The 70,202-nt window shown below is 36.8% G+C and overlaps 9 protein-coding genes and 1 long non-coding RNA gene across 39 annotated transcripts in view; 5 read left to right on the top strand and 5 right to left on the bottom strand.

Annotated features, from left to right (window-relative positions):
* Positions 1-1,519: 1,519 nt before the first annotated feature.
* On the top strand, positions 1,520-9,845 carry LOC100114099 (carboxylesterase clade F, member 2). 2 transcript variants are annotated; one of them, XM_001599205.6, is made up of 9 exons: positions 1,520-1,623; positions 1,815-2,021; positions 2,734-3,029; positions 3,279-3,478; positions 4,069-4,265; positions 6,674-6,839; positions 6,910-7,100; positions 7,176-7,462; positions 8,232-9,845. In XM_001599205.6, the coding sequence occupies exons 1-9, from the start codon at positions 1,543-1,545 to the stop codon at positions 8,446-8,448; spliced, it is 1,842 nt and encodes a 613-aa protein (XP_001599255.3). In that variant the 5' UTR covers positions 1,520-1,542; the 3' UTR covers positions 8,449-9,845. The 2 variants fall into 2 exon arrangements, with proteins under 2 accessions (XP_001599255.3, XP_003427935.1); XM_003427887.5 differs by having other exon boundaries at positions 1,534-1,715.
* On the bottom strand, positions 8,754-10,323 carry LOC103317479. Its single transcript, XM_032595972.1, has 4 exons — positions 9,881-10,323; positions 9,604-9,810; positions 9,273-9,519; positions 8,754-9,141 (listed from the first exon to the last, which is right to left on the bottom strand). The coding sequence occupies exons 1-4, from the start codon at positions 10,124-10,126 to the stop codon at positions 8,930-8,932; spliced, it is 912 nt and encodes a 303-aa protein (XP_032451863.1). The 5' UTR covers positions 10,127-10,323; the 3' UTR covers positions 8,754-8,929.
* Positions 9,877-12,678, top strand: CPR47 (cuticular protein RR-2 family member 47). Of its 5 annotated transcripts, XM_032598339.1 has the most exons (6): positions 9,890-9,980; positions 10,057-10,173; positions 10,285-10,414; positions 10,581-10,793; positions 11,002-11,196; positions 11,304-11,689. In XM_032598339.1, exons 4-6 carry the CDS (start codon positions 10,605-10,607, stop codon positions 11,481-11,483), a joined length of 564 nt encoding a protein of 187 aa, XP_032454230.1. In that variant the 5' UTR covers positions 9,890-9,980; positions 10,057-10,173; positions 10,285-10,414; positions 10,581-10,604; the 3' UTR covers positions 11,484-11,689. The 5 variants fall into 5 exon arrangements, with proteins under 5 accessions (XP_016844574.1, XP_032454230.1, XP_003427931.1 ...); XM_016989085.3 differs by adding an exon at positions 12,116-12,678 and having other exon boundaries at positions 9,877-10,414; positions 11,304-12,007; XM_016989084.3 differs by having other exon boundaries at positions 9,896-10,173.
* A 16,037-nt stretch (positions 12,679-28,715) lies between these two features.
* On the top strand, positions 28,716-29,536 carry CPR46 (cuticular protein RR-2 family member 46). Its single transcript, NM_001172793.1, has 2 exons — positions 28,716-28,750; positions 28,859-29,536. Exons 1-2 carry the CDS (start codon positions 28,739-28,741, stop codon positions 29,225-29,227), a joined length of 381 nt encoding a protein of 126 aa, NP_001166264.1. The 5' UTR covers positions 28,716-28,738; the 3' UTR covers positions 29,228-29,536.
* A 1,289-nt stretch (positions 29,537-30,825) lies between these two features.
* LOC116416401 lies at positions 30,826-37,720 on the top strand. The gene is made up of 2 exons (XR_004226840.1): positions 30,826-31,092; positions 36,727-37,720. It is a non-coding gene; the product is annotated as an uncharacterized LOC116416401 (long non-coding RNA).
* LOC103315417 (synaptotagmin-2) lies at positions 35,201-42,384 on the bottom strand. Its single transcript, XM_031924900.2, has 10 exons — positions 41,723-42,384; positions 38,835-38,979; positions 37,719-37,835; positions 37,545-37,633; positions 37,332-37,463; positions 36,995-37,192; positions 36,753-36,905; positions 36,509-36,629; positions 36,168-36,340; positions 35,201-35,758 (listed from the first exon to the last, which is right to left on the bottom strand). The coding sequence occupies exons 2-10, from the start codon at positions 38,974-38,976 to the stop codon at positions 35,549-35,551; spliced, it is 1,335 nt and encodes a 444-aa protein (XP_031780760.1). The 5' UTR covers positions 38,977-38,979; positions 41,723-42,384; the 3' UTR covers positions 35,201-35,548.
* Positions 42,385-44,557: 2,173 nt separating this feature from the next.
* Positions 44,558-48,713, top strand: LOC100115352. The gene is made up of 6 exons (XM_031926937.2): positions 44,558-45,245; positions 46,803-46,951; positions 47,522-47,602; positions 47,876-48,006; positions 48,081-48,245; positions 48,332-48,713. Exons 2-6 carry the CDS (start codon positions 46,891-46,893, stop codon positions 48,563-48,565), a joined length of 672 nt encoding a protein of 223 aa, XP_031782797.1. The 5' UTR covers positions 44,558-45,245; positions 46,803-46,890; the 3' UTR covers positions 48,566-48,713.
* On the bottom strand, positions 48,689-52,073 carry LOC100116269 (inactive serine protease scarface). Its single transcript, XM_016987164.3, has 7 exons — positions 51,672-52,073; positions 51,110-51,597; positions 50,418-51,029; positions 50,149-50,299; positions 49,557-49,828; positions 49,264-49,481; positions 48,689-49,177 (listed from the first exon to the last, which is right to left on the bottom strand). The coding sequence occupies exons 1-7, from the start codon at positions 51,989-51,991 to the stop codon at positions 49,058-49,060; spliced, it is 2,181 nt and encodes a 726-aa protein (XP_016842653.2). The 5' UTR covers positions 51,992-52,073; the 3' UTR covers positions 48,689-49,057.
* Positions 52,074-56,757: 4,684 nt separating this feature from the next.
* Positions 56,758-59,895, bottom strand: nanos (protein). The gene is made up of 3 exons (NM_001134922.1): positions 59,726-59,895; positions 57,100-57,319; positions 56,758-57,002 (listed from the first exon to the last, which is right to left on the bottom strand). The coding sequence occupies exons 1-3, from the start codon at positions 59,880-59,882 to the stop codon at positions 56,855-56,857; spliced, it is 525 nt and encodes a 174-aa protein (NP_001128394.1). The 5' UTR covers positions 59,883-59,895; the 3' UTR covers positions 56,758-56,854.
* A 2,857-nt stretch (positions 59,896-62,752) lies between these two features.
* LOC100116237 (longitudinals lacking protein, isoforms N/O/W/X/Y) overlaps positions 62,753-70,202 on the bottom strand; it is a 175,681-nt gene continuing 168,231 nt past the window's right edge. For 22 of the 25 annotated variants that reach the window (XM_008204142.4, XM_031928493.2, XM_032602209.1 and 19 more), the window contains 2 exons: positions 69,677-70,202; positions 62,753-69,594 (listed from right to left, as the gene is read on the bottom strand). The exon at positions 69,677-70,202 is cut by the window's right edge. In XM_008204142.4, the coding sequence (XP_008202364.1) occupies positions 69,434-69,594; positions 69,677-70,202 (687 nt within the window). In that variant the 3' untranslated portion in view covers positions 62,753-69,433. The remainder of the gene's footprint in view (positions 69,595-69,676) is intronic. The other 3 variants (XM_032602204.1, XM_032602210.1, XM_032602207.1) reach the window with 3 other exon arrangements.

Genomic DNA, 70,202 nt, shown 5'->3' with positions numbered 1-70,202 from the left:
ATATAGAGACACAAAGAGCATTGAAATTTCCATTGATTGGTTGTCCTGCACGGTGTCCAACGATTTGCGAAGAAATACTAAGTTATGGTGTATCAAAACTAAAAGTCAAAATTTTTAAAATGCGAGTTCATCTTTTTTTCTCCCATGCACAAGATAAAGCAAAATCGGTCAGTTCTATATACCTCTACTAAAATATCACTTCGAGGATGTATAGAGGAGGATGGGGCCAGTTTGTAACTTTTAAACATCAAGTTAACTGATAAAACTAACTGTAAATATATCTTATGGGCCTGCATTCAATTGAAAAAATGTCGGTTTTTACGATATTGCTGGGGCAAAGTCGTATCGCAGTTGGGGCATTTCGTATAATAGCGAGTATACGAATACAAACGAAAACTGCATATTTATAGAATCAAACTTTAGGAAAAGACCTAGAATTAAGGCGCTGGTGAGTTGGAAATGGTTGCTTGGGTAAAACGTTGCGTCTACGTTTAAAAAAGCGAAAAAATCACGAAAAAAGAAGCGAATTACTCGATTTCGAATAAAAGACTTGAAATTTTGATGATTTTTCGTTTTTTTTTAACGTATACAACTTTTTACCTAAATAACTATTTCTAACTTAAAAGCAGTCAGATTAAAGGTCTTTTCTTAAACTTATTAACACTTGAAACCTTTTATAATTAAAGACATTACGAATTTGTCCCAGCAAAACTGCACGAATTAGCCCAAAATTAGTGGAAATTTTGCGATGGTGAGTGTGTAACCTCACATAATCGAATTGAGGTTCATCAGGCGTCGAAATGCTCGTCTTGAGCTATACTTTGAAGATATCGTTGTTGGCGGAACTATATTTCACGCACATGACTCACAGACAAACTTCCAGGTGACCCCAAGTTACAGAACGAGACTTGAAAATCAGGACGTGTCTGCATAAATTCAAATCGTTGAATGTTTTGTAAAAGCTGCGGTCGTAACATTATCTTTACCTATTAGATAAAAAATACCCTATCGGCGCTATCTAAAAGTCCGCGCAAATTTTATCAAGTAATAATGGTGGGTACTTATGCCCGGGAAAATTTGTTATATCCCTTGATTAGGCTTACGAGCGAATAATCGCGAGATGTCACTTCGATAACGGCCAGTTCCATTACCAAACACCTAAAATTATGTAACTGGATTAGATATGGCAAATTTTACAAATTATTTAATTCTGCTTTTCGGTGTAGATACTTGTTTTATACGTTATTTTAGTTAAGAAAATTGTTCCGGGAGTTGTAAGTAATCGCTTTTCAGCTATTGAGAATATAATATGATTGAATGTAATTAATAAATAGCCTATTTAATGATACCCTGGATGTATTGAAACAATTGTAAAATCAGCAAGAATGTTTATAATTTCAAATGTTCATCAGATATTCAACCACTCACGGATGTTGATAAAAAAAAAAGTAAAGATTTATACGATTGGAATTAAACAATTTTTTGCGAAATAATTTCATGCACGAATATCGGCCAATATTCTCATACCACCACCATCCACCTATGCGTAAGCTTTCCAGAGTCACTCGCAGTCTCACTCCTGACATCGCGGGGAGTACACGTATCTCTCCGGCGCAGCAAGAAGTACTCACGTTTGCAATTTATTTTTTAATAATAAAACACGGATATTTTATACTTCCAAAGTGAATTTTTATTTTACTCAACATCGTATTTGTGTACGAAATCATGCGACTATTGCATTTTAGTAAACGCGGAATGTCGATTAAAGTGGCACTTGTCGATTGTTAGTGATTCGAATTCATTTTTATTTTCAGTTGATTTTGCAAACCATGAGAGGATTTTTGTACCTCTTGTTGGGCACATTTTTGCTAGCGGATAGTGCGCTAGCTTACAAGCCGCTGGCGCATATAAAAAATGGCACATTGGAAGGTACTGTTATGAAAAGTCGGAAAGGAAGAGAGTTTTATGGCTTTCGAGGAATACCGTACGCTTTGCCACCTATAAGCGAACTTCGTTTCGAGGTAAAACAATACATTAAAATTTTACTTTTCGTTTAAAAAATACGCGCTAGAAACAAGAGGTTAGAATAACGAAATGAAAATTGACGGTGCATGAAGTTCTACAATGAAGTTTTGCATAATTTCAATTGTTCGATTTCAAAAACGTTTACCTGCGCATATATTTAAAACTGCAGATTCTTGTAATTTTAACTTTTGAATTATGAAATATGATTTCAAGTTTCCTTATTTTTTTATTCGAGGTTATTCACCAGCAGCAAGCAAGTGCATCAAATACTTCCTATTTCCTACCGTCTACTTTAATCCGACTTTCTGTTGCCAGTGTTATTTCGTTATCATAGCTAACGGTCCTTGTAAAATGACGATTACGATATTATATGCAGGATTTATTTCAACTTACAGCTAAATGCAATGATGCATGAAAATGCAACGTTACGTCGAGAATGCTTACCAGCTATGTGCTCTTACGTTTTATGATGAAACAATAAAAATCAGAGTAGAATTCCTTATTTTTACGGTAGACATAGTCAACTATTATTTTTTCTTTTAAGTGAAGAAAGTGGCTAGAATTTTTCGGCTACATTCCGTTTTTATCACAAATGAGAGACTTTATAATAATTGTGAAATATATGTGTATACCCAGACACGCGTGGAGGTAGAAAAACTAATGGCATGATGTTCTTTTCTCGAGAGCTAATTAGCGCTAATGTTTCAGCCTCCGAAACCGGCTGCCGCCTGGGCCGGTGTCCGATCGGCCAAGGAAGATGCGAACATCTGCACTCAGAGAAACATATACACGCACCAGGAGGAAATAGTTGGAATCGAAGATTGCTTGTATCTGAACGTCCACACGCCTAAGCTTCCCGGTAGAAACGAGGCAAATTACGGCGCCTATCCTGTCATGGTTTGGTTCCACGGCGGCGGCTGGGTTACCGGAGCCGGACACTCCGAGTTTTATGGACCTAAATTTTTGCTCGATCACGATGTTATTCTGGTCACCGTCAATTACAGGTAAATTTTTTCTTACGATCGAGAACCAGTTTTTTTCTTCTCAATCTATACGCATACTTGTCCAAATATACTTTGCAACGCTATCAGTAGCATCGAGATAAAAAATACCATCCGCACGTCTCAGAACTAGTTTAAGAATTAATTTCCCAGTGGGAAAAAGACGTACGCGCGGACCAGCCTGTAGGGTATATACATATAACACATAATACATCGTTCATAAAATGCAAATGCTAACGATCGGCTATCAAGGTTGGGACCACTCGGATTCCTGAGCACGGAGGACCTTGTGACGCCTGGCAACAACGGCATGAAAGACCAGGCGCAGGCGATCCGCTGGGTCCACGAGAACATCGCGGACTTCGGCGGGGACCCGAACCGCGTGACGCTGTTCGGCGAGAGCGCCGGCGGAGTCGCCGTGCACTATCACATGACAAGCCCCCTGTCAAGAGGTACGAATGCGCCACTATAATATATATCATATATGTCTATGAGCACTTTCGGGTTTCCCGATTTTTTCAGACCGAGACTCGCGGCTTTTTGCCTCGCTCGGTACTCGTTTCGCTTTTCGAACTTATTTTGCCTTACGAACATTAGCATTGCAAATCGAATCGCTCGTGCGAAACTGGCTCGCAAAAAGCTTTGAAAAGCTAGCGCCGCAGCTGTGCGCGCTATAAGTACCACTGTGATATTAAAATTGCTAACTGCGCGCTAATTGAGATAATGGAACGACAGCATTGCAATTTACACAATCGGATCGGATTTTTCGATAATTGATGTTCCAGCGGAGTAAATATGGAAAGAAACTTACATCACGCAGCAAGATGCGGTTGAATTCTCATTGAAATCGTTTATGCTCGTCGATTCCACACTGTACAGCGAAATCTGGTTACGAGATCCTGATTAGCTTGATCAATTACACCGATCCGAGATAATAATCCGATGCAAATCGTTACGCCACTGTCTCTACTCGAACTTGGACATCCGCGCGGAAACACGACGTAAAAGTGTGTGCGTAGCGTAATTAAGACCAGTTTGCCAGGTCTCTTCCAGCGCGGCATATCTCAGAGCGGCACGGCCCTGTGTCCGTGGGCCCTGACTCGGCCAGGCCTCGCGAGGAAGAAGGCCCAGCGGGTGGCCGAGTTGCTGGGCTGCCCGAAGGACGATTCGCGCAAACTCGTCGACTGCCTACGCACCAAAGAGGCCGTCGACATCATCGGCACCGATCGCGCCTTCCAGGTGAGCTCGTTCAATTAATCGCGCGCACTTATTGTAACTCTCGATAATCTGCGAGTCGCAAAAATTTTGCGGGGCACACGTAGGAGTGCCCACTTTATGATGGGTGGATTGTAAAATATCTACTGTTTTTTCTCGTTTTATCCAACGAGTTTACGGGCTGGGAATAATATTTATCGCACGCGCTGCTTTGAAAACGAGGAGATTGCTTATGCTTAATTTATGCAGCGTTGGTGCCAGACAGCGTATAATCAACAACTTCTCTGGAAACTTTGTATATCGGGTGAGGTGATTTTCTTAAATTAGTAGACGAATAGCCTGTACGCGAGCGATTTATCATCTGGAATTGTATACTCTCAGCTCCGAACGGCAGTAGTCTCTGCGAAACTAAGAAAAAAATTAACATTTTTCCTTGCATAAACGGATAACGATCGGTAAATTGGAAATCGAGTAGATTTCCAGTTACCCAGGAAAACTTTCCGCGTAAATTCCTTTGAAAACAGAACAAACTTCCAGTGCGCGCGTATACGATGCCACGGCTCATAATTGGTTTGAATTCCTGCAGTAAACCGTACAGGATTCTTCTGGTCATTTTGTATGCGCTTCTTAAATTCTCATGACGAATAAATCATGTTTCCGCGTCATTAGTTGCAAGTGTATACGGCAGACACAAAAAGCGTAAACAAAAAACCGGCTTATATGTATCGAATGATTTTGCTGATTGCACGTATAGCGATATATCGACCAAGATTGCACGCCTTGCGCGCATATGTCTTTGATGCAACAGAGAGCGTGAATTCCGGAGATGACATGTAGGCTTCGTTGCGTTACTTTATTCTATTTATACTGTATGGTACTGATTTTATAACTTTAGTCATACTGAAACTCAATTAGTATAACTTTAAGCGCGCGTGCCTGGTAGATCTAACCGGTTTCTATTTTTCGATTCTGCTATATGCCTACTGACGCTACAGATGGGGGGAACATTTGATTTTGAATTTGTTGCGCCCTTGGACATTTAATGTCAATTATTTTTCTGATTTAGAGTGTATGATCGCGTTGCTTGAGCGGTAATCTTCGAATTGAATTTCAAAGTGTGCGAAATAGCTCACCTACATCATTTATAAGTAAAAAGAAATAACGGTTAATGAGATAATCATGTGATGATTGTTAATTCTTTTCATAAATATGAATGAGCCCATCGCGTAATATGAATGACAAAATAACGGTTTGAAAATATAGCCCATTATACTTACTATTAATAATTCAATAACTATATAAATATAAGTGCATTCAATAAAAGCCAAGACTTCCTTACTTATATATAGAATTTTACTACGCTTCCAAGGTGAAACAATTCAAATATACGTGCTGAAATTAAATTTTTTCTCGGACATATTCAAAGAACGAGAAAACGGCATTTTTCTTCCAACATCTTCACGTTCTAAAACAAAGGTATTCCGTGTAATATCCGTATGCAATCATCACGCGAATGCATCTAGTCATATCAGCCATAAAAGCATTGCGAAAGTCGTTGAGCAAGAATTTTGATGGACTTCGTTATGCGTGAGCAAACCACTCGCTCATAACGCCTGTTAGAGCAAATCTGCGAAATTGACCAAGCACGCAGAAACGAAATGTCGCTGCCAGTTGTTTGTTTATAGCGACGTTAATCCTTAGTGAAACATGCCGAGTGATACGCATACATGCAACTGATACCAATTTCACACATACATCAATTAACCAATCCACATCCGCTAAATGCAGCTCAAGTATTGCATGCGCGTTCGATGCAGTTCGCTGGAGTCATTGCCAGCAGCTATTTCCACCTTCCTGCAAGAGCTCGTAAAAACTCTGGCGCTCGACGTAGAGATAGATCATTATGGGGGAATTATTTACTATTTACTGTTGAAACCATCCATCAGCTAGCTACGGAGAGCCTTGTGTAAATTAAGGACATTCTATCATTGCGAAATGCAATGATTGAATTCTCTATAGTAGCAATGTGCTTTATACTGCTTCTGCTACTGTGAACTAGCTTTGTTCATTTATTGTTCATTCCTGCTGGTGACGATTTTCTTGTCGTCGATCAAAAATTCTAGAAAATGTGCATGTATTATACGTATAATTTTTTTTAAATATCTTATTTTTGCAGTACATACCATAATTGTAGCAAAAGCTACTTTATTATATGACCCGCGACGTACTTGTAAAGTCCACAGTGAATTTCACGTGATCTTCAGTATTATGATAAAATTATTGATGATCTTGCATCATTTCACAACTTTCTCTCGCTCGTACTGTAAAAATACACATTTAATTAATTAATGCTTACGGACAGATTACTGTTCTGTATGCACGCAACCGTAATTACGTCTGGAATTTCGAGGCTAATTTTGCAACGTTTGCAGGTGTTCGACTACTGTCCCATGATACCGTTTAGACCTGTTATTGAACCAGATCATCCAGGAGCATTTTTGAAAGAGGATCCAGCAATTTCCTTGAAGAATGGCAGACTTAGTGACATTACTTGGATGACAGGAATCACTTCTCACGAGGGTACTCTCAGAGTACCTGGTAAGTCTAATAAGAGAATTAACAAAGTGAATTATTTAATATTCAATACTGATTTTTTTTAATTCTCCAGGGCTTTACGGATTAAACAATGGTGAATTAATAAAACGTCTGGATAAAGATTTTGAGAATCTCGCACCAACAACTTTGTTATTTGAAGATACATGCCCACAGCAAAACTACAAAAATGTATCGAAAGCGATTCGTGAATTTTATTTTGGTGATAAACCTTTAGACAAGTCGACTAAATATGAAGTTATCAATGTAAGTTTCTTATTTACACATCACGAGTTATAATTAATGATGGATGCATGATTTAAAATAAATTCTTTTCAAAAGATGTACTCCGATGCCTGGTTTAACTATGCCGCCGATGAAGCTGTACGTGATCACCTGAAGTTGTTCTCCTCGCCGATTTACTACTATTACTTCTCATACAGAGGAAGTGCTTCGTTCAGTCGAATTTTCGGTGACCCCACAGAAGATTACGGAGTCTCTCACGCAGATGAATTACAATATCTATTCCCGGTAGGCGAGCAGCTTTTCCAAGACATTCCACTTAGTAAGGAAGATAACCGAATCATCGACATTGTCACGGCTCTTTGGTACAATTTCGCCAAATCTGGGTACGTGTTTAAAATTCAGATGTTACCATCACATATAAAAATGCTATGATATAAGTTGTATTTCACTATAGTGATAAATAATTTGTTTTACATAAAAATGTCTCTACGATATATTATACTCGCAAAAATTTTCAAGACATTATTCAGTGTCTAATATAGTACACTATGATACTAGTGGCATTTTCTGGCACGGCGAGTTAACCAGAAAATGTCACTGGAGACACGCGTATCGTATACAATATTTTATAGCAGTGCCTGCCTTAAATCCGACAAGACACGCTTATCCATGGCGTAAGCGGTTCTTTCTGGCACCGTGGGGTCAAAGCACCCGAGTGTAGCGAGATGCCACAGATAAGCGTGTCTTAAAAACAGATTGAAGCCACGCAGTAGTGCTATAAAATTATATAATAGTTGACTACTATGATTTTAATGTTAATACATATATCATATCATAATATTTAAAATCTTTGAACAAATGTATTTTTGTTTCTTATCTGGTTGTTTTATCCCCTATTGGTTTATAAAATACATCTGTAGATATTTTATTGCATATCACATGATTAATTTATGAACATTCTGAAAGTTTGAGAAACATATAATATGAATAATTAATACTGGCTGTATAGAATGTGATACACTGTATGCTGGCATGTCAGCCTAAAAGTCTGAGTCATGGTTATCTGTTCTGTGTATAATACCTACAAAAGTCGTCAAAAACTATAATAACATTGAGAAAAAGAAATTTCTAAAGAAATTTCGTATGTTTCAGAAATCCCACACCTGAAATAACTCCTGATACACCAACTAAATGGAAACCAGTACACACACCGGCTTTGGAATATCTCAATATTGGCAACTCTAAAGATATCCATATGTCCAAGAATCTTTTCCCAGAACGATTGAAATTCTGGAGTGATCTGATGCCATCGATTCGTGATATAGATGGCGTTACGTATCAGTATAAACCAATCAGAGATGAGCTTTGAATGATACTCAGACAATTCTTCATATTTGTTGAATCACATATAAGAAATGGTGCTATATATTATTATTGATTTTAATTAATTATAATGTAGAATTAATTAACATGCAGATTAGCGTGACTGACAAAATATTCAGTTAAAAATAGGAGTGCAATAATTATGAATTTTATATTAAAATTTATACATGTAAATATAAATGATTTGCAATCGCACGCATGGATAAAAGAATTAAAATTTTTTATACATTTACTTTGACAGAAGAGCGATATGTTCAAAATGTTCATTAAATCGTTGATCGAAAATGAAACAATTGTTTATGTATTACGTTTTATTTATCAAGAATTTATTTATTAACACGAAGTCAGTTTTCGAATTTAATAATAATTGATTGTTAATAATCGTGATCGTGTATATGAAAATTTAAAATAATAAATTATACGTTCTCAAAATATTTAATAATTTACATGTACACATTTTCAAATTTTCATGATGTATTTTGCCCATACGTAGATTCATCTTTAGATTTATTTGAAATCCTATTAATATCCTTATTTGGCGGAAGCAATAAACCCATACACGTAACAAAGCTGTTTTCTAAAAGGGAAGATTCCACGTGCGGATGGTTGTTTTTGTTTTTAGATGTTTTCACGTTAATCCATGGCATTTTTGCTAAAATTTCGAAACCAAATCTTTGCGCTGAAACCATAGATTCTTATCAAACCTTATATTATTGACAAATTAAAAAGAAAGAACAGGCACAATTTTGTTAATATAGTAATTTAACAATCGTTCTTATTATATTTGGAAGCAATAATATTCGTGTATACCAATAGTTTGACTTGGTCCTGCGGAAAATATTCCAATGCATAGAGGGCATTGCTGTTCCTGAGCTTTCGATAAACAAGCTCGAACTAATGAAGTGCCAATTCCTTTTCCATAATATTTAGGTTTAACGCATACAACATGGATACAGCAATACTTGTCAAATTGATATTTTTTGTTCGACTTGGCTTCTTTCAAAAGTGCTTTTTCTAGCTTTAAAACGTTGAACACATCTTTACTTGTTAAAACCCGCTAAAAAATTATCGTACTGCTATAGATAGGTATAATAATAAAATATTGTTAACAATAGTCCTAAACAACATTGGTAGTGCTTACATTTTCTTCTTCATAATTGTCTTCTTCTGTTAACGTAATCTTTGTCATGGCTACTCCAACGATTTCTCCAGTGCCTTCTTCTATTGCACAAAAACTATTACTATTAGATATTAAATCTAGAATAAATTTTTGATATTTATTTATCGTATTAGAATCGATGTATAAAGTTGATGATGCGCATGAATGATTAGAACAAAAGTAATGTACCTGGAAAATATAATTCAAAATATTATTAGAAGTTATTTTCTTTCAAATTTTAATAGTTTTTTTATAATACTTTTAAAAGTTCTAGAAGTTCCTCTGTTCTATCAACCTGAAAATCAACAATTCTATATCCTGTTGAAAGTCTTTCCCACGTAATTGGCGCATCCGAAACTGTAAGTTCTTGCTCTCGATGTGACTGTATAAACGCGGATAACGACTGTTTCAAAACATCATCATCGTCCAATGTAGGTTTAAACAGCGACGATCTTCTTTTAAACAAATTGATGTCAGTGGAAGAATTTAGTGCGAAGCTGTTCATGCTTTAGGTTATATAAGAAATGAACTTCGTATTTGTCACCGGAACTTGTACGTTTTTAAAATTTTTTTTAAGTGTCAGCAATTACGCGTATTGAATATTTGTAGATAGTTGATAAACTTGAAAATTTACTAATTAACTAACTTAATGAAAATGGAAAGACCTGCAGATGATGTGGCTGTTGCTATTGAGACGAAAATAACAGCTCCAATCACTTGGACTTTGCAATCAAAATTTAAAATTCAAGATATACGAGATAATCAACATGAAGAAGTTCTTACACTAATTAAAGTTAAATCTTTCTGCATTTATTGAATCCATAAAATTGTACTTAATATACATAGCATATACACACATAATTTATCATTTACATATATACACATACTTTGCTTTATTGTACTATACTTAATATACACATTATTATACATAGTATATCTATATTTATATATAAAAACAGCATCACTATTTTCGCGAAGAACCTATGTGCAAATCTATTAAATTACTCAAAGATTCTGCATCGGTAAGTGGTTATTTGGATTTAATAAGAATATGGCTGAAGGACACAACAAGCCTGATCGCTATTAGTGCTAAGTCTGGACGCATAATCGGAGTTGCCATAACTAGAATCAACAGCTTTCTCTACAAAAGTAATACCTATAGTCGTGTGCAGGTATGTTATTCCATATTATCATGGCTTGGATCAAATCTCTTTTATATTGATCACTTAAATTTAAGAAATTTCATTAGAAAGGTTATATAACAATGTTATTTAATATAGCTTCTGTCATTTTAATATAATAGCATATGTTGAATTTATATTCTTAGAGTGAGAAATAAAATCTTACCATTGTCTTTCATAATATTCGCTTATTTAACAGATATTTACTGGAGAAGCTCTGGAAGCGATGATGCGATTAAAAGGCGCTTTGGTTAAACAAGCAAACATTTACGAATCTACGGGTCATGATACGTATTTATGCATCTATGTTATTTGCGTACATCCTTCTTACAAAAATAAAGGAATCGAAAAAGGCCTACTTGATGCTTGTAGCAGAGCAGCCACAAATATGAAGGTCAAGTATAACAATTTAATATCTATAATTTCGTTTAGTATATGCGCTGCTTTTATGTCTGTCTCTAATGCTGCAATTTTATAATCCGCTGTAACGTCTATCTTTAGATATCCCTTCTTGCTGGAATTTTCACATCAAATAATGATCAATCGATTGCCCGTAAAATGGAATACTCAATACTCACACAAATACCTTACAAACATTGGATAATAGACAATAATGTCGTTTTCGATGATACTGAAATTGAAAATTATTCAGCGGCATTTATGATTCTGTTAAAAACATGAACAAAAATAAAAAATTCAATGTAATTATAATATAGTAAAGTATATCAAATACTAAATGTGATTTTAAAAATACATAATATTTCGATGCCCGCTTTAATATAATTATTGCTGAAAAGTACTTTTTGCAGTCGAACATTGTAAATCAGCTTTCTATATTGTACGCTGTACGCTATTGTGATTCAATAAACATTTGTTTTGATCTATAATATAGAAATAACGAAAGATTAAAGTTGAGTAATACGAATTTTAAGGGATTAAATAACTCTCGGGGAAGGTCGAGTTACGTATGGCGTTACGTTTATTACGTGAACGCAGACTTCCTTCCTTTTCTTTTTTCCGCTCTCGCGCCGTTTTTCGGCTATACAATCGGCTGCACCTTTCGAGTGCAAGTGGACCCACTTGCGAAAGAATTTCGGGCACATGCATTACGAGCTCAGGCAACAGCAGTATATAAAGACCAAAATCCATTCCAATCAGCATCAGTCGCATTCCAGATCGACAAACAGGCAGACATGGCTTTCAAGGTGAGTTTCGCACCGAGAGAAAATCTCCGATTTCGATCTTTGAAAGAGTCACAGTTTCAAATCGCTAATGCGATTCGATCAATTGTAATATTATTTTCTTCCTCGTAGTTCATCATCTTTTCGGCCCTCGTGGCAGCCGTGGCTAACGCCGCTATTCTGCCGGAATCTTACCACGGCCTCGGCGTTGCCCAGTTGTCGGAGCACCAGGTCGAGGAAGACCACTACGACCACCACCCCAAGTACAAGTTCGCCTACGAAGTGCACGACTCGCACACTGGAGACATCAAGAGCCAGCACGAGGAACGAGACGGAGACACCGTCCACGGCAGCTACTCACTCATCGACGCTGATGGACACAAACGCATTGTCCACTACACCGCTGGCAAACACATCGGGTTCCACGCCACTGTCCACAGGAAGCCGATCTCGCACCACGAACCTCTGGCCATCAACACGCACTACTCCTACCACCATTAAAACTTAGCGTCAGCCATACAATAGTTTGAAGTGGTTTCAATACCAGCGTGAATGTGTTAGCTGTTTTTGTAAATATTGGAGATGATTGTGTTTAGTTGAAATTTTCTGATACTTTAGTTTTATAAATTGCATTACTTGAGACTTGTGTAGTCAAACGTTTGCGACGACATTAATAAATCTACCCATTTATAGAATAATGTTTTTTTATTTACCTACTTTTACATCAAATAGAATTTCTTGCTTACGGTAAACACACACGCATATTGCATTCTGCAAATAACATTCCGTTAGAGCATTCAAAAACTCGAGAAAATGTAGAACTGCCTTAGATCAAGCAATAATTGTTTCACGAAAGCACGAAGAAAGATAACAATCAATAAAAAACTACCTCAATGATCTATATTCAAAGTCAATCGATAGTTAAAGTAAGTTTAATAATATGTTTGCTAAGAGTGGCAACCTAACCCTATATACACATGTGTAAATTTCAATACTACTCACTGGCATTAATCTTTAAATTAAATCTTAAGTATATAAGGGAACAGATACTACATGTGTGTCCAAGATAGCCAGTAATAAAGTCTGAAAATGAAACATCTCCTGTATTTGTCGTGTGATATATTATATCATATACTTGATATTATGGTTATATGCACTGTATTGCCCTACTAAAAATATACATATGGTAAATCACATATCTAATCACATGTCTAATCACATGTTTTATTACGTGTTTTATTACATGTATAAACATATATTCTATCAAATATCAAATTGCAAATGTAATCATATGGTAAATCATATGATTATTTCAAACCGATTTGATATATAATTTAACACGTGATTATGAGTATAATAAAATACGTAAAAAACATGTGATAAAACACGTAAAAAGACATGTAATAAAACACGTGAATAGGCAAAATTTTGTATGTAAAAATTTTACAATATTACACGTGAAAAAACATGTGTCAAAATACGCGATTTTGCAAAATAACATGAATCCAAATATTAATAATATTTATTTTCTATTTTTTCATCATTAAAAATTATAATTATCTTAATAATTATTGTAATGAATATTACATTGTTATAAAATCTAATTATGATAGTATAATAATAAAATAACGATTTTGTTCTATGCTTTATATACAGATTTATTTTACAAAATTTTTTTTCTTATTTGTAAATACCTTCTGTTACAATGCCGTTACCCTAAGCGGGTCTTGGGCGTTGTCGTCCAGATCGGACGGGTGGGTGCCTATCACCACTACACAGCGCGTCCTTAGGTTGCAGATAGAGGAACAGCCCCTGAGAAAGAGGTTAGCTGCGAATAAATTGAATAAGCAGCCGCGGACAGCCGATAGGAACAGGCGTGGGTGTGATGAGCCCACACTGTCGAACGCATTCATCTAGAAACACTACGCAAGCACCACAACAACAAAAACACTTCACATTATCTCTTATCTCTCAATCTATCTCTTTCATCGCACATTACAAAAATGGGCAAAAATCCTGCTGCCGAGGAGGATGCGGGAGCGATGACAACTGCCCCGAAAGGGGATGTGTAGAATGATTCGTCACCTGGTCTTACGCGGTAACAATGCCAGCGCAGGCGCACTGCCTTGCAGGGGGGCGTTAGGATGCGAGAATGAAACCGTAGTGTGTCTGACGACGAATTGACACTGTCCTCGTCAAAGTTGGAAAGCTCTCATACTTAGTTCTAGAGAGGTATGGGGGTTATCACCTCTAGAACGGTGGACTCACCTGCGATCGGAACAGGATCCGAAGCGCGCGGGTTTAACATAACATCATGGCTCAAAAAAATCAAATCCGAACCAAAAGGGACTTAAGGGTCGGAACTTGGAATGTTCGCAGTCTATACAGAGCAGGTGCGTTTAAAGAACTCGTAAAGGAAGCTGATAGGTACAATCTAGATTTGGTAGCAATACAGGAATCGCGGTGGCTAGATGGCGGAGTTCTAGCATCGGGTAACTTCACGTACCTGTATGGGGCCGGGAGTGGGGATCTCTAGGCACCGGATTTCTCGTAAGCAAAAGCATCATACATTCGGTTAAAAGTTTCAAATCCGTCAATGATAGGCTCTCGTACATCATTATCGAAGGTGAATGGTATAGATATGTATTTATTAATGTACACTGTCCTACGGAGGACAAAGAAGAAGAAGCTAAGGATCTCTATTACGAAACTTTAGAGCAGGTAATTGACCAGTTCGCGTCTTACGACACAAGAATAGTATTAGGCGATTTCAATGCTAAAATAGGTAGGGAGGAAATGTTTAGGCCTACTATAGGTAAGGAAAGCCTGCACGAAGCTAGCAATGATAACAGTATTAGGGTCATAAATTTCGCGGCGGCAAAAGATCTTATAATCAAAACTACGTGTTTTAAGCACAAGAACATACACAAGGCAACGTGGACATCGCCGGACGGGGCCACACAGAACCAAATTGATCATTTCCTCATTGAAAAAAGACATACTAATGTTCTTGACGTAAGGGCTTACAGAGGGGCAGATAGCGACTCGGACCACTTCCTAGTAGTAGCCAAATTAAGAGCTAGACTAGTAGCAAATCAAAATAGTAAGCGAGCAAACAAGGTAGAAAGCTTCGATATTGAGAAACTACGAGATAGAACAGAGCGAATTAGGTACCAGATAGAAATTAATAACAGGTTTCAGGCACTTGAAGAAGCAAACACATCGCCGGAGGGGAATGACGAACCGAATAGCTTATGGGGGGACATCGAAAAAACGGTAAAAGAGGCCGCGAACAAAGTACTGGTTAAAAAGAAAAGGCCAAAGAGCAAACCATGGTTTGGCGAAGAGTGCGAACTCTGGTTTGAAAGGCGCAAAAAGGCTAAATTAGATAGCTTACAAAATAGAAGCGATAGGACCGTAGAAGAGTATTCTAACGTAAGGAAACAGACGAGCGCGATCTACAGAAATAAGAAGCGGGAGTATCAAAAGAATCTTATTAGGAGAATAGAAACTAACAATAAGGAAAATAACCCCCGCGAAATGTACAGAGGGATTAACGCCATCAGAAAGGGTTTTAGGAGTAGAGCGCAATTGATGAAGGACGAAAACGGGGACCTTGTAACAAATGACAACGAATTACTGTCGCTGTGGAAAAATTATTTCGATAAATTATTAAACGTGCACGAAAATAGCGAAGAATTAGGGGACGAAATTCACACTGCTGAACCCCACGTTGAGGAACCGAGCTACCAAGAAGTAGAGGCCGCGATTAAAAAACTAAAAAATAACAAAGCCGCGGGAAATTACTCTATACCAGCTGATTTACTCAAATATGGGGGCGTCGAGCTCACTTTCAAAATCTATAAACTAGTATGTGCCATCTGGAAAAATGAAACAATACCCGAAAATTGGAAGGAATCTATCATTATACCGATTTTTAAAAAGGGGGATAAGACAGACTGCAATAACTATAGAGGTATTTCACTTTTAGCAACGTGCTACAAAGTTCTGTCAAACGTAATACAAGCTAGACTCACTCCATTCGCGGAAGATATAGTAGGAGATTATCAGTACGGATTTCGGCGCAACAGATCGACGAGCGATCAAATGTTTACCATAAGACAGTTGTTAGAGAAAAAGTGGGAATTTTGCGAAACCATACACCAATTATTTATAGATTTTAAAAAAGCGTACGACTCTATTAAGCGAAGCAAAATGTATCAAATTCTAGTACTTCTCGGTGTACCGAAAAAACTCGTGAGATTAATTCAAATATGTCTGAACGGAAGCACGGGAAAGGTCCGAGTAGGCGGTAATGTATCAGAACCCTTCATGATACGCGATGGTTTAAAACAAGGGGATGGGCACTCTACGGTGCTGTTCAACTTAACGTTAGAGTATACCGTTAGAAAAATGCAGGTTAGCCAGCTGGGCGCAACGCTTAATGGAACAACGCAGATACTAGGCTACGCAGATGATTTGGATATACTGGGGGATTGTAGGGAAACGGTAGCAAGAAACGCGGAAATCCTCATAAAAGCGGTGGAGTATACAGGGTTAGAAGTGAGTGAATCAAAAACAAAGTACATGATTGTGGATAAGCTAGGCATCTGCAGAGGGGAGGAAGATCTCAGAGTTGGGAATTTTATTTTTGAAAAGGTTAGCGAATTCAGGTATCTGGGTACGACCATAAATGATAGAAACGAGATTAATGTCGAAATAAATAAGAGACTCCATTCGGGTAATGCTTGCTTCTACGCCGTGAGTAATTTACTTAAGTCGAGGCTGTTGTCTAAAAACGTTAAAATAAGAATATACAGGACGATAATACTGCCGGTGGTTCTGTACGGGTGCGAAACGTGGGCTCTCACTAAGCAGGCGGACAACCGTTTTAGGGTATTTGAAAATAAAGTCTTGCGAAAAATATACGGGCCGAAGAAAGATGAGGAAACCGGGGAATGGAGGAGACTACACAATGATGAGTTACACAATCTGTACGCGTCACCAAATATTAACAGAATAATAAAATCGCGCAGATTGGGATGGGCAGGGCACGTAGCGAGAATGGGAGGCGACCGTACGGCAGCGCGTGTCATGAAGGGCAGGCCGATGGTAACGCGACCTCTAGGTAGACCTAGACGTAGATGGGAGGACAACGTAAAAGCGGATCTAGTAGAAATAGGACGGGTGGGTGTCGATCGGAGAGGTGCATCTTGGGTGGGGTTGACACAAGATAGGGCAGCGTGGAAGGCTTGCGTAGATGAGGCGATGAACTTTCGAGTTCCAAATGCCATGTAAAAAAAAAAAAAAAAATTGTAAATACCTTTGTACAAAATATTTATTTATAACATACTATACATTTAAAAGCATTGGTGATTCAATAATTAATAAAAAAACAAATTCGGTGTCGCTATTATATACATTTTTTTTCGTATTTGTATAAAAGTTGCAATTCTATAAATTTGACTACTTTCCACTGATAATATTTCATCATTAATACTTGTGATTTCTTTAATAGCATTAGAATTAACATAACATGTTGCATTAATTAATTGATAAAGAGTTATTTTACATTTTCTTTCAACGTCTACCAAAAAACTGTCAAGTTTTATAAACTGCCCATTAACGAGTTGTGCATAACAATTGCATGAACGTGCATTAATTTTTTTTTATGACATGTATAACGTACCATTTATGATCATTCTAAAAAAATTTTTCGTTGTTATTGAAGTAGAAAATTGTTCACATTCACATTGATCAATGCTATTCTCTTTGCCTAAATAAGTAATATTTGTTAATTTAAAAACTTTTTTAGTATGAGGAACGTTAATATATTTGTAAAAAATTTCTATTCTTGACGTAGTATTTGGATATACAATTTTTTCTAACATTTTTACATATCGTTCGAGATTAATAAATCTTATTATTTGTTGTACAACTTGTTGTAACACCTTTTCCACATTTAATAGCACGAAGCAAATAATAGTTGGCGGATTCAAAGCAAAATGACGAATGTGCCCATAAAGGACCCCAATTTGCTATACTATCAACTATATGCAATAATTGATGAGTATTATACGTCATAGAGGTTAAAGTATAAAGATTTTCGGCCTCAGATACAAATGTACATAACATATCATTCAAATGATTTAATTCTGCATACGTTATTTTAGTTTGAAGGGCTATATGTAAAGATGCTGTTAGTAATTGCCAATGTCGCAATCGCGTTTTACATTTTAATACAAGAGTAAATAACGGTACACTATAAAATAAAACCCAATTTTCCCACTTACGTGATTTCCAATTTCCTCGATCTTGATAAGGGTCTAGCTAACCGGCCTAATTGATGTGAAACTTTTATTTTTGAAAACAAACTATTTAAAGTTTCATAGTCGTTGGTTGACATATAACTTATTATATACTCAGTGTATTGTTTAGCAACACCAGCTAAGATGCAATGCATATAATCAGGCGAAAAACTTTTAACTATGTCTTTGTAAAGATCTTTATTATAAATTTTATGTAAAATTTGACGTACAGTTTTGCATTTTCGTTGATACATGTGAAATGTTACATGAAAAAGTTTGAAATCTTTATATATAATTTTATGTAAAATTTCATGTAAATATTTTCAGCAGGGTACTATCTTCTTAATAAAATATTTCATTCTTTTTATTGTATGCATGATATATTTATATACATTATTTAGCAGACCTTTGCAAGTGATGCTATTTTAACCTAGCCAGTGCGTACTGGGCAGTGACTAATGAATACGCCAATTTCACTGCCTAATTTTCTACGAGGGATTCTGTCCCAATTAAAAATTAACTAGCCAGTTAGTTCAGCGCAGCGACTGCACTAGTTCTAAATACATATTCTGTAGCAGTAATGGGAAACATAATTTCAAGTAATTACTTACAACAAAAGATTGATCCATTAAATCTTTCCATGAGTATTCCTGTGATAAAAAGTTTTCAGAATCTGAGTTTTTATCAAGCGTTGCTAATTGCAATGTTGAATCTTTAAAAGCCTAAAACATATTCAAAATAATATTTTAAGAATTAAAAATTGAAAACACAATAAAGATTTTATGAAATATTGGACCTATACCTCCGATGATTCATGATATAAATCGATTGTAATCCATTTGCCAGTGAATTATCTGGTGTTATTGAAGTATTTGTTATACTAGTATAGAATGGTTCGATCGAAGATATTAACTCTTTTGTGCCATTAATTGTAATATGAGATTCATCAACTGATGTTAATACCTAAAAAGTATAATGAAAAGTGTTTATATTGTTATTGACAAATTACACTATGAAATAACATATAAAATAAACACTTTAAACAATAACCTCATTGTAAGCACTCTCTTCTTTGTCAAATTTTCTAATTTTATACTTCATATATTTTGATATTGGTGCACTTTCATCATCTAGAAATCTCTTTTTCTTTCTATCCATATTAATTATTATCAATAGATTTTTTTTCTAAAATATGTATAAAAATATATTAAGTGTGTGTACACACACACACGCGCACGCACACACACGCACACACACATATATATATATATATATATATATATATATATCTGTGTTTCTAATTTTTTACATAATTTTATATATATATATATATATATATATATATAATTATGTAAAAAATTAGATACAGAACTATGTTAATGAAAGTGCATTGTGAAGAGCAATGTAAAGTGAAATTTATCAGCAAGCTATTTTTTTTATCAACAAAGACTCAGTAAGTTTTGTAAAGCATAATATATGTCTATCTATATGTATATATGTCTACTTGGAATAGACTCTTTTTCATTAATTATTGTTATGAGTTTGTCTAAGGGACATAACAGCGTCTACGTATTTTTTGTACGTATCTTCAGTATACGTACTAAAAACAAGTATTTTGCCTGGTAATGCGTATGTGCTGATTTTGGACTGACTATTTTTAATATATTGAATATAAATATAAGTATTTGATCGCAGTCCATAAATGAGAGTACCATTAGGATAGTAACACTATACTATAACACATATTTATATTCATTATATTTAAAATAGTCCAAAATCAGCATATATTTATAATACACATTAACAGGCAAATTACATGTTTTAGTACGTACTGAAGATACATACAAAAAATATGCATGTATTTTCAACAGAGATACGTGGATTAAATATAATTAATTTGTATCATCCAATAGATGATGGCTGCAGAGGTTACGAGAGAGTTTACACATGCTCGTGTAAAATATTTAACAGATGATTTCATTGAAACTATACCAATTGATAACATCATAGAATTTGAAAATAATAAGCCGAAGCACAGGAAGGACTTTGATCGAACTAAAGTTTACAAAGCTAAGTACCAGGATGAGAAAAATCTGAAAGGAGTCATCTTAAAAATTCAAATAGCTGATTTAGCCTGTAAGTTTATTCAAATTTATTTGGCCATATATTATAAGTTAAATTTTATTACATACGTTGTCTTTTGTTTAAATATATCAGGTGGACTTGATGAAGTAGAGGAATTAGAGAGTACTCGACCAAAATTTGCTCGGCTTCATAAAGATGACATTCCAAGTACAAGTTATGATAACGAGACGAATGAAGAATATGCAGATGAACTAGAAACGAGTGAACAAGAAAGTGATGTACCACAAACTAAGGTATATTTTTGAAAAATTGTATTTTATTTGACTAATGACTTTCTTACAAAAGTTTAGATATTTTTGTTGACTGAATTTTTCAGTAATTTAAGGAGACGAATTCCCTTTAAACTCTGAAAAAAATAATATGATAAATAATAATCAAAGACTCTAATGCTCGTTGTATTTTTAAACTTTATTGATTGAATTAATAACTACGAGCAACGCTATAATGTTGCTCGTAATGATTATTTCAATCATTAAAGTTTATAACATAATAAACTCTTTTCATACAATTTATTATTGTTTATAAATTTGTAGAAAATGAAAATCATTAAGAAAAAGAAGATTGTAAACAAACGTGGATGTTCAATTATCAACCAGCTTAGTAAGCTAAGGCATTCATTAACATTTTATGATAGCAATGATGAGACCGATGATTTAGCAAGTAACTATGAAGCAGGTAAACTAATTTAAATATTTATATTTTTAAATGCCAACCCCGGTAAAAACGTTAACATATATTTATTTATTTAGATCCTTTGGCTTTCTCAACTTTACGTAACAACCATAGCAATGCTGGTTTACCAGAATTTTACCAGGGAGACAGAATCATAACGATAACGGAGAACCTGTACTAGAAGAAAATGGTCAACGAAACCTAGAAGAAAATATACATAATCAATCGAACGCAGAAGAAGATGCACTTAATGAATCAAACGCAGAAGAAAATGAACATAATCAACCAGATGTGGATAACGAACCTATACCAGAAGAGAACTACTCAATGAACAATAAATTTCTAAGTAAATTCATCATTGATTCAATTGATTATTATAAAGCAAAACGGAATAATATTAAATAAAAATCTGATTTCGTTTATTATTATACGCACGTAGAGTAGAAAATTTGTTTACATAACAATATAATTAATTATTGTATTTTATTTTTAGCTTTACCTCGGCGAAGAAAAACTGTAAGACCAGATGCATGGAGAATGTTGCAGACAGAAAAGCCTAATGTGTTTTTGAGAGAAATCATAATGAAACTGTGGACAGCTAGAGATTTGGCAAATAGAGCTCTCGATTTAAAGAAAGTACATATAAATATACCAAATAGGTCGCCAGTAAAACGAATTCAACTAAATTTGTTAAGTAATATAAATAATTTTTATTGGACATTACTATTTTTGTTATTTAGTTTACTAATTTGAAATTTTTGTAAGTATATTCAATGATTTCTTGGAACTTCAAAGAGGAGGAAGAGGCCTTTTCCTCCGCCTGAGGAAAAGGCTAAAATTTTGAAAGGTTCAACTCATATTTTATCTAAAAAAAAACAGAGATTTACGAAGTCAAGAAAGAGGAAAAAGCGTAGCAAGAAAGCGTATATGATACAACTGATAATTTAGATTTTCAAAAAAAAAAAAAAATAATTCTAAGGTTTACTGTGATCTTTAACGAAAAAAAGTTTAATTAATGTAAGATTTCAAATCAAAACGAAAGTATTAGTTATTTTTACTGTTAGATACTTAAACAGTTTTTTTATTTTTATATATTTTCATTGCAATTACGCGCTTAACGCTGTGCCAAAAAAATATTTGGTATTAACATAAAATATTTATCATGGTATGTAAATTATTAAAGCCCATGCTAAGACTGGTTGAGATGGCGACAAACAAACTGTGCTATCCTTTGCATAAATGAAAAATAAAATATACGTATTTTTTCTTATGTCATTTGCAATTGTTTATAACAAATTATTTAAACAAATTACGAAAAAATTCATAATTTTCAAAATCTGAATGCGGGAATCGATTCTGGAGGTAAAATCGAGACGAAAACCTATATAACACTTTTTTGTCAGAGGCCAATTAGTTATTGTAATGTAGGAAGAAACATTCGGCCTCCTGAGAGTGTTTCAAAAAATCGTATAGAATGAAGCTAATTATTGTATTTATCCATCAATATTCACATGAATAATAATGAATGATAAATCGTTGATCGATATGAAGTAAAATTTAAATCATTAAAAAGAATTTATATTCATTTTCGTAATACAACTTTTTGAAAGTTTGAAATAAGAGTTATAGAGTTATAACTGTACTATGAATAATAGCGCAAGAAGCCGCCAAAGTAGTCGTGCAACAAAAATTAAACAAAAAATACTCCTTTATGTTGACTATAAAGATTGTATTCTTTCTTCGTTTCATAGAATATGATCTTATGTAAGTTATATGTATAATGTAAACCTAAAATAAATTATTTTTCACGACATTCAATTAGAAATTATTTTATTTAAAACATTTTGAATAAAACGAAATACGATTAATGTAACATAATTATATTTAATAAAAATAACAGCATTATTATCAAACATATATTGTTTAATGAATGTACAAATTTTGCATGATTACCCTGTTGGAAAAGGTCGATAGAAGTCGATTAGATCACTTATCGACTTGAATAGTGAATCTTAATTTCACTTTTTGCATTAGAACTTGATAACAAATCATAAAATAGGATAAAAATCAATATAAATCGATAAAACTTAATATGAAAAATTACAATTGAAATTGATAGAATTTCAAGAAGATCATGGTCTATCGATTTCAATTGCAATTTTTCATATTGAGTATTATCGACTTATATCGATTGTTATCGTATTTTATCACGTTTTATCAAGTTCTAATACAAAAAATGGAATTAAGATTCACTATTAGTCAATTGAAATATTATCGACTTTAATGATGAATTCTAATCGATTTCTATTCACTTTTTCCAGCAGGGTAGAGACATGTTTTATCACGTGTAATATCGTAAAATGTTTACATGCGAAATTTTGCATATTCATGTGTTTTATTTTATGTTTTTTACGTGTTTTATCACATGTTTTTTTACGTGTTTTATCACATGTTTCTTTCCGTCTTTTATTATATGCACAATCACGTGTTAAATTATATATCAAATCGGTTTGAAATAATCATATGATTTACCATATGATTATATTTGCAATTTGATATTTGATAGAATATATGTTTATACATGTGATAAAACACGTAATAAAATACGTGATTAGACATGTGATTAGATATGTGATTTACCACATGTATATTTTCAGTAGGGTGAAGTTATTATACAACTAATTATATGCATATAAACTTAAAAATTTCCTGGTAGAAAAGCAACCATTTAAAATGGCCGTAAAGACAAAAACTGGCTAAGTAAAATGTGAAAAAAACTGGTCATTTTAAATTTCCCAAAAGTAGCGATATCTTGTGTATTTTTTATGGATAAAAATTATATTTCATGAGAATATCAATAAAAGGTACAACAGTTATTATAAAAAATTATAGTTTAAAATATGTTGCAATGTTTGCCATTCATAAATTAGACACCACATTAGTCACGCACTTCCTGGTGAATCATCACAAACAAGGCGTGAAGAATGTTTAACCATTGATGGACGACATCTTCTCAATTCTTATGAATTATCTAATTCGAAACATACTGTTGTACAATACGAAGTGAAGCAATGGGCATTGTCTGGAGCTGGAGTAGTTCGTTTATGTTTCCATCGACCACATTATCTTGATCGCTCTCAATTTGCAAGTCTTTACTGCAAATAATAAATCAAAAAGTTACGTGGCTAATACACCTAGAATAGTTGAGTATCAAAAGAGAAGAAAATATTTATGATTACCAGAGACATAGCAGTCGCTGTTCGTAAGCTGCTTGGGCGTTGCTGGAAAAATCCAGAAGCGATGAACAGATTCCCGAATGAATATCGCAACTTAATTATTTTCAAAACTTGTATTGTTCGGAATATTCTCAGTACTTGTTAATGAAGTGTGAAACCCAGGTGCCGTTTGAGTGTCTCGACGTCTATACGGGCCTTCTCATAAAGTTATTGGAAAAGTTTGAGTAAATTGCTTAATATGTACCGTAATATTCACCGGGATTCTGCTTTCGGTTTGGCGCCAGAAATTTCTAGACACTAATTAGCGAAGCGACCATAAAATATAGCGAATTTTGTACCCAGCAAATTGTAAAAATTTTATTGCTACCCCTTACCGCAGCTCTACCCCTTGCGATCTAGCCTTTTATCTTGCAAGGTAAGGAACCGGATGCCTGAATAACTGAGCAAGAGAGAGAGAGAGAGAGAGAGGGAGAGAGAGAGAGAGAGAGAATTAGAATTAAAATTAGAATTAGAATTAGAATTAGAATTAGAATTTATTTATAGTCGTAGCCGATACATTATATGCATAAACAGAAAGAAGGCCGAAACAGGCTTACGCAGAGACCTTACAAATCTGGCATATGGTGTATAAATAGTACAAAATAACTTAAACACTAAAATATCAACATATAAAATAGATACCGCGATGTACAATAAATAAAACGTAGAATTTACAAAGCACAAAAACATGCTCGAACGTCAGATGTGACGAGAAAAAATAAAATATAAATATATACATTCGGTGAGCAAGCGATTAACAGACTAATAAATACATAAATATATACACGAAAACATGAACGAGATCAGAGACAAAAACGCACGGCTCGTCGCATATGAGACACAGGTCATTGAAGACGAGGGTCAGTCGCTGCGATAATTTCGCTAAGACTAGATTTAAAAGCCGATGCTGGATATTGCTCTTTATAAAGTTCGTGTAGTTCAACAGGAAGCTCGTTCCAGAGTTGAACCGCACCTGCTCGGAACGAGTTAGCGTAATACGCAGTTCGGTAAGATTTTACAACAAGGTCAAGCTCGCTGGCCCATTTCGAGCCTGATCTATCAGTGTTGCGGAAAACAAGATGATCGCTCAGATAGGAAGGAGTATCTGACCTAAGCACGGCAGCAAGAAGACCTAGAGTCAATTCTTTCAGTCGGCATTTGTAAGAGGCGATGCCGTACTTCTTGTATGTTGGCGAAATATGTTGGACCGGTTGACTCCTTCTACAACACATTTGAAAACTATCATACATAGAGAGCTGAAATTTAGCAACTTAATTTGTATTGGCATGTTGAAACAGTGTATTAAGTTGAATTCATTCTAGCTGATATGAATTCAACTTTCATGTATAGACCCACCTGTATTTTTGACGCCAAAGCCATAGGGTTCAGGGTGCAAAGCTGAACCAAGACTGTTAAGTAAAAACTGATATGGTAGTCTGTTTCTAAATAATTAAACAAGTCTCAACGCAAAAGAACAGACATCCACCTTTAATATCATGGATTTACCATGATTATGAGAGATTTGGTGGTTGAGAGTAATGGCTCGAATACTGATGAGATTGAAATACCTGTGCAAACCTCATCATTGGTGACTTTGAGTGCATCGATGACACTTTTGACACAGTAATTGTACTTGAATAATACAAAGTCAGTCAGTACACAATGCTGTATATACTGTCATGTATGCATGCATGTGTAGGGTTAGGTTTACAGTATTTAATGTGCACCTTAAAAATCATGTTTCCTCTTTAAAAGACATTGTAGATGAATTTATAGGGTGTGTGTGTGTGTGTGTATATATATATATATATATATATATATATATATATATATATATATATATATTTATATTTATATTCATCAATTTATGAATATTTTCAAACAATGCCAATCATTGGTGTGAAAAGTAAGGTTATATGAACAAATCATAGTGGAGAAAAAATTCTACCGAGATTTCTTCCAGAAATCATGCCTGATTTATCGGGGTTTTCATCTAGATTCTACTGTGGAAACCTGCTAGATTTGAAAAATCTCGGTAGTTTCCAGGCACTTTCTCGGGAACGCTGCTACCAGGGTAGCGAGCACGTCAGTTAGACCGAGAAACAGCGAGGGGCAGAACTCCAAGTATGGAAAAACGAGGGCTTTAACAAGCATAAGTTTAGTATGTACAACGTTTAGTAGCAACGTCAGGAGTTATGCAATGACCGTCGACTATGATGGGAGCCATGTTCAGCTGCTCGAGCTGTCCACAGAACCTCCGTGAGCCGAACTAAATGGCTTTGGTTTTGGTGCCGTTTATGCGAAGCCCGTTAGCCTGTGCCCATGATACAATGTTGGCGAGTGTGGCGTTGACTTGGTCAATGATAGAGCCAATGTCACGGACATTGCCATGTGCGTAGATGCAAAAATCGTCTGCGTAGAGATGGTATGTACAGCCACCACAGACGTCGGGCATATCATCAATGTATAATGAAAAGAGCAGTGGACCAGGCAGTGATCCCTGCGGGACCCCGGAAGTACCTGGGTACGATCGGAGAAGAACGAACGCACCCATTTGCATGCCATGTCTGAGAAGCCGAAAGAGCGCAGCTTCTCAGCAAGAAGTTGGGTGTTTACCAGGTCGAATGCCTGGGGAATATATATATATATATATATATATATATATATATATATATATATATATTCATTTTATCTGACGAACAAAGCGGTCGATTCCGAGGAACAAATGAGGTAAAGTAGGTAATTTTATTCTCTTTCAAATGCATCTTAGCTAAATTGTTTGTAGCAATGAGATGATTGAAAAAAACGCAAAATAGTGTTTTTCGAGAATCAAAAAATGGCCATAAAAAAATAGTTGAGAAAATAAAAAATAACTGTTTTTCCCGAATTCAGAATCCAAAAATAGATATGCATGTCAAATTTTATTGATATTGACGGAGTATAGTTCCAAAAATATCACGGTATACACACACGTGCGGACATTTTCTAAAAACACTTGATTTGAACTTCTAACACACCAAAAAGTATTTTCTAGAAGTTTTGACGAAACTCAATTTTACTATTACAAAGCTTCCTCTAGGAGGAATCAATAGATCAGATCCAATATGATAAAAAATAACATTATTTAACACACTCAAGCATAAAGTTCGTATTTTATCCCAGGTGAGTCGGGAATAAAGAGATACATGTATGTATACAGAAACGGAGGATTCAGAGGAATAACAAGAATCAACGACGAATTTAACATCGGCTACTATATCTATAGCTATGGGGAGCACTGAGCTTATTCCTCGCTGTTATATTATTATAGCATACGATTGCTCTTGTGCGTCTCGACTTAGATTTTAGCGTTTTTGTGTGTGTGGCTTATTTATTTGAAAACAATAATAAAGTCATTAACATACTGTATATTCAAACAATATTTTATTTATTAGAACTACGAATTTAGTTGGAGGAAGCTACGTGCCAATGAATTGGCAGCGGTTTTTGTGTTTGCAATTAAATATATTAGTTGAAAATAGCATTTGAGCTAATCAGTTCCACCGACGCCAAACTAATGAAGCTTTCAAGGATGACATTATTACTACTTATCAAGGCTGCAAAGAGCTTAACAAATCGTAAATTAAGTCTGCGATGAAAATTGCATTAATTATTAGCAATTGAAAACGGCCATTTTTGACCATTTTTGAGCTTTTTTTGTCTAAACCTTTTTTGTTACGAATAATTGGTTTTTTCGTAAGTCAAAAAAACAACTTTTTCATAACTTTGACTACTGTTTAAATAAAGTTTCCCAACCATAGTGTTGAGTAGATTTTTGATATTTCGTTTATAAACCGAGAAAAAACTTAATACAATTATAATTTGGTGATATGAACAGCAGTTTTCGTTGGGAGCGATGTATTCTAATACTAAAAATAATTTGAAAAATACAAAATATTTCGATATTTATCAATCCATTTATTGCTAAAAAATCGTTATTTTAGTAGGGAGTTGTAAATCAGCATTCTAGATACTATTGTGATTCAATAAACATTTGTTTTGATCTATAATATAGAAATAACGAAAGATTAAAGTTGAGTAATACGAATTTTAAGGGATTAAATAACTCTCGGGGAAGGTCGAGTTACGTATGGCGTTACGTTTATTACGTGAACGCAGACTTCCTTCCTTTTCTTTTTTCCGCTCTCGCGCCGTTTTTCGGCTATACAATCGGCTGCACCTTTCGAGTGCAAGTGGACCCACTTGCGAAAGAATTTCGGGCACATGCATTACGAGCTCAGGCAACAGCAGTATATAAAGACCAAAATCCATTCCAATCAGCATCAGTCGCATTCCAGATCGACAAACAGGCAGACATGGCTTTCAAGGTGAGTTTCGCACCGAGAGAAAATCTCCGATTTCGATCTTTGAAAGAGTCACAGTTTCAAATCGCTAATGCGATTCGATCAATTGTAATATTATTTTCTTCCTCGTAGTTCATCATCTTTTCGGCCCTCGTGGCAGCCGTGGCTAACGCCGCTATTCTGCCGGAATCTTACCACGGCCTCGGCGTTGCCCAGTTGTCGGAGCACCAGGTCGAGGAAGACCACTACGACCACCACCCCAAGTACAAGTTCGCCTACGAAGTGCACGACTCGCACACTGGAGACATCAAGAGCCAGCACGAGGAACGAGACGGAGACACCGTCCACGGCAGCTACTCACTCATCGACGCTGATGGACACAAACGCATTGTCCACTACACCGCTGGCAAACACATCGGGTTCCACGCCACTGTCCACAGGGAGCCGATCTCGCACCACGAACCTCTGGCCATCAACACGCACTACTCCTACCACCATTAAAACTTAGCGTCAGCCATACAATAGTTTGAAGTGGTTTCAATACCAGCGTGAATGTGTTAGCTGTTTTTGTAAATATTGGAGATGATTGTGTTTAGTTGAAATTTTCTGATACTTTAGTTTTATAAATTGCATTACTTGAGACTGGTGTAGTCAAACGTTTGCAACGACAATAATAAATCAATACATTGATGTACAATAATCATTGTTTTAATTCTAACCTTTGTTTTTTGGTCCCATTAATTTGTTGATTTAATTTAATTATATGCAAGATTAAAATACAAAGCTTCCTCTAGGAGGAAGCAAAATTCGATTCTTTTTTTACTATTTTATTAGTACATCTACCTTATACCTAGTATGGGGATGCCATTACTATTTACAATATTTATTTCATGTATACCTTACAAACATAAAAAACTCTTGAAATAGTTTGCCTTTTGCGATTTTTTTTTTTATTTTGGGTGCTGTATAGTTGTTCTATGTCGAATTTATTAATATTTATAGAATATACTTGTGGATTCTCAAGGTATAGTTTTACATCACTTACCTACAGTCAAAATTAGTATTTTTAATGAAATTAACGCCCAATACTAATTATAGATTCTAATCAAACTGTCCTAATTTTTAAAAAGGCCCATAAAGAAATTGTCTTGGTAGAAATCGATCTCACTTTCCAACTAGTAAACGCCTCGTATGAATGAGGATAGGCGAAAAATGGGTCCATTTTTCGACCAGCAATGAAATGCTTTTTCGGACATTTTTTACGCAATTATTAAAGTAAGAGTAGAGACATGCCGAATTAAAAAAATGAATAAAATCTGTAAACCTTCTCGCAACTAGTGTACGACACAAGACGTAATATCAAAATGAAAGATTCAAGGTAATGCCCATTTCAACAAATACTCAAGAAAAATGGGAGAAAAAGCGTTTCATCACAAGCTAGTTTGGGCTGTTTCTCATTGCCATTTCAATAGTTTCCAGCCCAATTAAAACATTTAAATTTCTACCAACGATGATTGAACTCATTTTTCATTTTTTTTTTTTTTGAGGTAAAATGTATGTGTTTATTGTCCAATAATTGTTACTTATACTTATGTGCTAGTAGGTAACTGTATACATTTTAAGAACATAGTTATACATTTTATAAACCCTTGTCCTAAACCTTAACTATATTCAGAACAGATATATTAGTATCTGAACCAATCGAGTCACTTTATTAACGGCTTTAAAACAACTAATACTTCACTTTTTTTTTAAAAGAACTAGTTTAACTACACTTTTTTAAAAAGAGATTATTCTAATTATAATATTAAAATTTTAAAAAACGTTAAATTACGTCATTAAATACTTTGTAATACCTAAATGAATACAACAAAATCGCGATTTCTAAATTTAAATAATAGTTTTTTTTTTCATAAATCTATCCCTGATCTATTAAGTTTCCATTCTTATTGTAAACTGTCAAATCAATAGAATTACTTCAATCAATTAATATTTTTAAACACTTTTCCTTAATTTAATTTTTTCTTAAGAATTGTGAGTTTTTGTAAGTTGTAACGAGCGCTGAGATTTTAGATCTCGCGCGCACGTATGTCGCGCGATTAGGATTTCGAGGATAGCAGACGGTGACAGGAGATTTTCCGCGAGGAAAGAGCGCGCTCAGACTCATTTTCGCTTCGACCGTGCCAACAGCTACGCTACCGAAACCGTCAACAATCCGCGAGCCGTTTTTCCGTATTGGCGTACAAGTGTGTTCCCGAGCTTCGAGTGCCTGGAGGGACGCCTCCAGATCCACCCCAGCCCACAACTATTCCTGGTGCCGTCAACGGTCGTGAGAACGAGGGATAGAGCGTTCGGCCAGCGACCGAGTAAGTAGGTTCTCCATCAATACCCGGGACGAAGCCAAGCGTCGTATTCTCGAATTTGTAATAATTCGTACTTCACTCAGATTCAGACAATATACTTTCTTGCTATTAACTTTACACGCGAGTGGTTCTTCTTTGTGCAATTGCCGATTACCCCAGCCATCTTGCTACCCACGGATACGCGGAGGAAAGCGCGGTGCTTCGGGTGCACCACGCATTTGTAGCGAGCATTCGGCAGGCCAATGCACGGGTGATAGCGCTGCACCAGCAGCTAACGTCCGCTCGCTATCGCCTGGCCTTCACCGAGGGATCGCCGGCCGGGAAATTAACCTTCTGGAGGTGACGTGCGGCATCTTCGCGGCCGCACGATTAGCTGCACTGAGAGAAAGATATCATTGCCGTAAACATGTACACACGTTGGGAGCAATGATTGCTAATATATTCGTGTACATCTTACAAATATTCTATATGAAACAAAAACAGTTTGTATGTATACTATAGATTTCTATAGTATACATACTAAATATTGCGGGAAATATCTGTATGTTAATAGTTAATATATGAATTTCATGGCTATCGTGCGTAGTCTTGCGTGCAGATGGCGTTTCTCTCGTACCGCCTAACCTCAAAATCCGTCATCCTCTTTCATACGAAAAATATTCTTGAGCGTTTATTTATCATAAATAATCAATGAATCATTAATAATAGAACGAAAGTAACTGAATATACCTAAGGAAGCATGCAAAGTGCCTTTGGAATGATATAATGTCAAAATTCAAAATTTTGTCTTTCATCGGCCTTTTGGGTCTAAATACCAGATCTGATAGTTCTAGTCTAGAGATAAAATAAAGAGTGTCATTCCAACTGATTCAGCAGCCTCTGGCATTTCCAAAAAGGTATACATATATCAACTAATTTATCACTATTAGTTCAAAAGTTATTGAAAATCGTAATCATTCATTTTACAGATTTGAATTTTTTCAAATCTGCCTTTTGGGTCTAAATACCAGATCTGATAGTTCTAGTCTAGAGATAAAATAAAGAGTGTCATTCCAACTGATTCAGCAGCCTCTGGCATTTCCAAAAAGGTATACATATATCAACTAATTTATCACTATTAGTTCAAAAGTTATTGAAAATCGTAATCATTCATTTTACAGATTTGAATTTTTTCAAATCTGCCTTTTGGGTCTAAATACCAGATCTGATAGTTCTAGTCTAGAGATAAAATAAAGAGTGTCATTCCAACTGATTCAGCAGCCTCTGGCATTTCCAAAAAGGTATACATATATCAACTAATTTATCACTATTAGTTCAAAAGTTATTGAAAATCGTAATCATTCATTTTACAGATTTGAATTTTTTCAATAACTTTTGAACTAATAGTGATAAAGTAGTTGATATATACCTTTTTGGAAATGCCAGAGGCTGCTGAATCAGTTGGAATGACACTCTTTATTTTATCTCTAGACTAGAACTATCAGATCTGGTATTTAGACCCAAAAGGCCGATGAAAGACAAAATTTTGAATTTTGACATTATATCACTGTAAAGTTACTCAGCATTAATAAAATTCATACAAGTGTGTTTTCTAATAATTTTTATCTGATTATTTCATAAAGTCTATAAAAAATCGTAAAGGGCAGCCATATGTTAAATATTAGCATACAGAAATTTGACCCACCTACCCCACGCGTCGCTATTTTTTTGTGATAGAATTATATTTATTTAAAAAATACGTCGGCACATTGGAGGAAAGCTAGTGAAAGCGAGGAGTATTCTTTAAAAAGAAGATCTTTTATTAAAACATATTATTCTCTAAAATCTCGAAGCGTGAAGTAGATGGGTTTTTGCTTTAAAATTATTCCTCGCTTTTGTTTGCCTTCGTCTGATATGCCGACGTATTTTTTAAATTAAGCTCGGCTTATTAAAAATCGCGACGCGTGGGGTAGCTCGGTTTAAGGGTTTTGGTGTTAGACGTATTCCTCGCTTTTACTCGCCTTATTATTCTTCGATGTGCCGACGTCTTTTCTAAATTAAACTTCTCTCATTAAGAATCGCGACGCCTTGGGGTAGCTGGGTTTAAGCATTTCGGTTTTAGATTTATTCTTTGATTTCGCTCGCCCTCCTCCGATGCGCCGATTGCATATAAAAACTAAGTTGATAAGCATGACCGATATGTTACCGACTAAGCTGCATTCTGTTACCATCTGAACGCAAGAAACTAGACTGACGCGCCGCGGTGGTCGGGGTGCTTACTAACTCTCGGGGTTCCTCACTTTAGGATGGGGCTTTGCGCTTCTATTAAGGTCTATCTTCGTTACCTGCACTCGCGCCGACTAGCTCTTACGGGCGCTACCCCCGCCCGTTACAAAGTCTTGAACATAAAGAGCGAAAAATATAGTGAATGGCAATTTCATGTCAAAAGATGGTCATACTAGGCAATTTTCACCCCATCTATATTCGGCAATAAACATCCTTTACTACATTTAGCATTTTGCTACACTGCTCTTTGAGTTTTTAATATGCTTAGGTAAAATGTCCAATACTTGAACAAAATAAAAATTTAGACCTATAATTATAAACAAATATATATATATATATTTATTTATATATATATATATATATATCAACACTGTACCGTTACTATAATAATGTATTATATTATTTTGATTACTTTTTAACAAAAATAAATTTAAAAGAATAATTTGAAAAAGCAAAAGAGCAAATGTTTCAGTATTATCCAACTTTACCGAACACACGATTTCCATAAAGCACTGTGACACATTTAATTAAGTACAGTATCCAATTACTACTGAGGTTAAAGACGTGTCTAAGTACTGGTCGAATCATGTCAAATGGTGTCCAACTATACCGTATTGTTATGCTACTATTTAAAATTCACTCTTGTTATAAAAACTGATTGTTCAAGGTTCTGTTTCTTTTAATTCAAAGATTATCGTGTCAGCTAAACAATGGCGTTAAAAGTTTTTACTATTATGCGATTTATCCATACAAAATCAATGACCTATAATTTTTTCAAAATCCGTCCATGTACTGGGGATTTCATCTTTGATCATACAATCTTTATCTTAGTTTTAATGCAGTGCATCTTGATCCTACCGAAACTCTTCGAGAGTATTTCCTTCGACAGAAAACTAAGAATTCCGTTGTATATAAATCGATTAAATTCTGCGTAAATAAGACAAATAACTTTCAAGAATTTCAATTTTTAAATACTTAAAAGTGTAAATTACTACTAATAAACATCATAAACTGATTTTAAAGGTTAAAGTAGATGAATATTGGCATTGATCTCTATAAACAAGCTTTTGTAGGTTTACATATTTCTTTTAATTTTTTTGTATCATACTTTACACAGTTAAATAAATAATATCTACTATATATTTCCATTTAAATTTGAACTGATTTCAAAGGTTAATGTAGACGAATATTGGCACTGATCTCTATAAACAAGCTTTTGTAGGTTTACATATTTCTTTTAATTTTTTTGTATCATACTTTACACAGTTAAATAAATAATATCTACTATATATTTCCATTTAAATTTGAAGTAAAAATGATATACTTTCCTACAACGATATTATATCGTAGGTCCCTATGATGAGTAGTACGGTTCAGATTTGCCGCGAAGACTTGTACATTTCATCTTTTCCGAATGAAAAAATCTAATTTTTTTGTAGAAAAACAAATAGTTATTTTGGTTAAAACTAATAGAAGTGCAATATTTTTAAAGTTGCCAAAAAATTGTTGAAAAATTTCGAAATTTAAAAAGTTGTTATGAGATTTAATATTAATTTTTTTTCTTCTAATTAAAGTTTTCAATAACAAATTTTTTAAATTTCGAAATTTTTCAACAATTTTTTGGCAACTTTAAAAATATTGCACTTCTATTAGTTTTAACCAAAATAACTATTTGTTTTTCTAAAAAAAAATTAGATTTTTTCATTCGGAAAAGATATGAAATGTACAAGTCTTCGCGGCAAATCTGAACCGTACTAGTCTTCGTGGCAAATCTGAACGTACTACTCTTCGTAGGGACTGACGATATATAATATGACTTATTGCAATATGTTTGTATTCAATGTATAAAAAAAGGTAATTATTTTATTGATATTCATTGATTATTAAGTGTGCTGATGACAAATGTTTTAGATAATGTACTTGTTCAGTATGTAAATAATATCCAATGAGATAAAAAATGTATGACAAGAATTTTTTGTTTTTGCGTTTGTTAGCACTCTTGTTATGAAACAATAATGTTTACGTTCTGATTGATCTATCCCATACAGCATTCATAATAACAAATAAGACTGACATATTTACATACGAAAACAGTTTTTAACATATGCAAGACCCTAAAAAAAGTACATGTCTAGTACATATAAAATCATCATGTCATATACGAGGATCCACATAACGGTATATTTGAATAAGATCATTTCAAAGTATGCCATACTGTTACAAGTTTTCTAGGATTTTGTAAAACAGAAAACCAATGAAGCCGCTCCGTCATATCCCGAACTCCTTTGCCAAGTGCAATTTTGCCTATGCATAGATCTTTGGGTCTCTGGAACGAGCTTACCGAATCTTCACTGTCGCTTGGTATTTCGTTCATCATTGGCACATTGTTATCCACTTGCGTTATCTACATTAAAAATTGGAGTTGAGTAGGTATATTTTATAGTACACGATGATCAAAATAAGTGTGACTAAGATTCAAAAATGTTTGCACTTAAAATCTGTTTGATAACATTATACATATTATTTATATATTATTGGTAAATAAATAATTGTCTTAGGCATTTTTTCATGATCAAAATAATATGGAATGATTTTTTTTTAAATATGCTATAAGAAAGAGTTTGAAATGATCATTAAAAAAATACATAAGATAATTATTTTTTATACGATGTTTACGTCAAAAGTTGCGGGCCTGAAATCTGAACATTTTTAAAGATTGACATTGAAGAGTTAATAAGCTACATGAATTACATGGCAAACGTTTTAAAACAATGTATATATTTAATCAAATTTTAAATAGATATTTTGCTTACTTTACTGCACAAGATAATGAGGAACTGTAAGGTATCCATTTGAGTTGCAGGCAGATCAAATGTGAGCGTTTCATTAAATTCAGGTTCTGGATTAGCAGGGATCACCTTAGTTTTCTTCTTTTTAATTCTTCTCCCGGTTTTGCCATTTAACATTAAGATTCTTACATACGGATCTACAATAAAAAAAAGTTATTTTAATTTTTACGATCAACAAAGTATTATTACGACGACTTCAGTAGCCTCTAACTTGAACAACAGATAGCAGTAGTCGACTTGAAAATACATTTCACGTTGCAAAATGAGAGTTTTCTTCGTAAATTAGATTTCAGCCGTGCACTTACTAAATTCGTTTACACTCGGAACTGCCGGCATGAACTTGATGTTGCGCAGTTTCATAACATTTATCGTTAAGCGTTGTGCGGTCGGAAGATAACTTATGCCGAGTAATATATTTCCGTATTCCTGCAAGAGCATTATGTACAATTACTGAAATAATATACTGACCTCTTTCAATGTCTCTTATACTTTACGTAATTATTTTATTTTTTTAATGTTGTAGGCTTATAGAAATAGTGCGGAACAAACCTGTTTGGACGGCTTCATTTGAAAATTAAAAAGGTGGGTTTCCGGACTCAAAAAGATTCGTTTGGCATCTCTCAGTGGCACTTGTAGTTCGCAGAGTTTCGTATGATTCGCATATCGATCGTGATCGTGAGCTTCTATGTTCAATATCCAATCCTATAGATAAATCACGAAAGAGATAAAAATGTATCGAAAATATTTTTCAATCGTAAATAATGCGTAAACTCTCCGAATTATTAGCGTACTTTTATTTCTTGAGGATTTACTCCAGTTATAACAAAAGATTCTCTAAAAACTGGACTGGCCGTGTGTCTTACGCCCTTGGTTTTAAAACTATATAACTTCTGCTTCTTCCGATGGGTCCAAGATTGTTTGATCACCTCCAAGAACACGTAAGGCTCCAAAGTGCAGTTATATTGTTTTGGTGGAAGACCAGATAATGCCTAAGAGTATAACAATTTTTTAATTATTTCATAATGTTTTCTTCATGGAATCACAACTCGATTAAGATATTATGATCTTTTATTTATAAATCTTGCATGAGTTTCATAATCAATTCATAAAAATATAATATTTGTTTACCTCTATGCCAATAACTAATTTTGCAGCTGTGATCCCTTCGCAATGTGGCAAGTAGCGAAGACTCAACGTTAATTCCGTAGGAAAGTGTTTCTCTTTGGTTCCATTTTTTTGTTTTGGTGGCTGCACGAGATTCTAAATAACATAATTACGTATTTCACCACATCGAGTATATACGTAAGAGTTTATATACTTTAAAATGAAATTTAGAATTACCACGACTGACGAGGTGTCGATCGTTTCCAACCGACTATTTTCAGAGATGATAGAGTTTCTAGGCGACGTCGAATTTTCGCAGATAGTTCCTGGTTTGAAAAATGTTTATTCATTTAATTCTTTGTAACGTTTTGTAATTTTTATATTTTTGTCATTAAAATAAATAAAAATTACCGTTCTCCGTGTCGTACAAACTGCCCAATCGCCAAGACCTGTAGCTAACATCGTTCAGACTCAAATTTTCCTTGGTTTTACCATTGTACTTCAAAGACACCGGTTTTTCGACTTTTTCTGAAATGAATACACTCATTTGAAATATTTAAATGCGTGTTCATTTTTGCATAATTTTGTGAATTAATCGTGCGCTTATTTAAAAAATATATGTTTAATCTTATTTTACACAGCTATAGAAAGAATATACAAAAAAAGTTTCTACAAAACATGTGCGATCTTCTTTATGAAGAGCACGTAAAATCAAACAATTGCTTTTGTCGCAAAACACATTCGATTATGCAACGGTACTGAGCTCGGAAAAAAAAACGCAAAAGTCCAACTGCGGCGTAACGTGTAGCTTCAACGTGCACATTCTGCATATCGTGCAGACCGATGCAACGTGATGGATAATGGGACTGTATGTCGCGCAGAAAAATGAAATATACATATATCTCCTAAGAAGCGTGCTATGGACTATTCGAGAAATATTCATGACTATATAGCCTTTGCGCAATGCTTGAAAAAATTGAAAATTTGCCAACATGTATACGAGCCTCGATAATAAATTCTAATGCGTAATACAAAAAGTGAGTGATGCTTGAAATTTAAATTGTTCAAAACGTCAATTAAATTGTCATAGCAAATTTATATCTTATCCACAATTTAGTAGGTAAATAATTAATTATTGAAGCATGGTGTTACTGTAAAAGCGTTGCATATTGCAAATTTAGTAGAACTATAAAACTTGTATAACTAATTTTATTCAAATCAGTAAAATGTGTACCTTATACTACCTAAGATTATAATCAAGGGTAATAATTATGTTCAGCAACATATATAAATAGAGTTATGCTGAGTATATTTCCTTTACCAGCTATGATATTGGTTATTGAGAACTTTGAAAACCCAGTAAGTCCATTTTACATTTTGTTTACAATTGAACTATTTATAAATGCACAAAAAGGGTCTTTTATCAATTGATTTTTATATAGATCTTAAATCGAGCGACAATTAACAAGCATAGAGTATGCAGTGTCCCATTCTGCTAATTTGGCCAACAATAGGTTAAAAACTTACTTCGTGGTCTAACACATTCATAGCCGATGCATCCTGGAGTGACAAAGCAAGCAATAACTAGTATTGCTATTATTAGGACGACGGCAATCACAGAGTATATTATTATTTGGCCCACTGGGCCAAAAAGATCTTCGATCACCATTCACTGAAAGAAAAATCCTCTTTTTAGTAATTGCACTCATCTATACCTGTGCTTCTTTCTGATGGAAAGAATAAATAAATAAATTATATTTGACTATCAATATTTGTACTATTTATAATAATTTTACAGAAATATATAGTGATACCAAAAATTTGTACATTTCAACTAATTATGCCTTAATGTTAATGCAAATAATTCAATTGAATTGGTCTATAATTATAAGTTAGCTGATATTGTTAATTCATATTCTACTAGAATTAAAAGATAGTAAATAAGTTCATGAGTATAAAACAAGCGCTCAAATAAGAGAATGCAAAGCCGATTACGCGAGCGCAGCTGATGCATTACTCTGGTAAAAATGTATTTCACTAAATTCTGTTTCATCCGCCTGACACACACACACACACACACACACACACACACACACACCAAAAACACTTTACAATGCTCTACTCGATCTACATAGCTACATAACTTAAGTAAAGTATTGGATACAGCCCCCGCGGGCAGGCACACACTAGCATGCCGATAGCGACTTATCACGCACCGTCGGTTTCCGGCTCTTGCTTTCGTAGCCGTAGCAAGCACTTGTGTCAGCAAAAAGCGAAATTCTATAAGTATATTATAGTAGGTGTGGGCCCGTATACTTATATTCAGATATGTGCTGCGGGGGTGATAGGAAAAGGATTGGAGAGAATACGCGTGACACTTTTTCGCTGGCAAAATATGTGTGCGAGGATTTGTCTCTCAATAAAAGTATAGCATATGTGACTCGAGTTTCACGCGTACTTATTCTCAAGAGTCGAGAGTGATTAAAAGTTTTCCTTGCGCGCGTGAGCCTTCCTGTTGAAAAGCACCGAAGCGCACGGGTTTCATTGTTGTTCTGCGATTGAGCGATTTCTTTCTATTATGAGTCTCCGGTCTGTGAGTAGGTATATGAATAAATTTGTGCAATACAAAGTTTTTGTCAATGGATGCACTGCATTCCTACTAGTGCATTGCTCTGGATCATTTTGCATAATTCTGTATAAGTTTTTATTGGATCGAATTAATGAAACTTGCGTATATCCACGAAGAACAGAGTACAGTTAATTTTGTTAATGAAACATAAATTTGAGCTTTTGCTTTTGCGCCATCACTTTACTAGCTATTGTTTATCTCCATTCGGAGTAATTATATGCTTGCAGTGTTAAAATATGTTTTTCTCCGTGCGATAAGTAAAAAACAATACCTTTTGTATATTAAGCATGTGATTTTTGCGAATGCTCGTATACAGATTTTTTTAAATGTTAATTTATTGTAATACATGTACAATATCCTATCTCTCGTCTCGCATATATATTTGTAGATAAACTGACTACTAATCACTTTTAACTTCTGAAAGCTTGCTGTATATATTTATGTAATTTCGTATTTTCGCTGAAGTTAAGAAAAAATTCTACTACATATTTTATACTAGTCGTTTTAACTTACAATAGTTGACAATCCAAAATTAAATATTTAACAATTGTATGCTCCGTACATTATTAAGTAAACGTTTATTTAGCCTTGATTTAAAAATAGATTTCAGGTTGAAATACTTCTTTTTATAGCATTATATGGTAAAAATGGAATTCCTTCAAACTCTGCGGTCAATTTCTAAACCGCACATAGCTACGACTAAAAACTTGAAAGGACGAAACTTAAGTATTCAATAGAAAATTATAGAACAGTTACTTTTTCACGTCAGTTTGTCGTACCGAAACAATCACATTAATAATTATAACCTATACTCCATAATAATGACATGAATAAATACCGAGAATTTGTAGGTTGAGGCAGTCTACATTAATTCAACTTGAATAAATATAATAAATTTTCAAATGCAACAATTTTAGCCGGTATGAAAAATTGAAATACTGATCACTTGAAGAACACAGAGGCCGAATCATAAATAATATCTAGACAAGCGTAAACATTGATTGGGAAGAAATAACAAAAAAGAAAATTAAGCCGACGCCAAGACAGACCGTTTATGATCTAACTTAAATTCAAGGTGAGAACGTGCACCTTACCTCTTGAACGTACATATACGTAGTTATAGTAGCTAAAAATACTTCGGTTGCATGTTCGCCTAGTTTGGACTATGCATAACTTGTTGCACGGATTTTAATAATAAATATTTATTTCGCATTGTGCTAATTAGTAATTAGTATCTGTTGCAAACTTCAAAGCTATTATGTGAATAACGATAATAATAATATTTTCGTGTAAGTTTACGTGTAATTTCTGAGAAGAAAAAACATTTTCACTTTCGTTACACGTATATCGAGTCTTTTACAAATTTTGTTACGAAACGCGTTGATTTGTTTTGTTTACACTCGCGTTGCACAACTGGTTGTACCAAGAAGATTCGCGAAGCTCAAAATCAAGTTACTTATTCCAAGGCAGACTATACTTTATAGCAGCAGCGGAGATTCAGTTCGCCTGCCACAAAATAATTTGCATCGCTATCTCTCTCTCTCTCTCTCTCTCTCTCTCTCTCTCTCTCTCTCTCTCTCCTAACGTCTGTCGGCTAAAGATAATAACGGTTAGCATAACTCAAACTGAAGCTGATGTTTTTTTGTAGTAGCGTAACGACTACGTATCAGCCGCCAAACCCAACGTTGCACGTTTGGTTTTAAAACTGTGAATTGATACCATTCAATTGACGCGATTGAAAAAATCAATATCGATCTAAGGAATTAAGCTACAAATATATACTCACTCGACTAGGTAATAATCCCATTGCCGAAACGCAGCGTTCCCAGCTCCCGCTCAACGGCATCTGTTGCGCGATCAAAACAAGCCCTGCGCGGCTGTTTTCCCGGAGCAATAAGCCGCGCGCACTCGGCTCTCGGCGTGCGCGAAGAGCCCAAAAAGGAGGATACAATTACGAAATGTGCAGCAGACGCGCGGCTCGCAATGCAAATAACGCGCGAGCGCGGCGCGACGATTTCCACCTGTGGAACCGCGCGCACTGGTGGTGGAACGAATACTAAAGACGCGGCGGCGACGACGGCGACGCTGTAGCGGCTATATGCGCCGTGTGTATATAGAGTATGACGCGTATGCCAGTGTAGCGCGTGTATGTATATAAAGCGACGATCGATTTTTCTCCAGATGCTAATAATTCTTGTGCGGAGCCTGCCTTTGCTCTACGCTAATGCGAACTTTATGCGACGATTTCGCGTTAGTGTTCAAAGTTTTACGTTGCAGAAACGATTCGAGGCTTTGCGGTGCTTTGAATTGGTTTACGCTCTGACTTATTTGATTATAGGCGTGCATATTGCGCGTGTAACTTTGCAGGCCTTGGAGGCAAATTGATTAACTTATTGCTTTTCGGTGTAGAGTCGACGTTTTACGTACAGACCATGCGTATGCGGTTGATCCAATTTTCAAAACTTCTATTTACTCTTCACAGTGCATCGTGATTTGCCCTACAAAAGCTGTAAACGCAATTATGTTGGTAAATTTTTTCAAAAAGCTAAACTAGCCCAATTTTCAAAAACTTTTGAATCGACTTTATTTAAAGCACAGAACTTCCAAGATTTTGCGGGCGTTGCAAGAAATGCAAGAAAATCCCGCGGTGTGATTTAAAATTTGAAAACCTGTACTGCATATCAAATTTATGTACATAAAATGTAAAATACGCGATTTAATAGTTCATGATAGTAGATGATAACTGGCACTGTGCTGTTTACGAAATAAAAAACAGCTGAGTTTAATCAAGCAGTAAAAACACAGCTTTTTCCGTTTATAATTAAAAAAGATAATAATGTTATTCGCGTCGAAACGCTAGCAGCATAACCATACACACAGGTGCACACGTATGGGTATGCAAGGTGCAAAAGCTGCCTGTTATTGAAGCACATTCTTGAACAGCAAGTTCAAGAATCTAATGCATAATGCTATTGTTAGAGCAGAGCGCGCTATTCGCTTGCCGCGGTTATCGGTGATAATAACGCAAGCGACCGCTGATTTATCCAGTTGATACCTGGGCTAGAGTACCCGATTGGGCTTTGCGTGGTAAAAAATTTCTCCTTTCTATCAATCTATCAAAATAATATACTTTATCCGCACAGGAAGTGCATCATTTTTAAAAATTATAATTCCACGCGCGTTTCGTATTGTTTTATGATTTCTTTTTGGCAATCAATATATATGCAGTTTGAATCTTTTCCATTAAAAGAAATTCCTACTTTATCTATTTGATTTGAATAACTCATGAAATCTATTATTTTAGCAAATAATTCTAATTAATATTGAATACTGTATTCGCAGATCTTAAGCCCCTTCCAATCCGCAACCTTTTACACCCGACAGAACCTATGTTTATCATTTTCTACGGGGCAACTATCCCTACTTCACCACGCATCATAACAATTTTACGCAAATTTGTTCAAAAACCAATGTTTTCGAGAGAAAGGTTGAGTCTAAAATTCGTTTTCAAATTATACATAAATATTGTCATTTTCCTGCTCACGAGATGTTAATGTTCCTATATATTGTTATATTTTATTTAAAATATGATATGTTTTTAAGCTACTGCAATATAAAGCTCCTACTGCTCAAGATGGACATACATTCAAAGATGTATTATAATTTGCATAGGAAAGTAAAAACTAAATATCATTGCAATTATCGTATACTACATAGCACTCAGTATAAACCTAGAGTAGACGTTGTTTCCTCGATCTCATCATCATTTAAATCATCGATAACGGTATGCCCACGAGGGCAGCAAGTAATTGATTAGCCTGAAAATTATACACGAAAAACAGAAAAAATATCACGCGCACTTAAATGCGAGAATGTATGATGACCGCAACGATCACTTTTATTTTCATCGAGTCGACTAAACCAAGCGTACCGGGTCTTCGAAAAAGACTATCAATCTTGTTTATGGAAGTTTAAGTAGTTAACTGTATTAAGAAATTTTCTAAGCAATCAGAAAAATGTATCTCATTGTTTTTATTTCTTAATGGTCAGATTTTCAGTTAATCATTCATTCATTATACCGAGTACAAAGATTGTTTGACCTTTGATTGACTTTCAAGCGAGCTGTAATCGCATTTTTTGAACTTTCTCGGCAATCGAGATAAATAGGTCAGGTTCATTTTTCGCTCACTTTTGACTTCCGGGATCCCGCAGTCGTGCTCGAGCAACCGATCCTTGACCAGCCAGAGTCGATCTCACGAATGAATACCTCTAGTAAAAAGCCACGCAATCTTAAACTTAGCGTCCAATCTGTCGATTTTCTCACATCATTTTCAGCCGCGGCAATGAAAAAGCGCATCTACTTTACACCCCCGCGACGAAGCCGCGTGAGCCTGCAGAGTTATAGTATATATACATGCAGGCGGCATCGTGCGCGCGGGTTATATATAGTATAATATCGAATATCCTCGAGCCCGCAGCTCCTTATCGAGGGCAGCCGTCGCATCGCATCCATCCCCGAGCTCGATAAAAGCGCAATCTCGTACACGCAGTAAACTCGGGGGGAGAAAAAAAACAGCCAGGCCGGCGAGCTTGCCTCGCGCGCTTGTCGTCGTCGCACCTGTCCGCCGGCGAGTGACACGGCCGCTCGCGAAATATAGCGAGCACGGAGAGAGCGCTTTGAAGACCGTTCCTCTACAAGTATATTATATTGTAGTTGTCTTTCTCTTCGTCCGAAGCGGTGGCCAGTCGTCGACCTCGATCGGCGCAACGGCGGGGGCCCCTTTCACTTGAAAAAGCCGCGCGCGAGCGAGAGAGCCTTTCCGGACTCGCTTTTCGAGCCGCTGAGGCTCTCCCGCGGCGCAGTTCCACACCGGACACGTCGCGAGTAGCGAGCGAGCTCTTTTCCTTTCGACGCCGCTGACTGTGGTTTCGCCACTTTCCAACTGGGCATCCACTGCTGCTGCTGCTGCTGCTGCTCGTCTAGTCGGTTTCGATTTCCTCTGCTCCGAGTACCCACGCAGCCGCTTGCTCTGGGTGCTTTTTCCCTTGGTGCAGGGCAGAGCTGGAGCTGCAGACTCCCGATTGCATCGTCGTATACGCGGGATGAACGACCGCGGAGGCGGCTAGCGCCGGCGCGCGCTGATTTCACTTTCAAAGAACCAAAGTTTCGGATACGTTGGCCTTTTTCCTCCAACTCGGGCTGCCGGCTGCTGCGCTGCAAAGACATTCGAGCACTGCGGAGGACACTGCGGCTCGCACGTGGGGCGCTGCTATACCTTATTCATAGGCGTCATCAAAGTACGCACGCGGTGAGTACTTATAAAATCTTCGTACGATAATCTTTATAATATAAACGCTTTCTCCGCCGGAAACGCGTACAAAAGTTCGCGGCGTCTCAAAGACTCGGCCCGCTATAAGTAAGAGTGAATTATTAGCGTTCTCGGATGAAAATAGTTTCTGCGCGTTGCATCGGGTAAGTAAAAGTGAAATCAAAATTATGAGAAATGCGGAGAACGAGAACTTAGCTATGCTGATGCGTAACTGAGAAACGCGATAAAAGTGAGCTAGAGTCGCTCGAGGCTCTCTTTTTGCTTTCTGCGCGAGATATCCATAGAATATTTGCATATCGCGGTCGGCTTCTTTTGTCGATGAAATGTAAATTCTACCTTGCTGTACGTAAAGAGAGGCGCTCCATATACCTGTTCTGCGAATTATGTGTCATTGGGATGCGTCAATTGTACAAGTACAATTACAAGAAGGTTCCGCGCGCACAGTATGCGAAATTGTACAAATGTAATGCTGCATAATATTGTATATTTATGTAATGATGACATCAAAGTCATTGGGAATCGAGATGGTTAAATTGTGTGTCTGAGTTACGAAAACGAAAATTTTAATTTAAATTTGACCATACCTAGCGCATGTATTTACCATTACTCTAGCAACATGTTTATAAATTAGAAAGTAATTTTGCACTATAACACGAAATCACATCTGAATATACACCTCCTCTCTAACTGATAGCCAAAATGACAAGTCCACTTTTCGCGAAAATCGCGAGTAACATGGATAATCAGTAACATCGATTGCTCTGCAATTAGACTTGCAATGCGCGTTCCGTGGGCGAGAATCCCAGTATAGGCAAGTCTATTATAAAGTTCCCGACATAAAGACATAACTCGATGCTTTCACATAGCGCATTGTATAGTGGATATGTATATTAAATGTGTCAATCGACCCATATCGCATCGCGCCCCATCTCGTTTCGTTTGCTCTGATCTTACAAGTTTGATGAACATAGAAACCTGCATGCCAGCTACATTTTCAATTAAAATGTCAAATTGTCGGTATATCGTCAAACAATGAGTTTTCTTTGACAATACGCAGGACAGCTGATTTTCCAATTAGCTTACAATATCGTCGCTCTATACGAAGACTAGCACAGTTCAAATTTTCCACCAAGAGTATGTATAGCACAGCTTACTTGACGCTCGCTAGACCATCACGACTCACACGCGTTTGCCGCGAAGAACAGCCCAACTCGATCGCTGCCCGATTCAACTATGCAAGCCGATAAACTGTCGTAATCTCTTAATTTGTCCCATCAGTATTCAAAGTTTTTCATCTCGCGGATTGGAATTAGAAAAAGTCGCATCCAACAGCAATATACTCACTGCAATATACTCACTGCAATATAACCTGAATACCGCAGTCCGTCAAAGCGCCTCTCGATGAAAAAGCCTCCTGTGTCCTCCTCCTTTCGAAAAAAAAATATATACATACACGTTTAAATTCCCGCGTGTATCCTCGAAACGCAGGAAAAAAACAAGTCTTCTGTAAGCGCTAAGTGACGCAACTTGTTGCAGGTCGCGCAGAGCCGAGGGAGAAGAAGCCATGGTGTCTCGCCGGCCGACGTAATCTCGCGCGCTCAGTCCAGAATCTGCCGCCGTCAGGATGCCGTCTTCGAACGCGAAGGCCGTGGCTCTGGCCGCTCTGCTGCTGCTCCTCGGACACTGTGAGTAATTAGCAAGCCTACGTATAGCATTATACATGCCGATTGGCCGGGCCCGCGTGGCCGGTTTTTTCTTCACTTTTCGGCCGCGGCCTTCGCCTACTTAGACTTACGATGGACGAGTCGCACGCATTGAGAGATCATCGGCTGCTCTCGCGTGCGATGTATAACTTGCTCCGGCCGACACGGTTTTCACTTTCTGCCGACGCGCTCGCGTGATCTATGCACGCGTGGCGGCCCAGCGGCTCATCGCACTACTGCTGTAATTTCGTATCCGCTGGACGGGACTGTTACTCGTTGCATAATCAGCGAGAGACGTTATTTATGCCGCTCTTTTGTGCGCTTTCGCGGTTGAATAGCTGACTAAATGCCGCCTAGCTGATCGTTCTATTTCCAGAAGCACGAACGAGCATTTGGAAGAAAGAGATGCGATTACAATCTGTAACTACTTCTGTCCGCGTGTTTTTTCTTTCTTTCTCGAATACTTATTGGACTATATATTTAACTTGAAAAATTATAGCTAGAATTTAATTAAAAGATATTCAATATCACATCAAATTTGATCCATTACAGGTGCCAATAGCCTGATTATTCCTGAAGAACTTCCGACCATCCTCTCGCTTATATACTCGAATATTCCACCAATCAAGAAAGGTACGTTGAACAAATTTTGTTCTGTCACTTGTGAGCCTTGTTAAAAGAACAAATTTCGTCTCGAGGTCCTTTCAAACGCTTGACTTGCTTTCACGTGTAATAATCATGCTCTCAGCTCATCAACACATAAGTAGTAATATGAAAAGCAGAAACTTTTAGCAACTTTGATTCACGAAATCTTGCAACACTCGCTTAGTACAAGGTGCTAAAACGGGCCTGCTCCTTTCTCTTTGAATTTCATTACATTCCATCTGTTCGTCTCTGTCATTTCAGGAACCGACTCGAGGCTTGGCCTTGGTTTTAGACTCGGCGAGCACGCCGACTTTCAAGTTCTCCTTGAACTTGGACCGCAAAAAGAAACCGATCCCATCGGCAATGATGTCGATTCGAAGAGGAAAAGAGCCGTAAGAATTGATGCAATTTTTTTATTAAACATTAACTTTAACGTTGAATTTAATGAATTTTTCTCTACACACAGGCGACGATGATAGCGGCCATGAGAGGTGATCTCGGCCCTTGGGCCCAAGCTGTAGCTAAATACCAAATGGAGCAAAAAATCAAAAAGGTTCTGGAAAAATACAAGTTGAGCCCTGAGAAGGCGTCCAAGTCCAAGGATTACGCGGATAAGAATACGGAAGACAAGGTTCGTTTTGACGAGGCTGTGATTTCACCTTCATTTTGATAATGAGCACGCGCACGCATACATTACAACGAATAACTTGTTCACAGAGTGAAGGAAACGAGTGGCTTTCAAAATGGAGTCAAGGTCTGGAAGTGAACCCAGACAGCCCAGCACCTGTGCCAGAATACACTTCTACTCGCAAAAACTTGTCTCACGTCAATCGTATGAGAGTAGTGAATGTCCCGAGTACCAGTGATAGCCAAAAAGACAGTGCGAAAAGTGATTTGGACATTCTGAGGCAGCTCTTTGGAAATAATACAAACGAGGCGAAAAGTGCGTAGTAATCCTTGGATCGATATCTATGTAAACCGAGCGATAAGCTTGCTCACATGCCAATAGTTACCAGTTACTTTTATATTTTTGTTATATGTATATATGTGTCTATTTAAAATAATATTACTAATAATACACACGTTTGTTTGCAAAATCTAGTTTACATTTATTATTATGTACTTGACAAACAGTTAATATTTATTTTGGATCAACCGAATACTTTTTAAGAATAATAAGCTAATGCTAAATTTCTTTCACATGAAATGCATCATGGTAATATCATATGGTAAAAAAGAAATTAATAAACTTACGACGCACACGCATGTAAATGCTAAAGACTAGATGGCAAGGCATGAAGTTTCAAAAATAACCAGATAATTTATGCCGAATACAGCGTCCGCGACGAATTGCAACCGCAGAATTGCTGCGTAATATTAGTAAGTAGACTGTGGTGAAAAAAAAGAAAAGAAAAGAAAAGAAAACGTGAAGCTAAGCGAATTTCAGTTATAAATTCCATTAACTGACAACGTTTGATCTATCCATTGTCTATGCTGCGCGACACTCGCGTAAACCGCAGGTGTATTACTGCCACAGCCGATGCCCCAGGAGACTATTCCAGACTAAAACAAATAAATGACGTTATGATACAAATAATATAAAACATACGGGACAGCGTTTTCAGTCACATAATCTACCGGGCATTCACCTGGATAAATCTGCCGGACTGATCTTGACAAACCAAGGGTCCTCCGCCATCTTTGTAACAAGTGTCCTTACTCGCTTCGCCTCCAGCGCATATGAAACTGGGATGCAATTGGAAAAACTGGCCCAACCTCGTGGCTCTCAGGCGAGTTTGACAACTAGCATTATCGATGATGGGCAGGTCTACTTTGCGCAGAATCGTTTGATACGCGCCACCGTCGCCTAGACCGAGTAACGGCAATTATTAGAATCTGCTAATCTGCATTGACGGGCGGAAATGAAATATTCCTGAATTACCGAAAGCGCTGCGGCCCCAACCAGAAGCGTAGCAGATAGTTCCTGCAGCAAAAACTTGTCCCTGCGTTGGAAGACACACGGGCCTAACGTTGATGGCGTAGGTCAGGGGCCTCTGCAAGATGACGAGGGCAACATCGTGGTAGAGACCTCCGCCGAAGAACTGGGGGTGAACAACGATTCGCTGCGCGGGAACCTCTTGGAAGGGCAGCGGCTCGTTCGCGCTCTGCGTGTTCCACTCGCCAACGCGTGCTACCAAACTTCCAGGATCACAGCTTCGCAAGGAAATAAATTTGAGGATTAAAATTTCGATAAAAATTTCTTCTAAGCACACTCGTGATCGCGAGGCAATGAAGCTCTAGTTCTAAAAGTGACGTGTTGCATGATCCTTGTGACATGCGGTCGACAATGCGTGCGCGAATGCACTTTAGTCGTGAGCTAAAAAGGATGTATAATAAATGAGTGGTGTACCTACATTCGGGCGAAGGCGAGGAAATTTTTACGTTTTCTATACAAAATAGAAAGTTGGACAAACTGTTAATAATTGTTCGACTCGAGACTTGTAAGAAGCCGCTCTTTGATTGTCCATACGCACCTTACGACGCAATGAGCAGCCGTGAGAATTGTCCTGCTGTTGATGAGTGAGCCGCCGCATTGGAAAACGTCGCTGCTTGCAGCTTTGCGTATCAGGAGAAGCGACATCCAGGGGAATTCCGCAAAGTACGCAGTGCCGGCTACTTGCTGAGCTGTGAAATAATGAAGATAATGAAGAACAACGCTGTTTCAAGGATTCCGTGTACCTACTTAATTATTGCGCAGCTGCTTATTGTCCTTTTTATTCTCGGTAGAAAAATCGCTTCTTACCGAGGCTGGCGTAGCGCGCGTCTCTCGATCCGCAAGCGGCCGGGGTCTGCTGCCCGGTGACGACCGGCAGTGGATTTACGTAGACGGGGTTCTGCCCGGTAGAAATACCGATGACGAGCTCGGTCCGCTCTCGGTTGAGCAGCCGGCAGCAAACCAAGGTGGCACTGGAGCATGGCCCGAAGCGCGGATCTATGGCCCCCACGCCGTCGTAGGTCACCGCGTTGCCTTCGGCGCACTGGTTCGCAGCTATGCACGTGCAAGCGTTCGCCGTGCCAGGGTTCTTGATGTCGCCCGCGATTATGTTGCTGGACGCCACGGTCTGCGTCTGCGATACGACCGGGTTAGCCTGGGCCAGCGGACAGCACATGGAGTTCGGAGCGGAGCAGGTGCCGACCGGCTGGCCCTGACGTCCGAGTATGAGTCTGGGATCGATGTTGCCGACAGCCGTGATCGGAAAGTAGCCTACGTTGCAGGCGGTCAGCAGCACGCAGAGGCAGCTCTGGCCGATAACTATCGGCGGGAGGGTGACCACTGGCGCCGCGGTCACGGGGACCGGTAGCGTGAACGGCGGAAAGGTCGGGCCGGGCGTCGGCTTCTGCACTGGCAGTTGGGCTGGAAAAGAAAATAATCCATGCTCTTCCGCAGTTGCACAAATATTACAAGTACGTTTTTTCACCGATCTCTCCGCCTACCAGGCGCGTAATTGCAGCACACGAAAGCTCCGATGCAGGTGTTGGCGAGCTGCTGGCGCGGATTTATGATGCCGGTGCCGTCGACGATGCCGCCGCTGCCGTGGAGAGCGCACTGGTAGACGGGCACGCAGCTGCAGTAAAGGATCTGCTGCGGGGCTGCGACGGTCGTGGGCATCGTCGTCGGAGGCCTGGTCGTCGGCGGCGTAGTGGGTATCGTTACCGGGGGTCGTCGAGTCGTGGTCGTCGGAGGAGTCGTCGGAGGAGTCGTCGGAGGAGTCGTCGGAGGAGTCGTCGGTATCGTCAGCGGAGGACGTCGAGTCGTGGTCGTCGTGGTCGTCGGAGGAGTCGTCGGAGGAGTCGTCGGAGGAGTCGTCGGTATCGTCACCGGAGGCCGTCGAGTCGTGGTCGTCGTGGTCGTCGGCAAAACCACAACGGTGCTCGCACGCAAAAAGCAGCAGACTTCGAGATCGCCGGTGCACCGCCGGTAGCTGAAATATAAGAATTCGACTTAGTCGTACTGCGACCGCGCTTTCGGAGGATAGAGCTTGCGACTTTTTCTCACCGGACATCGATGACACCGGTCCCGTCGCTGATGATGCTGTTGTTGCTGTCGCAGAGATAAAAAGGCACGCAGAGGCAGCCAAGAAAGGGCGGCGAGGTCGTGGGGATCCGGTCGAGCTGGTGCAGCTTGTAGAGCTTCTGCTTGAGCAGGTGCAGCAGGAGCAGAGTCCTGCCGACGGGCACCTCCTGTGCCGTGCCGTTGCCCTGGAGCTCGGTGGCGATCTGCTCGGCGCTCATCTCGTCCCCGACGTCCATGACGGCGCTCAGACAGGAGCAGAGCGTTGCCGCGAGGAGGAGGTGCGCGTTGAGCCTGGGCAACATGCCGATGCTGCTGCGCACCGTAAGCGCGTCCCGGCGAGAATGAATCTCTGGAGGCGCATGCGGCTCTGCGTCCAGCGTCGCTCGGGAATCCCCGGATTATCGCCTGACCTGCGCCCGTGGGCTGTACTCCATTGCCGTAGGCCCGTAGTGTGGAAATCGTCTGGTCGGGAGGGAAGAGGATAAGGATCGTGATTTTGTCACAGTCGTCTACTTCCGTGAATGCGAGCGCAGGTGTGAAACCAGTGTTTGGCAGTTAACGCGAGCCACCGAGCGTGACTAGCGCGTCGCGCATTGCTCATGCGAATGCCACCTCTGCCGCTCAATCAGATTGGACACAGAGATTTTCTCTGTTTTCGCAAAAATTACGTCTCTGCTTTTTTGAGCAACAAATTTTCTAGTTCTACTTCGCCGTTGCCGTTGCGTTACTATTGTTTATCGCTGAACTTTGTTATACTGGCATTGTTGTGCCAGAGGGTCCGTCCGGTATAAAAAGCGCAAAAGAATAAAAATTATATCAGCTTATTTTATACTTTTGTGAAATTAATTGCGTGACTCGCATTTTTCATGTATGCGATACAAAAAGTAAATTCAATTGGGAAAGTCAATTGCGGAGCGAAGGACGAAGTTATGGACGTTACGTTTCAATTCTGTGGAAGAACCCGAACGAGTGACCCACATTACTTACGATCAGTTTACGCAGGTCGGCGTTCGTATTGCACAATATAGAAGAAAATTACGAAAAAGCACACTTTTAACAAGTGGATCTTTTCAAATCCTGACGTCCATGGAAAACGCGTGATTCATTTCCCATTTAAATGATATTGCACTGTGGTATTTCCGGTATGAATTACTGTTGACCTAATAGAAAAGCGTTTCTATTTTTTACGGCAGCTTCAGAATGCTAGACATTGTTACATTTTCTAGGATCACGCCCTACTGCTGTCTCAACCATGATTCGTTTACAAAATTCAATATTATTCAGATTCCGGTGAAATAATCAGACGTTCTAACTTTCGCAGTTCACCGGCACGACTGCGACAACAGACTGGCGCACAATTTTTACCTTATGCGAGTACGAGGTAATGTATTTATACGCATCTTCTGTTTCCGTGCAGTATATAGTGGTCACGCGAACTTTTACATTTATTACAAACACACAGATCATCATTATTAAGACAAGTGTTAAATTTATAAAAAAAGATTTGAACTAATCTATCGTAAATACATGTTGAGCGTTTTGGGAAACTATCAATCAACAATTATTAATCTATGAAATGTAAAGTTGATATGTGCGATAGAAACAAACATGGCGTTAAAATTAATCTACTTTCTCCTTCGTACAAATCATAATCGAAAAAAAAATCTATTTACTTGAACCTAATCGTGCCATTTTCCAAAATGCAATCTGATTTTGTCATTGTTAAACGTAAAAATTTTCATTAAATTTTGAAACAAGTAATTGATATTATAATAGGTTCTCTTTATAAATATCCAAGATTTATTTAATATATTTAATGTTAATTTACTTGACAATTATGGACCAGTAGTAAAAATATTCTTTGAATTATTTTTACCAAACGTCATACAGCAGCTTTCATAACGCAATAATATCGAAAGTGAGGTAAATTGTTCATGCATAACGGAAAGTTGAATTAAAAATAGGTTCACTCATTAGTTACATTCCTTGCATTGCAGTCATTTTAACAAGTCGACAAAACTCCATATGTTCCACGGACAATGACCAGATTGTTATAAAATTGTAAAAGCTTGTTCCCGTACACAAAGCACGTAAATATTACGAAATCAGAATTAGTACGGTAGAAAAACTTAAAAAAATTCTATACAACAGTCAACTTATATAATTCCATTCATTTTATTTGACAATTCTTGATTACACAAAAGGACACAATGGAATATATTAATAATACATCGATATAAAATTAAGTTCAGAAAATATCGCAATACTCACAAAAGTGAAAATGCTATTTTGGCGAAAGTAATTTTCTTTTCTAAATTGATGTATTGTGGAAAGAATGATATAAAATACTCCAGAAAAATGTATATAAAAGAACACGAAACTAAAGATAAAATAAAAAAGATATCAACTGACATACTCACAATACAGAATTTTTAATTCAGATAAGATAATTACTTTCGATGAGTACGCACCTGGCCTTAACACTAATAAACATACAATAATAAATTTATTCTCTCGTAAAATGGCGCATATTTAAACATGAACTGTGCTTCTATAACAAATTTACAATCATGAAAAAAGCTTACATTTTAGATTTTTTAATCTAACGAGAAAATGATATTACTGCATAGTACATATTATTCAAAATAGCAAATCATATAATAAAAGAATCTTAAGTATAAAAACTTTATAAGTGTTAGTCGATGTTACTGTAAATATTTTAACGAACTGAATTGAAGTAAATTGAACCAAAATGCAAAAAATGTATCAGGAAGCTTACAAGAAACGTCACTGTTTTAAAACCTGATAAAAACATATTATTCTGAATAATATATTCAACTCTTCGTGATTTTAAATTTTCATTTGCATTTTATTTAATGAAGCTCATTAAAAGTTTTCAATAAAAAAATACCTAATTTTACAGTAATAATACGCCAATTAAATTTGAGAATAAGCAATAGTTGTACTTTTATTTATGAAACAAAAAGGCATCATACATTATAGTTGTATTTAGAGTAGTACGCCAATTATTACGCCAATTATATAGAATGTAATACCTTTTCATTTATAAAAATAGTAGCAACCATCAATTATCTCCATTGAATTTGAATATTAGTTCAATAAAAATGTGATATTTATTGAAAAACTACAATTCAAAAAGTTCGTTAAAACATTAATAAGTTTATCTTGATTCGATATTCTAAACTTAAATGTAAAAATTTATTAAAATAATCTTGCATAGAGACTGATTCTATGTAACCAAACATTCAAATAATCATGTATTATTTTTATATTTATTATAATTATCAACCAATTGAAATACGATCGTCTCAATGTAACGTCGCAAATTAAGTGCGCTGTAAATTATTCTTATATACATATTAATTTATTTTTAAAGAACGAAAAATCATTGAAAATTAATTTAACGATACACAAAATTAGTATGTTGACAAAAAGCAAGTTGATTAATTGAAAATTGATTTGTTGGATTTAATTTTCAAAATGAGTTGATCAAGTATTATTTTTAAAAACAACGCTCAAAATATTTGATTTGGAACAATTAATTTCAATTGAAAAATTGATTTGCATTTTGACATTTTATCAATATTCGACTTCATTGAGACTCAAAAATCTTTGCATATTTTCAATTAATCCTGGTATAAAATGTCATGTTTCAATTATTTAGAAGTTGATGCTTTATTATTATTATTATTATTTTTTTAATCAATGACAGTGAATTAAAATATTCATATGTTCAATTTTTTATGAAATGAAACATTAAAATGCGACGCTCATTACAGCGGGTACTACTAATAAGATCTTAACATAGAAAACATATTAATAACGACTTGCAAATACGACGATCTAAATTAAAATAAATAATTTATAATTTTATAATGTAATCCTGAATTTAGATCGTTAATCAAGATATCTCTTGCAAAACCTAAACAGGGCTTAAATTATCATTAGTAGTTATGCGAAAATAAACGCTATTCTTTATGCTCAAGATTTGTCAACCTTTGATCGAGCTTATTCAGCATAGTAATCCATATATTTTATTGAAAATATACTGTACTAGTTGGAAGTACTCTATGAAAATCACTAAAAAAACAGTCGTTTTTTATAGATATACAAAATGGCTACAACTTTGGTAACGTGATAAAATCTCATTCTGCCTATCATAATATCCTTTTTTGTCCATCATAGACCTTTGTACTTTTTCTCGTAATTTTTCAAAACGTTCTTTGAACGAAAACTTATTTTACAACGTTCTTGGCTATAGAGAAGTCAAATGCTTTGACAGAAAAAGCGAGTTCTAGCAATGAATCTCAACGTTCAGTTTCCATAGCTAATTATACATCAATACAACAAAAATTATTTTAAGCTATAGCCTCAAAAGGAACCTTCATAATGCATTGATGAATCACTGCTTGAACATTGCCAATGCGTATGCATCTCTAAAGCTTTAAATAAGCATTTTTATGCTCTATAGTTTAGTTTCGTTTGACTTTAGTCAAAAATCACTCATCGAATAAAAAGTTCGATGCATCATTTTCATTTATAACAATTGACAATCACAATCATGTCATGGATCAAAAAACGAAAATGCGCTTTTTTGTAAAAAATTCTTAGCTTTGTCTTGATTTAACTTACTTGCTAATATAGTCACTTATAAATTATCGTATCAAAATTTGAAAATTGTTTTCAACTACGAGTACGTAAATCTAACTCCTACTTCCAGGCGTTGATTAAGGCATTTAAGAATTCTGTTTTATTTATAAAACATGATGAACTGGGTTTAACTATATAGTATATAAAAATCGTAGCTATATACAAATGATTTATAAATCTTAGAGAAAAGATTTGTAAAGCTAATGTTAGAAATATAAGAAAATTATATTCATGCATGCCAAAATTAAGATAAAGAATTCCATTTGTTTCCTCCTACAAATAAAGAATCCTTTCTATATTTTAACATTGGCTTTGTCTTTTCAGCTTTTCGATGATTCACATACAAATCGAAATTCCTAGCAGCAACGGCTACAAATTTACTTGTAAATTTGCCTTCTTGATTAGGCGGACAGTTAACCTGTTTCTACTTTTTTTGGATACACCTATATCTTACATTTTATGGTGCATCCAGAATCTATGGTAACTTACATGATTTACTTTGAACGACGTCGGCCAGTCGAGTTCCTTAAAGTCTTCAATGTGTTCATCGATGCCAACGAATGTGTCTGCTTGTTTGCTGGGCAATACTTTATCGTGTGAGCAGCATCCCCATTAGCACCACAAATAGGACACGTGTAGTTCCTAGAGTCAAAAAACATTCAAATTTTATTGCATATTATTTGATGAACAAAAATATAAATAAACTTGGCACAAACAACTGACATTGAATTATGCATACCTTAAGATAGGACAAAGAATCTTGCCATCGGCATCTTTCAACAAGTGCTTCTTATAAATCTTAATATCTTCCCCATTATTTTTGCAGAATACGCACTCATTCGGAAGTGGCTTCTTATTCTTCTTCTTACTGGGTTGAGCCGGTACGATCACTTCATCTGGATCTGGACAATATTCGTAATCACGACCGTTGTGCTTGAACTCTTCCCAGACGTCATCAGCTATTAAAAAAAATAAAACGTAAGCATACATAGAGTTTTCATTATTTTCCATGCAATCGTGGTTGATCAGTTATTTGATTCGAAAATTGTCTGCTCCCCAACCAATAATCGGTGACAGAATAAATATTGCCGATCGTAAAAGTATAAAAGGGATGCAAAAACAATGACGCCATTCATCCATGTAGGAAATAAGTGTTAGCTCGAATCCTGCATCCCGCCCAATTTCTCATTGTGAAGTGTTTGACGACTCTCGTCGTCGATACTTGAGAGACCACACGTTGGTCGATCGGTAAATCACGCGTACGACAGAAAGCAATAAAATTCGAGCTTGGCGTCGAGACTCGAGGGTCGTTGAAAATTTTTCATCTACACTTAACAGGCCTAGGGAAAATAGTCAAGAACGCACGAAATAGCAGTGAAAGAGAGCGGAATATTTTTTTAATTGCCAAGACGTATAGCTACTTCCGAGTAAGCGTTCACACGCCTATTGTTCTACTATAAATACTCGAGCGGTTAATTTGTTAAAATATGCATGTGAAATGTTGATTTTGCCGACTTAGTTAATTTTGAATTCAAGACAGCTTTTCTATTCGAAAGTCACAGATTTTTAGATCGAAATTTTAAGTAGCCTGCGGTACAGAAAGCGGGATTGAGCGTAACAGTTTTCGATCCTCGGCCGGCGCTGCCCTTGTTCTTGGGCGATAGGCACCCGAAATGTAAACATACGCGACGTCATCGCCGCACTACTTCGACTCAGCTAAACATTTTGTCGCATTCTCGATTGCAGCTTGGTTGGGCTCCGCACGCTCAAGTTCAAGGCTTATATAATGGGAGCCGATACATTTTAAAAAATATGTGCTTTTTAGGATGCGTCGCAAACCCAAAGTGACTTTGTCACATTGACGTCGTATTATTTTAGAAAATACTAGTTAATACCGAAGTACAGCAGTGGCTCTTGCTCTATTGACAAGAATACCCGACCTCTGAATTATTTCAGAAGATAAAAAAGCAAAGTCTACCTAACAAGCAGTCAAAATGGTTCAGTTTATGCTAAATTTGCTTTGTAAAAATCCACGACGGATTCTTCGTTCCTCACGCCATAGCGAACTTGTCGCTGCGCATCAAATTCGTATAGCGATTACAATGAATGTACATTCCTTCATGTGCAAGGGTAAATGCGTATAAATAATGTTTGTTCCGATAAGCTTTTAATTTGGTAAAACTAATTTTTAGAAGACGAGAATGTAAAATTTGGCCCTTTTCCGTTGAAATTCGATTTCAAAAGGCCTAATGGTAAATCTAGAATGGAATCAGTGAACTCTGGATCTATACTGCGCCAGCACGTATCCGTACATACAACGACATACTGAGCCGAACGAAACGGGATACTTTTATTTATGCGAATTGATAAACAAAAAAAAGAGTAGTCGGAAAGATATATCAGAACGTAAAGGATTTGGCCGATACTTGAGAAGAGGCGCGTGAGTCTAAAATTTGAACGCTCATATGGATTGCGAGATAAAGTTACTCGAAAGTCCATTACACTGGCATCAGACAGCTATATTGCGAAGCGGCGAGTAAAAACAGAGAGGCTCGTCCCAGGAAAATAAGCGGGGAGAGATTTCCTTTTCTTGGAATCGCGTACGCTGCCGATTTTCGTTGTTGGCATACACACGGAGCCGTACAGACACACGAGTAGAAACAAAGGGGGAGAGAGAAGGTGAGCGCGTTCTCGAGGCGGCACGCACGGGCCCGGCTCAAAGTCCGAGCGAAACGTTTGTTTTGATCCGCGGCGACGCGGAGAGCGAGAGAGCGAGAGAGCGAGACAGAGAGACAAGGAGCCGCGCCGCTCTTGTTCGCTAATCTGCATCGGCGCGCGTGCGAGGGGGGCGACGAGCGTCTTTTGGATGTTAACTCGCTCGCCGATGTGTCGGCGATTTCGCTTTATACACCACCTATGAACTCGGCGAGCTAGGAAAATAGAGAAAAGCCGCGGACTTTTGGTCGTATTTTCACTGTGTACTCGCGATAAGACACCGTGACCGCGACTCGATAATGCCAAACTTAAGAAGCGAGTTTAAAAGGAAGAGTCTGTATAAATATTGTTTACATACAATCGAGCAAGGTGTAGATCGAGGAGCGATACATCAGTTCGGTCACTAGAGAAAAATGATCAACAGTGTAGGTGAACTTGGATGTTTACTGTGCCGAATCCACGGAACTGAGTAACGATGGCATAGTGGACGGACGTACTTTCGAATTATGCCGAATGAACGAATGCGTATCTACGCTAAAGGAAAGGCGATAAACGACAGCGGCAAGCGAGCTTACGATCGACAATGGAAGCCACGGCGGCGGCTGCTGCCGAAAAAACGCGAGAGAGAGAAAAAAAAGACGTGTACTTACTCGCAAATGCGACGGGCGCGTGGCTGACGCGGAAGTCGACGAAGAGCCTGTTGAGCTCGTCCTCGAGGCTGGGGTTGAGCGGAAACAGCATGTTCGGCTGGCTCTTTTGGCCATAGTACTGCGGCATGGGGATCGGCATGCTCAAAACTCGCGCCATGGCGATGGACTTCTTATTCCTTCTTCGACAGAAGCTCGTGTCGCTGCGGCCTATCTTCGGGCTGAGGCTCCGTACCTGGAGCAGCGTTGCGAGGAGACGACCAACTGCTGCGCGCAGATCCTTCCTCGGGCGTCCTCTTGCTCGACCAACGGGAAAACTGCGCGTATGTACAGGTGATCGGCGAGTGATTCGGAGGGAGAGTCCTTCGAAGATCGGCCGCTGCTGCTGAGGCTGGATAAAGCGACGACGGCTCCGTCGGCGTCTGAGTTGTTACGATAGCGAAACGAAACTGACTGCTGACTACTGACTACTGACTACTGATACTGGGTCCTTCGCGCTCGAATCGAACTGCTCCAAGTTCGCGGGAGTAATGTCACCTTCGGGCAGTTCGAGCGAGCAGCGGCCGCGGCCGGCCGGCGAGGGCGCGTCGACGTCTTGAGTGGAAGGGGTGCCGGGGACGGGGCCAATGACAGGAGCGAAGCGAACAGCGCCGAAGGCGGTCGCCGCTCACGCACGGCCACTGCCGGGGAGAAGCTTGACGAGACTCGCCCGCTGCCTGCTTGCCTGCTTCTCCCCCCTTGCGTGCGAAGATGTGCGCGCTGCTGCTGGATTTTTCCGCGACCGGCACGGAAAATCTCTTTATTCTCTCTTACGCGTAGATGCATGCATGGAAGCGCATATATACTTGTACTTATACCTGATGCGCGCTGAACTGTTGTTGGCAGTCGGGAAAGGTATGAAAAATACTCTCTCAGGTTTCAAGGGCTTCGGTTCTGCTGATTGCAGGTGTTTCTAAGCCGCCAGTCTGTGTATACATACAAAGTATGTATGTACATACGTATGGTGAGGCTCACTTGTATAACTCTATAGCCACTTTCGCTTTGTGCGCCTATAAGAGAGATGAATATTTAGATTTAACATAGCAAGATTAAGTTTTTAAACTGCGTGTTTTGAATTTTCAAGTCTTCTTATTTCGGTATTGTCCCGACTGCACCGGGCAACCAAAGTCAGATAAAAAGATGTCTTTTTGTATTTTTTTCTTTCTAATATCTTTTAGAGAAAATCGACTACTTTTCTTGAAGTCCATTTACTCGCCAATTTATAGAGATTGAATTAATTTTTTGTATTGCTTGCAATTATTTTTGATTATCGCTCGCCTCCCCGCAAAAAATATCTGACTTACGACTTAGTAGCTAAGTAGAATGCTAAACGTCGAAACCTTTAAAAACAATCACGGCGGTATAGAGTGACAATATGGTTCTTAAGCAGTTAAGCACTATTCACCATATACATGCACCATATAGATGCACGAAACCGTGAGGATGTTATCCCCAAATCACACCCTGAGAATAAATTCTTTGTCCTACAGGGGGCGCGATAACTTGAGTCTTGATAGTCTTGAGATGTCGGGATCTTTTTTTCGGGCTACACTCGCTAAGAAAACTCGAGGGTGAATATAAGTAGTACAAATTTTTTCTGCAAAAGAGGATTACATTAACAAGTATTGCAGGTTCATAGTAAAATACTACTGCACACGTGTTATCCTTGATGAATTATTTAAAATAATTGCAAAAATACTCTCTCTAAGCTTATAATCATCTCACACGGGAAAGCAAAGAAACACGCTCATACCATGAGACAATTCGATAATAAGTATATAAGTAAGTATAAGCGTTCTCAACCTTTTACGCGGGTAAGCCGATACGCCTATACATTACTCCTCCGCGCGACCCCGTACGCTTCCAAGACCGCAACTGCAAGCACATGCGAAACACGTGTTGAAGGATAGACGTGCGCACCTTTGCCTCGCCGTTATATTTCGCCGTGTGCGAGCCGCAAAAAGGGCCGGGAAATTCTCGAGCCAAGGGCTTTAAATGCTTTGACGCCCGTGCGCGGTATGCTTACTCATAATTCTTTTGCTTGTATATTTTCCTACACGTGTTTTGCTTCTCGTCCCGGCCCTTTCGCATTGCCGTTGGGACAGTGACGTTATTTCGGCTTCTCTTGCTCGACGACGTCCAGAGGCTTCAATTTTTTTTACGTCACTCAAAATGCGCACGCGTTTCCAGAGCTTTTTTTTCTTGTTTACGATCGAGGGCCGATTTTTTGAGAGGAAAGTCTGAGTTTCCGAGTCGTTCAAATATCTTTTTTTTATCGTTGCGTCCGAAGAATAAGCTGTTGTCGAACATTTCTTATGCTGCGTGATTTATGACTACGTCGCACACTATACTTCCATATTATATTTCCAAAGCATTATATATATATATATATATATATATATATATATATATATATATATATATATATATATTCGAGCTCGAATATCGTAAATATCAATAATGTGGAACAGAATTACGTAAATTTAAATTAATCCTTACTTCCCAAATATTGCATGAAATACGAATTTATCATTTTCATTAAGAAAATAAGATGCACTGTAAGTAATTAAAAAAAAATAAGATTATGATGTCTAATAAAATTTCTTTTTATTATACATTTTGCATTAATACATTTTCACGCATATTCTAAATAAAATTCAATTAAAGGGTAAGGGATTTTTTAATCAACAATATTTGTATCCAGCATTAAGAAAAAAAAAGATTGACTAATCAAGGGTGCGTTTAGGAACTGTTTTCTCCATGGATTAAATTTGAAATAAAAAAAAATAAACAATAAACTGACTATGTAAAACAAAATTTTCAATAGTATCATTAGGATGCAGTTGACAAAAAGTTCTTACTTACATAATTTAGAAATGATATTAAATCTTTATTCACATTGTTGGCGACTTGGTCTATGTGGTACATCGAATAATGAAAACAAAGTAGAATATTTGTATATATGGTAGATGGTAAATAAGATTTAGCAAGTTCACTATTCTTCATCTTTATTATTACTGTGTAAATATGTAGGCACTGAACAAATAATGTTTCATAATTTGTTTACAAACATTTACACGTACTGATCTTCTTTTGTTCAATTCACTGAATACTCTCTGCGAAGCAGCCCAATCGCGCGTGGAATTACTTTACCAAAGCGCGATATCGCATCTACTTTTGTGACCTTCTCTCGACCCTTTTGAAAAAAGCTTTTTCAATGCATTTCATGAAAATTCCTTCTATCATTCTTCTAGAATGCTATACGCATTTTAATCCAATCTCTAATTGCGATCTTAATCATATATTTATCAATATATATATATATATATATATATATATTGTTCTATTATTCAAAAATTACCACCGAACTAACAATAATACGAATAATAATAATTATGATAATAATAACGTAATAATAGCAGTAGTAGTGGTACAGTAGTAATAATAATAAAATAATAATGATAACGTATATATCAGATAAATTATAAAAAGGTCTAATGTTTAAAAGTAAATAATTAATTGTGCATACATGTGTCGTGAGTACAAGGAAAAAATAAGGATAAACACTCTAACTTTGGCTAAACAATGACACTTCAAAGTTTGTCGAGTACCTTGTGTGTCAACACTTGCGATAATATAGACAAGTTTCGAACCATCAGACTAATTGAAAAGGAGAGAAAGATGGAAAGGGAGCTACGGAGAAAATGGTACAGAGTCTCGTAAAGTACTTGGGATGCTAGTAGTGAAAAGATGTATTGTGATTATCGCTCATCGGTGAAATCACATTTTCTATTTTACATAACGATCAACAATTCCAAATATTCACATGTCGTTTTCCTTTATAAACTGCCTTTAGAAACCTTCACTGCAAATAATTGTACATTAATTTTGACATTAGGAAATAGACTCGCAAGTGTTATGCATCAAATCCAAAATCTGGCACATGTACGCGAATAATTACTTTGATCTTGTTCTGTTTGCAAGATAATAGGAAACTCGACTGACTCTAACAAAATTATATTATCTGCATGGAAGAGCAGATTTATCACTACACACATTAAAATCTTCTTTATTTACACAATTTTTATAGTTTTCATAGTTATCCTCTTCTTTTATGGTTTAATATATAATGTAACTTTGCTTTATTTTACTTGCTTTTCTTGAACCTTGTTGTATTTTTACGATCATACGCCTTAAAATCATTATGATTTGTAAAGATAATAAAAGCAAGTAAAATTTGACTCTGATGCATTCAATGCTTCATAGTTGTTAAAAACTGCAAAAACTTTATGAAAACTGAGTAAAAAAATTAGATTTTCTTAACTTTGTTTCAAACAATAGTTTCAAATTAAAATTGTTACTTAAATTCTATTAAAGATACGTCGGTTGTTTTTGATTCTTGCATCTTTTTTGTGAATATTCCTTTCTAGGTTGCATGTACAGTTCAATAACGATGAGCATACCACATTAACATTTTCTTTATCTTTTACTATTAATAACTCTTGCTTATTTATTGCTTACACTGTTCATCCCTATCGTTATACTTTGTTGCAAATAGAAGTCAGTCGAGTCCCTTCTATCTTCAAGTCGTTGCAATACTATAAACTCTTTACAACTGAAAGGATGAATGACATTTGTTCTATATAAGTGATGGCTGCACTTTATTCACACGGCATTAAATGTAACTTTATACACTGACTCGATATATTATAATCCTGTGGGTGGGTGAACAAGATATAGTTAAAGATTGAGAAAGAGAGACGCTTGATCAGCGGTAAAACATTTTGCGGGCTGTTGGTTCTCTGCAAGTTCGGTCAAGTCAGTCATGGGCAAAGTAGAGCATTGCACTTTGTATGGAATTATGCAAAAACTTATTACTTCACAAAATAATGGCATGATGACAGTGGCTCAATGCATGAAGATATAAAATTGTCTTTTTAGGTTTGTACTTTAAGGAAAAGTGTATTGGTAAACATTTTTTTTATAAATAACAATAACGTTTTATTCTTTTCACATTTGATCAGAATAAACAATGCTTGGGTAATTTTTGACAACCATCCTCATACATTGAAAAAGATACTTTCATTGCGCATTTTCACATGTGATACAATTTTTCCATTCTGCATATTTGTTCTGAAGTATAACATATTTCGTTTGCCCATGACCGATTGTAACGCGTAACGCATTTTTATTTATTTATATAATTTATTTATTTGTCATCACCGATGATGCTTACACGGATGTGTTTCTCGATGGTGGTCCGTTCAGATTAGCTACATTATTATTATAAATATATATTATGTATGTATGTTATGTATATATATATATATATATATATATATAATAGGTCCATGCGTTTAACGCGTGTGTAATGCAATGTGTAACGAGAGTGAGAGCGTGTATACTATAGGAATGTACATAGTGTACGTAGTTTATACTTAGGTTGTGTATAAAACGATGATATACATAATTATTACTTGCTTATATCAAACGACACATAATTATGATATACATTATACATTATATATATATATATATATATATATATGTGTATATATGTATATATTAGTCTCATGGTGCGATAGCCGCATTCAAGTGGCGTATCGTTCGCCGATAGGCTAGTCTTGTCCTGTTTTCATACAATGGTTTTGTAATATACGCAAACACGCATTCGACGCTCTTTTTTCTATATTCATTTTTTCCATTTATATTTTATACTATTTCTGAACAGTATACAACAATGCGTGCGTTTTTTATGATACAAAGACGTCCTCGTGAGTGGCCATCTTTGGCGTTTTTACAGAGTGGATTGGATGTTTTAAATATGTTGACAATAAAAAAACATTCAATTTTTTAATTTTTCCAGAGAAAAAGTTTGTCGCATTGATGACAGATAGAAAATACATTTACAAAGCAATAAAACCAATGTTCGTTTAACTTAATAGATTAAAAAAAAACAAACCTTGATTTCTTTCATTACATCTATATTTTTTGAAAATACATCTTTACAAAAAAATACGGCATTTATTTAAAGCGAATAAAAACATTTTTTCAATAAAAATCCACCATCGGATCTTTTTACAAATAATTAAGGTGCATTCATTTACAATTTTTCCATGCTTTCGAATAAACTTATTATGTAACTAATCATTAAAAAATGAATGTATAAAAAGAAATTTGGTCTTCAACGTCCATACATTTATTTAATTTTAGCTTAACAAAAAAGTCAAAACTTTATTGTTCGAAACGAAAGGAAGTATAAATACAATATAAAACAGACTTATGAGGCTAAGCAAAGTACGACTATCGCTTTGAGCTATCCTTGTGGGTGAAAAGTTAAAAAATCTGACATGGGTGATATAATAGTAAAAAAATCGAAAAAAAAAAATAAAATGGCAAATGAAACGTTATGCGTGCGAAAAATAAGAATACGAGGTTGTTCGAAAAAATATAAAAAATATGGCCAATCATCGTGGACTGTCTGCATAATATAGATTATTAATATTAAATATTAATACTTCTAGTCGTATACCCTTGCTAGAGTAAGAGTGGTCTTGTGCATCTCGGGATTAAGTTTTCACTCCATCCGAGACGTGCATAGGCAATGCAGAGTGCTGCAGCGCAAATACTTTTTATTTTTACGTTTTTGCTTGCTCTCTTGATATGCGATATTACTATCCTAACAAAAACTTGTCCTTACGTTTCTCATTTGGTATGTCTTAGTCTTATTTTTATTTAAACGAAAGGCTTACTATTTACTTAATACAGGTTTTTCGATGAGACAAGATGGGTTTTATCGAATGTTTTAAATTATTCGTGACGATGAGCAGATCTACATTATACAGTGTTTCTTTAATTTTTTATTTGCCAGTGTCAAGTTAACGAATAACTTGTTGAGAAGTGAACAATCGTATAAAAAGTATAATCGTTACATCATTATAACTGAGAGCCCTTGTAAAGTAATCAAAAGATTTATTCAGGAATATAAGATGAAAGAAATAAAATTAATAAAGCATTACTTTAAAATAAATCAAGCCAATTAAAACAAATGATAAATACATCGTTCTTGTTTGTCGATAAAAGCATTATGCTTAGCATAAATAGGCAGTCACATAAAATATGAAATTTGATGTAACACAACATTTTTGTATTTTTTTTGTGCTACTTTTGATTTCTATACAATTAAACTGTTGTTTAGAGTGCTCATACGCAACATGTACAGAAAAATGCATTTTGTATCTACACTTTCTTTTCTTTTATGTACATTCTTATCACCACGCTACACTGTTATACACGTGTGTGTGTGTGTGTGTATTCGGTTGTGTACGGATTATTTTATTTCAAGTTATTCCTCATTAGACAACTTTAAGCTGTAACAAAAAATGCATAATACAAACTTTTATTCTCTTTCGAGACGGGACACACACATTTATATTAGTATATTAATATAATTCCTCAGATTACTTTACTAGTACCCTTTTTATGTATGTTCTGATGCAACTAAGTCTTGCATCATCAAAAATATCAATGGGAATACCTCTACTATATACTTGATTCTTAATTAGTTATACCTTCAGCGAACAGGAATACTCATTTCCAGTCAATGTATAGTAAAGTTTTACGATTCTAGAATACGGCTTATTTTTTCAGCTTATCATTTTCTTTAATTCAAACATTCTTATTTTTCTTTGCTTGTTTCACCGTATTTACGTGCGTGTCTTTCTTATTTTTTACTCTGTTTGCTTTGCCGTATACAAACTCAATTTGTGAGATAATGATTTCGAATGCTTCGTCATCTTCTTTTTTTTGCTTTTTTGTACACGTTATATAACAAAAATAAACTAAATCGCATCGCGCACTGGTATATCCGAATTATTAAGGCATTGCCGACGATCCAATTTTTTACCTCAATAAAATTTTCTCATTTATCCTTTGTTGCCGCGACAAGTGCTTTTTCGTTTTATTTAAACACGATTGCACAACATAAAAGCAGGCATACGTATTGGTTTATTTCATTCACTTCTTTCAGAGTTTAAAATAGTACTCAAACACTTTGTGACAAATAAGATTAATTTTAGGTCTCGCTATTGCACCAGTATTTACAATGGACGTTATTCTTCGCAGTGTCTCAAATAAAAACGTCTCTTTAACATTGATCCGACAATTCATCGTCTATCGGTCGTCTACTTAACCTTGATTCATAATCATACTTGTTTAAATAAAAGCCACTTAAAATTTCTATATAAAAAGCTCGCGCATGTATATTCCTAATAACGTTCTGTCTAAAATATCTAAGTGCAGTAATCCTACGCTGTTTATAAAAGAGAAAAATAGAATTGTACCGTCTAACGCGCTTATAGGCAATATAAGTCATCGATTTCCATTTATCTTCTTATTTCTTCCTTTCGTGTATAATTTTATTTGACGAACTGTTGATTGCAGTTTAGCTTTCAAACCCATATCTCTTTTATTTAATTATTTTGTTCGAGCGCGATTACTTGGGGAGAAAATATGTATTCGCCGTTCGAAAGTTAAACCGCGATCTTCAAGACACCCGAAGTCTTAATTTGATTCCATTCGCGTGGCGTCTTTTTTTAAATTAATTTTATTTTTCTTTTTCTTATTTTCTTAAGGCTTCCCAACGGTCTCATATCATCGTGTTTATATAAACCGTTTGGACAGAAACCCAACAAATGCGTTTCAGTATCTTACATCAATTACGCGGGAAACTCTATTTATCGCCATCTCTACACCCAAAACGTTACTCCGAAATTATTTTAAAAGCGTCAAAACCTCTGCTGTGTGTCAACAGTTGTCGAAACTTTATCATACCGCTTTGATGAATTCGTTAGTTATAAATTAGAGAAACTCGACTTCCATTAGATGCACTTTCTCGATAAAGTTGCACTTAGTCGGAAAACGGTGTGCGATAGACACGTGAAAGAGGCTCGCTCTGCTCGAGCGACAATCTCATACGAGAATCAGCTCCGTTGCACTAGTATCAAAAACAAATTAGAGCAATTTCGATTTAAGGTACAGTGTAATAGAGAGTATTTATTTCTCTATTTTTGACTCCATCCCTCGGTGATTATACAATTTAACTTATTTAAATTAATGCAGGTAGCAGAGCGTTTAACAAACGAGGAAATCAATGGCGGTATTATCAGTTTTGACGGAATACATGACACATTCATTTCGGCAGCGACGTCGCGTAAATTTGGCGGACTTGGGTTCAACGGCTCTGTATCGAATTATCAGCCTCCGTTGGCAATTTTAAGGCTCGTCTACAGTATCGAGTTGTATTGTCGCTCTACGCTCCACCCTAAAGTGTTGAGGCAGCTTCCCACGCTAGCACAACGTACAACAACGAAACCTTTCTCCCTCTCGAAGGAACTGTGAATGTTCAAAACTGCATCTTGCCACGCGCCACGCGCGACCTGCAAAAGGCCGCGTGCCCTACTTGAGATGGCAGTTGGCGAAGAACCTGGCAAAAACGTTGGAGTAGAAGGTGCGTGGGCAGAGGTCCGTGGTGCCATTGTTGTTGTTGTTGCTGCTGCTGTGGTTGTTGTTGAAATTGCTTCGGTGGTTGGGGTAGCGCGCGCCGACGGGGACACTGGTGATTCTGAGGCCGCTACCGCCGAAGTTTGGAGGTGCCAAGTACGGCCTGAACAGTTAGGGCTTGCTGATGTCATTGTTGATCGACAGCGTGTCGGCGAGCTTCTGCTGGTGCTGCTGCTGGTGGTGCTGGAGCTGCTGCTGCTGAAGCTGCTGCTGCACCGTCGTCTGCGCCGTCACCATCTGCTGCTGGGGCTGTGACTGCTGGCTCTGCTGCCCTGGGAATGGAAAATGGAGACTTTTAGTCGGAGCAATCCGTTCGCGCACGAGTTAATAGTTAGTATTCAGCATTCGGCATACCCAACAAGCTTGGGTGGATCTGCGGCTGGCCGAGCTCGCTGACGGCGCCGCCGCTCATGAGCTTGGCGTTGTTGTTCTCGGTGGCGGTGAGCTTGGTGTATTCGACGCGCTTGCGCTGCATGCCCTCGGTCTTGACGATCGTTATGTCCGGGTTGTTGTCGAGAACGCTGCTCGCGGCTTTGGGCACGACGCCGAGGGCAGGGAGCTCGCAGTAGCTGCCGCCCTCGCGCTTTATCGTCGCGGAGGTGGCCGGCGCGGCGGCCGTCACGACCGCGCCGCCGGTCACGTTCGCGTTGATCTTCTGCAGGATGTCGTTCATGCTCTCGTTGTTGTCGATCTCGCTGTTGCCCGTGACGTCCATGGGCACGACGGCGCCCGCCGCCGCCACGCTCAGGTCACCCGCCAGCGAGATGCGATCCGGACCCTGGAGCGTCGACAGGTACGTGGCGAGCGTGTGAACGGTCACGTTCAGGAACTCGGCCGCGCGGAACAGCGTGATCTCTTTCCGCCGCAGCTTTGCCAAGAT

This window comes from Nasonia vitripennis, chromosome 1 (assembly GCF_009193385.2).
Source record: "Nasonia vitripennis strain AsymCx chromosome 1, Nvit_psr_1.1, whole genome shotgun sequence".
Classification (NCBI taxonomy): domain Eukaryota; kingdom Metazoa; phylum Arthropoda; class Insecta; order Hymenoptera; family Pteromalidae; genus Nasonia; species Nasonia vitripennis.
The sequence above is the reverse complement of the archived record's forward strand: the minus strand, read 5'-3'. Positions and strand labels throughout refer to the sequence as shown.

Excerpts from the sequence above, each read along its gene's own strand:
- LOC100114099 (XM_001599205.6), top strand. The coding sequence starts at position 1,543 with ATGCGTAAGCTTTCCAGAGTCACTCGCAGTCTCACTCCTGACATCGCG. Across the intron at positions 3,479-4,068 it reads GACAAGCCCCCTGTCAAGAG|GTCTCTTCCAGCGCGGCATA; the intron begins GTACGAATGCGC and ends CCAGTTTGCCAG. Across the intron at positions 7,463-8,231 it reads TACAATTTCGCCAAATCTGG|AAATCCCACACCTGAAATAA; the intron begins GTACGTGTTTAA and ends CGTATGTTTCAG.
- LOC103317479 (XM_032595972.1), bottom strand. The coding sequence starts at position 10,126 with ATGAACAGCTTCGCACTAAATTCTTCCACTGACATCAATTTGTTTAAA. Across the intron at positions 9,811-9,880 it reads AACTTCTAGAACTTTTAAAA|GTACATTACTTTTGTTCTAA; the intron begins GTATTATAAAAA and ends TATATTTTCCAG. Across the intron at positions 9,142-9,272 it reads AGGACCAAGTCAAACTATTG|CGCAAAGATTTGGTTTCGAA; the intron begins GTATACACGAAT and ends CTATGGTTTCAG.
- CPR47 (XM_003427883.4), top strand. The coding sequence starts at position 10,271 with ATGAAAATGGAAAGACCTGCAGATGATGTGGCTGTTGCTATTGAGACG. Across the intron at positions 10,415-10,580 it reads AAGTTCTTACACTAATTAAA|CATCACTATTTTCGCGAAGA; the intron begins GTTAAATCTTTC and ends ATATAAAAACAG. Across the intron at positions 10,794-11,001 it reads ATACCTATAGTCGTGTGCAG|ATATTTACTGGAGAAGCTCT; the intron begins GTATGTTATTCC and ends CTTATTTAACAG.
- LOC103315417 (XM_031924900.2), bottom strand. The coding sequence starts at position 38,976 with ATGGTGATCGAAGATCTTTTTGGCCCAGTGGGCCAAATAATAATATAC. Across the intron at positions 37,464-37,544 it reads TCGACACCTCGTCAGTCGTG|AATCTCGTGCAGCCACCAAA; the intron begins GTAATTCTAAAT and ends TATGTTATTTAG. Across the intron at positions 35,759-36,167 it reads TCATTATCTTGTGCAGTAAA|ATAACGCAAGTGGATAACAA; the intron begins GTAAGCAAAATA and ends TTTTTAATGTAG.
- LOC100115352 (XM_031926937.2), top strand. The coding sequence starts at position 46,891 with ATGCCGTCTTCGAACGCGAAGGCCGTGGCTCTGGCCGCTCTGCTGCTG. Across the intron at positions 47,603-47,875 it reads TATTCCACCAATCAAGAAAG|GAACCGACTCGAGGCTTGGC; the intron begins GTACGTTGAACA and ends CTGTCATTTCAG. Across the intron at positions 48,246-48,331 it reads ATAAGAATACGGAAGACAAG|AGTGAAGGAAACGAGTGGCT; the intron begins GTTCGTTTTGAC and ends ACTTGTTCACAG.
- LOC100116269 (XM_016987164.3), bottom strand. The coding sequence starts at position 51,991 with ATGTTGCCCAGGCTCAACGCGCACCTCCTCCTCGCGGCAACGCTCTGC. Across the intron at positions 51,598-51,671 it reads ACCGGTGTCATCGATGTCCG|CTACCGGCGGTGCACCGGCG; the intron begins GTGAGAAAAAGT and ends CTTATATTTCAG. Across the intron at positions 51,030-51,109 it reads GTGCTGCAATTACGCGCCTG|CCCAACTGCCAGTGCAGAAG; the intron begins GTAGGCGGAGAG and ends TTTCTTTTCCAG.
- nanos (NM_001134922.1), bottom strand. The coding sequence starts at position 59,882 with ATGGCGCGAGTTTTGAGCATGCCGATCCCCATGCCGCAGTACTATGGC. Across the intron at positions 57,320-59,725 it reads CGCGCCCGTCGCATTTGCGA|CTGATGACGTCTGGGAAGAG; the intron begins GTAAGTACACGT and ends TTTTTTTAATAG. Across the intron at positions 57,003-57,099 it reads ATTCTTTGTCCTATCTTAAG|GAACTACACGTGTCCTATTT; the intron begins GTATGCATAATT and ends TTTTGACTCTAG.